This window comes from Miscanthus floridulus, chromosome 10 (genome assembly GCF_019320115.1).
Source record: "Miscanthus floridulus cultivar M001 chromosome 10, ASM1932011v1, whole genome shotgun sequence".
NCBI lineage: Eukaryota > Viridiplantae > Streptophyta > Magnoliopsida > Poales > Poaceae > Miscanthus > Miscanthus floridulus.
The window spans coordinates 2634811-2703706 of record NC_089589.1 but is presented as its reverse complement, the minus strand read 5'-3'; the positions used below and the strand labels follow the sequence as shown (position 1 = coordinate 2703706).

At 45.9% G+C, this 68896-nt stretch overlaps 8 protein-coding genes, 1 long non-coding RNA gene and 2 pseudogenes across 10 annotated transcripts; 8 read left to right on the top strand and 3 right to left on the bottom strand.

The window, feature by feature from the left end:
• Positions 1-23198: 23198 nt before the first annotated feature.
• LOC136486086 (putative F-box protein At5g55150) lies at positions 23199-25800 on the top strand. The gene is made up of 3 exons (XM_066482860.1): positions 23199-23526; positions 23646-24799; positions 25291-25800. The coding sequence occupies exons 2-3, from the start codon at positions 23647-23649 to the stop codon at positions 25368-25370; spliced, it is 1233 nt and encodes a 410-aa protein (XP_066338957.1). The 5' UTR covers positions 23199-23526; position 23646; the 3' UTR covers positions 25371-25800.
• A 1999-nt stretch (positions 25801-27799) lies between these two features.
• LOC136485643 (putative F-box protein At2g33200) lies at positions 27800-30827 on the top strand (annotated as a pseudogene).
• Positions 30828-31286: 459 nt separating this feature from the next.
• LOC136487792 (uncharacterized) lies at positions 31287-34532 on the top strand. Its single transcript, XM_066484903.1, has 3 exons — positions 31287-31348; positions 32331-33502; positions 34162-34532. Exons 2-3 carry the CDS (start codon positions 32332-32334, stop codon positions 34218-34220), a joined length of 1230 nt encoding a protein of 409 aa, XP_066341000.1. The 5' UTR covers positions 31287-31348; position 32331; the 3' UTR covers positions 34221-34532.
• Positions 34533-35468: 936 nt separating this feature from the next.
• Positions 35469-38094, top strand: LOC136487496 (uncharacterized). Its single transcript, XM_066484618.1, has 3 exons — positions 35469-35582; positions 35943-37102; positions 37732-38094. The coding sequence occupies exons 2-3, from the start codon at positions 35944-35946 to the stop codon at positions 37773-37775; spliced, it is 1203 nt and encodes a 400-aa protein (XP_066340715.1). The 5' UTR covers positions 35469-35582; position 35943; the 3' UTR covers positions 37776-38094.
• Positions 38095-43436: 5342 nt separating this feature from the next.
• Positions 43437-44878, top strand: LOC136486083 (pathogenesis-related genes transcriptional activator PTI6-like). Its single transcript, XM_066482857.1, has one exon. It carries the CDS (start codon positions 43504-43506, stop codon positions 44257-44259), a length of 756 nt encoding a protein of 251 aa, XP_066338954.1. The 5' UTR covers positions 43437-43503; the 3' UTR covers positions 44260-44878.
• Positions 44879-45524: 646 nt separating this feature from the next.
• LOC136487495 (cysteine desulfurase 1, chloroplastic-like) lies at positions 45525-49954 on the bottom strand. Its single transcript, XM_066484617.1, has 10 exons — positions 49670-49954; positions 49139-49272; positions 48600-48759; positions 48049-48235; positions 47638-47783; positions 47470-47542; positions 47272-47335; positions 46716-46815; positions 46476-46634; positions 45525-45803 (listed from the first exon to the last, which is right to left on the bottom strand). The coding sequence occupies exons 1-10, from the start codon at positions 49862-49864 to the stop codon at positions 45633-45635; spliced, it is 1389 nt and encodes a 462-aa protein (XP_066340714.1). The 5' UTR covers positions 49865-49954; the 3' UTR covers positions 45525-45632.
• LOC136486084 (mannan endo-1,4-beta-mannosidase 8-like) lies at positions 49918-53067 on the top strand (annotated as a pseudogene).
• Positions 53068-53232: 165 nt separating this feature from the next.
• Positions 53233-55740, bottom strand: LOC136487493 (methylesterase 17-like). The gene is made up of 4 exons (XM_066484615.1): positions 55369-55740; positions 54836-54976; positions 54260-54388; positions 53233-53946 (listed from the first exon to the last, which is right to left on the bottom strand). The coding sequence occupies exons 1-4, from the start codon at positions 55594-55596 to the stop codon at positions 53683-53685; spliced, it is 762 nt and encodes a 253-aa protein (XP_066340712.1). The 5' UTR covers positions 55597-55740; the 3' UTR covers positions 53233-53682.
• Positions 55741-56495: 755 nt separating this feature from the next.
• Positions 56496-58155, bottom strand: LOC136487492 (methylesterase 17-like). Its single transcript, XM_066484614.1, has 4 exons — positions 57910-58155; positions 57108-57248; positions 56857-56991; positions 56496-56769 (listed from the first exon to the last, which is right to left on the bottom strand). The coding sequence occupies exons 1-4, from the start codon at positions 58153-58155 to the stop codon at positions 56497-56499; spliced, it is 795 nt and encodes a 264-aa protein (XP_066340711.1). The 3' UTR covers position 56496.
• On the top strand, positions 56682-57679 carry LOC136487494 (uncharacterized). The gene is made up of 3 exons (XR_010767276.1): positions 56682-56793; positions 56881-56984; positions 57342-57679. It is a non-coding gene; the product is annotated as an uncharacterized lncRNA (long non-coding RNA).
• Positions 58156-62589: 4434 nt separating the features above from the next.
• Positions 62590-66983, top strand: LOC136486082 (uncharacterized). Of its 2 annotated transcripts, none has more exons than XM_066482856.1 (3): positions 62590-62980; positions 63264-63451; positions 63539-66983. In XM_066482856.1, the coding sequence occupies exons 2-3, from the start codon at positions 63334-63336 to the stop codon at positions 66607-66609; spliced, it is 3189 nt and encodes a 1062-aa protein (XP_066338953.1). In that variant the 5' UTR covers positions 62590-62980; positions 63264-63333; the 3' UTR covers positions 66610-66983. The 2 variants fall into 2 exon arrangements, with proteins under 2 accessions (XP_066338953.1, XP_066338952.1); XM_066482855.1 differs by having other exon boundaries at positions 63261-63451.
• Positions 66984-68896: the final 1913 nt, after the last annotated feature.

Below are 68896 nucleotides of genomic sequence, written 5' to 3'. Positions count from 1 at the left end.
CACATCGCACAACCGGACGCTGAGGTCTAGAGTCCGGTCAATCTGACTGGAGCGTCCGGTCAGCCCATGTTCAGTGCAGTGAGGAGCCCAACGGCTCTATTTTGTGGGGGCTTCTATTTAAGCCCTATGGCCGGCTCAAGCTCACTCTCTTGGCCATTTGTATTTACATAGCAACCTTGTGAGCTTAGCCAAAGCCCTCCCACTCATCTCCATCATTGATTCATCATCTTTGTGAGATTGGGAGAGAATCCAAGTGCATTGCGTGAGTGATTGCATCTAGAGGCACTTGGTACTCGTGTTTTGTTGCGGATTTCGCTTGTTGCTCTTGGTGGTTGCCACCACCTAGATGGCTTGGTGCAGCGGTGGAGGATTGGCACGAGTTGGTGATTGTTCGTGGCCATCTTCGGTGATTGTGAGGGGATTTGTACCTTCCCCGACGGAGCGCCGAAAGGTAACTTTAGTGGATTGCTCGTGTCATTGAGTTACCTCACTTATGGGTAGGTTCTTGCGGTGTCCAATCATGTGGACGAGGTTTGTGCAACACCTCTTAGCCGTCGAACCACCAAGTGTTGGTCAACACAACAGGGACGTAGCGTGTTGGCAAGCACGTGAACCTCGGGAGAAAATCGGTTGTCTCTTGCCATTTGGCATTCTCTTGGTGATTGATCTCATCTTCATCTTGTGATTGGTTCATCCCTCTACACGGCGGTATAATCACCCTTCTCACTCATTTATATTCTTGCAAACTAGTTGTAGCAAGCTCTTTAGTGTAATTAGAATTGAGAGCTTACTTTGTTATTTTAGTGAGTAGTAACTTTACAAGTTGTGTGCCTAGGAATCATTGCAACTAGAATTGTTTGATAGGTGGCTTGCAACCCTTGTAGAGCTAGAGCAAGTTTGTATTTCGCTATTTGTCATACTAATCAAATTGCTCTAGTTGATTTGTAGATTTTTAAATAGGCTATTCACCCCCCTCTAGCCATATTAGGACCTTTCAAGTGGTATCAGAGCCGTGGTTACCGTTTGATTGAAGGCTTAACAACCTCGGTGTCAAATTATGGCTCAAGTTGTGTTCAACCATGTGGGGGGCAAACCACCGTTCTTTGATGGCACGCGCTATGATTATTGGAAGAGAAAGATGATGATGTATCTTGGTTCAATCAATGATCAAGTATGGGAAGTGACCGAGAATGACTATGCTATCATCGATCCCGATGATCCCACCAACCAAGATAAGATCAACAAGCAATGCAATACAATGGCTCTCAATACCATATACAATGCCATTGATTCCAAGGTGTTTGAGCAAATCAAGGATTGTGAAAGAGCAAATGAGGTGTGGAAAAGGTTGGAAGAAACATATGAGGGCACACCGGCGGTGAAGAGTGCCAAGTTGTATATCCTCAAGGATAAATTGACAAGCTTTAAGATAAAGGAAGATGAGAGCATTCCGGAGATGTTCCATCGATTGCAAGTGATTGTCAATGATTTGAAGGCATTGGGAGAGAAGATCAAGGATGATGATGTCTCTCATCGGTTCTTGATGTGCCTACCTCTAAGATTTGAGATGTTGAGATTGCTCATCATAAGAGGAGGATTGAAGGAGATTACCCCCAACCAAGTACTAGGTGATGTCATGACCCAAGAGACATATCGTGTGGAAAGGGAGGGGGATGACAAGGATGACAAGAAGGAAGAAGAAGACAAGAAGAAGAAGAGTATAGCATTTAAGGCTAGCTCATCATCATTCAAGAACAAGGGCAAGTCCAAGAAAGAATCAAGTGATGATGATGATCTTAGTGATATTGATGATGAAGCTATGGCCCTCTTTGTCCGCAAGATGGGAAAATTCATGAAGAAGAAGGGCTATGGTGCAAGAAAGAGAAGAGATCACACCAAAAGCAAAGAATATGTGAGAAGATGCTACAATTGCAAGAGCCCTGATCATATTGTAGCAAATTGTCCCTGCAATAGTGATAATGATGAAGATGAGAAAAAGAAGCTCAAGAATGATAAGAAAGAAAAGAAGGAAAAGAAGGAGAAGAGGATGACATTTCAAAAGAAGAAGAAAGGTGGAGGCTATGTAGTCACATGGGATAGTGATGGCTCTTCGGATAGTGATAGCTCTAGTAATGATGACAAGAAATCTATCAAGAGAGCACTAGCAAGCATCGCTATCAACAACAAGCCCTCCATCTTCGACACTCCATCGACATGCCTCATGGCAAAGCCTACCAAGGTAAAATATGATGAGAGTGATGATGATGAATGTGAAAGTGATGCTTGTAGGAATGATGATAATGATGACAATGATGATGAGGAGTAAACCAAGGAGGAACTCTTGGATATGTGTGAGCAAGTGCACGCTTGCAATGAGATGAAGAGAAAGGAGTGCAAAGAATTACACAAGAAAGTAAGATTTCTTGAGCAATCCTTTGATGAGCTTAATGCTACTCATGAGAGGCTAATGGAAGCCCATGAGAAGCTTGGCAAAGCTCACTCTAAGCTTGAAAAGGCTCACTCCTCTCTCATTGAGCAAGTCAAAGTGGAGGTAGTCAAGAAGGAGCAAGTGATCGTATCATGTGATGTGGGACTAACTTGTGATCTTATTGATGAGTCTTTTTATAAGCCCATTGTAGTTGCTCCCACTAACTCTTCTTATAGCACTACCACTTCTACTTCACCTTTGAGTGATGGTCTCTCTTGTGATGCCTCACTAATGGTGGAAAATGAGACCCTCAAGAAGGAGGTGAATGAGCTCAACTAACTCGTGCCTTAGGCAATGCCTATGGTGGAGATGCCTGCTTGCTAAAGTGCTTGGGTAGCCAAAGATTTTCTCTCAATAAAGAGAGATTAGGCTATACCCCCAAGAAAGGCAAGGCGGCCTTTGTCACTCCCAAAGTTAGCTTTGTGAAGGGCAATGGTCGGTTTTATAATAGATGCAAGCAAGTTGGGCATATAGAGTAATATTACAAGATTAACAAGAACAAGCTACCTAATGTATCCTCAATTAAATTTGATTCTTGTTACATGCTTTTTAAGGGTGCCAATGGTGTGAAGGCTAAGTTCATTGGTACACCAATTGTGGTCCCAAAGAAGAAGGCCATTTGGGTACCAAAGACCTTGGTAACTAACCTTCAAGGACCCAAGCAAGTTTGGGTACCTAAAAAGAATTGATCCTCTTTTGTAGGTCAATTATAAAGCCGGAGGAAGGCATTGGGTGCTTGATAGTGGGTGCACACAACACATGACCGGTGATCCAAGAATGTTCAATTCAATCAATGAAAACAAGAGCAATGGGATTGATAGTATCACATTTGGTGACAATGGCAAAGGCAAGGTCAAAGGGCTTGGTAAGATTGCAATATCCAATGACTTGAGTATTTCCAATGTGCTACTAGTAGAGAGCTTGAACTTCAACCTATTGTCGGTAGCTCAATTGTGTGATCTTGGTTTCAAGTGCATATTTGGTGTGGATGATGTAGAGACCATAAGTGTAGATGGCTCTAACTTGATATTCAAAGGATTTAGATATGAGAATCTATACTTGGTTGATTTCAATGCTAGAGAAGCTCAATTGTCAACATGTTTGATCACTAAGTCTAGCATGGGTTGGTTATGGCATAGAAGGCTTGGTCATGTTGGAATAAAACAATTGAACAAGTTGATTAAGCATGACTTAGTTAGAGGCTTGAAAGATGTCACATTTGAGAAGTATAAGCTATGTAGTGCATGTCAAGCCGGAAAGCAAGTTGGTAACACACATCCTAAGAAGAGCATGATGAGCACATCTAAGGCATTTGAGTTAATACACATGGACTTGTTTGGACCAACCACATACACTAGCATTGGAGGAAATAAATATGGATTTGTGATTGTGGATGATTTCACTAGATACACATGGGTATTCTTTCTTGTTGACAAGAGTGATGTGTTTGCAATCTTCAAATCATTTGTTAAGGCCATTCACAATGAGTTTGAAACAACCATTAAGAAAGTTAGAAGTGATAATGATAGTGAATTCAAGAACACTAGAATTAATGAGTTGTGTGATGAATTTGGAATTAGACATCAATTCTCGGCCAAGTACACTCCTCAATCAAATGGCTTAGTTGAAAGGAAGAATAGAACTTTAATTGACATGGCAAGATCAATGTTGAGTGAGTATAATGTGAGTCATTCATTTTGGGCCGAAGCAATCAACATGACTTGCTATTATAACAACCGACTCTATTGTCACCCCATGATGGAGAAAACACCTTATGAGCTATTGAATGGGAGAAAGCCCAACATAGCATACTTTCGGGTTTTTGGTTGTAAATGCTACATATTGAAGAAAGGCACTAGATTGAGCAAATTTGAAAAGAAATGTGATGAAGGTTTCTTGCTTGGTTACTCCACTACTAGCAAGGCTTATAGAGTTTGGAATTTGGCTAGTGGTACTCTTGAGGTGGTTCATGATGTGGAATTTGATGAAACAAATGGTTCCCAAGAGAAAGATAAGAATCTAGATGATGTAAGAGGCACTCAATTAGTCAATGCAATGAAGAACATGGACATTGGTGATATAAGACCTAGAGAGGTGATTGATGTTGAAGATGACAAGAACCAAGTGCTCTCTAACTCAAATGTGCAAGCTAGTGGTTCTCATGATCAAGTTCAAACAAGAACTAGTGATGGCAAAGTGCAAGATCAACAACAAGTGGCTAGTTCATCATCTCAACCAAGTGATCCATCAAATGCAAGCAATCAAGTGTAAGTGCTCCAACCAACCAATGTTGCAAGAGATCATTCATTGGACACTATCATTGGTGATATTTCAAGAGGTGTGCAAACTAGATCAAGATTGGCCTCATTTTGTGAGCATTTCTCTTTTGTGTCATCCATTGAATCTAAGAAGATAGATGAAGCTTTGAGGGATGTTGATTGGGTAAATGCTATGCATGAAGAGCTAAACAACTTCACAAGAAACCAAGTATGGAAGTTAGTTGAGAGGCTTAAGGATCATAATGTGATTGGAACCAAGTGGGTCTTTTGGAACAAGCAAGATCATGATGGGATAGTAATAAGGAACAAAGCAAGATTAGTGGCTCAAGGTTACACTCAAGTTGAAGGTCTTGACTTTGGAGAAACATATACCCCGGTTGCAAGATTAGAAGCAATTAGGATCTTGTTAGCCTATGCTTGTGCCCACAACATCAAGTTGTACCAAATGGATATGAAGAGTGCATTTCTCAATGGGTACATCAATGAGCTTGTGTATGTTGAGCAACCTCCCAGTTTTGAAGATGGAAAGAAACACAACCATGTTTACAAGTTGAGAAAGGCTTTGTATAGATTGAAACAAGCACCAAGAGCATGGTATGAGAGATTGAGGGATTTCCTACTCTCTAAGGGATTCAAGATGGGAAAGGTTGACACCACTCTCTTCACCAAGAAGCTTGGAAATGACTTGTTTTTAATACAAATCTATGTTGATGATATCATATTTGGGTCAACAAATCAAGATTTTTGTGAGGAGTTTGGCAAGATGATGGCAAGTGAGTTTGAAATGTCCATGATTGGAGAGCTTAGCTACTTCCTTGGTCTTCAAATCAAGCAAATGAAGAATGGCACATTTGTGAGTCAAGGCAAGTATATCAAGGATATGCTCAAGAAGTTTGGAATGGATGATAGTAAAGCTATTAGTACACCAATGGGGACAAATGGAAGCTTAGATAGTGATACTAGTGGCAACATGGTGGATCAAAAGATGTATCGATCTATGATTGGAAGCCTACTCTATGTGACCGCATCAAGGCCGGATGTGATGTTTAGTGTATGCATGTGTGCTAGATTTCAAGCCTCACCAAAAGAAAGTCATTTGAAGGCAACAAAGAGAATATTGAGGTACTTGAAGCATACATAAAATGTTGGATTGTGGTATCCCAAAGGAGCAAGATTTGAGTTGATTGGATATTCGGACTCCGATTATGCGGGATGCAAAGTTGAGAGAAAGAACACATCGGGCACATGTCAACTATTGGGAAGATCACTTGTATCTTGGTCATCAAAGAAGCAAAATAGTGTAGCACTTTCAACCGCCGAAGCGGAGTATATTTCGGCCGATAGTTGTTGTGCTCAATTACTTTGGATGAAGGCTACTTTGAGTGATTTTGGAATCAAATTCAAGCAAGTGCCATTGCTATGTGACAATGAGAATGCCGTAAAGCTCACCAACAACCCGGTTCAACATTCAAGAACAAAGCATATTGATGTCCGCCATCATTTCATAAGAGATCACCAACAAAAAGGGGACATTTGCATTAAGAGTGTGGACACCGAAGATCAACTTGCCGATATCTTCACCAAGCCACTTGATGAAAAGAGGTTTTGCAAGCTAAGGAATGAATTGAACATACTTGACTTCTCCAATATGTGTTGATGCACCCCCCCAATTTATATGACATGCCTCTCCTTCGAGCAATCCAAGGTAAAAGTTGATTGGCATGGCATACATCCTTGCTAAGGACATGATTAGTGCATCTAGACATAATTCACATTTGAATAGGCTCATTCATGAAAATCAAATGAATTTGATGCTTGTATGGTACCACTATTGCTTGTATGTTTGAAATGATCTAGTGGTGGCATATGACATGTTTGTGGGCTTATAAACCTAGTGTTTGATCTATAAAATGAGCTATAAGTGTTTAACTCAACATGGTACAAGATAACCCTTATTTGGAGGAGTGAAGAAGCTTGTCCTTGGATCAAACTGAGTTAAATAACTTTTGCAAGTAATCTAGATTGAACCAATTTGGGAAAATGATCCCCACTTCACATGGTTTCACCCCAACCTATCTAAAATTTGAGCCCTCTTTTTGTGCTAATTGTTGACAAAGGGGGAGAGAAATGCACAAAGATAGTAAGATAGATAGGGGGAGCAAACAAATGAAATGACATTGTAAGGGGATCAATCAAAATTGCACACAAGTAGGGGGAGCAAGCTTATAAACTTGTATGATGCATTTGAATGTGCATTTCATATATTTGCTTGCATGGTACAAGTTCTTAATTTCAATATCCATGCTTGTGTGGTGTATGCTAGTTGTAGGTTTGAATGTTGAAATGAAAAACTAGCATGCATAGGCTAAAGTAACTAGACCTATGTTCATTCTATGGAAACTAGACCCTTATTTGTAATATTGATCTCATGGGGTATTCTAGTTTTTGTGTATGTCTAGTTACTAATGGTGCTAAGGATGGTATATTGGTGCACTCTGATTGGTATCACGCTTCAAAGGTCCATCTCTTATACCCAAGCATCATTTGGTAGAAATTGACTCCTATATTTCCTATCTAAGCATATGTGCAAGCTACAATCCAAACTCTTAGCACATATGTAGGGGGAGCAATTGCTACCATTTGGAGTTCATGAAACTTGTCCATACTCTTTTACACATGGTAAATATGCTTGGGCAAGCAACGTGGATTCAATTAAATCTCAATTCATATCTTTGTGTAAGGGTTGTCATCAATTACCAAAAAGAGGGAGATTGAAAGCTCTAGTTTGGTTTTGGTTAATTGATGAAACCCTAAGTGCTAACCTAGTTTATTAAAGTGATTATGAGATAGGTAGCACTACTCCAAGTGATGAAGCAAATGGCGAAGATCATGACAATGGTGATGGCATGGTGATGATTAAATGCTTAAACTTGGAAAAGAAGAAAGAGAAAAACAAAAGGCTCAAGGCAAAGGTATAAATAGTAGGAGCCATTTTGTTTAGGTGATCAAGACACTTAGCGAGTGTGATCATATTTAGGTTAGATAGCCATACTATTAAGAGGGGTGAAACTCATATTGAAATACGGTTATCAAAGTGCCACTAGATGCTCTAACTCATTGCATATGCATTTAGGATCGAGTGGAGTGCTAACACCCTTGAAAATGTTTGTGAAAATAAGCTAACACATGTGCACAAGGTGATACACTTGGTGGTTAGCATATTTGAGCAAGGGTAGGAAACTTCACCAGCGGAGTGTCTGCCCGTAGAGTGCGGACAGTCCGACGGTGCCACCGGCACCCCAGACAGTAAAGATGGAGGTCACTGTAAGTGACCGAACACATGTCTCTATTGGACCAGCGCGTCCGGTCAGCAGCAGCAGTGAGCGCGTGTTTTGGTCTTCGACCGAACACTAGCGCTAACAGTGACCGGACGCTGGCAGGGTGCGTCCGGTCAGTGCTGACGTACGCTGACGTGGGGCACACAGAAGAGACATTGAGTGACCGGACGCTGGGTGAGTCCGGTCGGGCATGACCGGACTCATCCGGTCTGAAATGTCGCGTTTGGAACCTTACTAGAAACGACCGGACGCTGAGGTCCAGCGTCCGGTCACTTTCTAACTGATGCGTCCGGTCATCACTTGACCGTTGAAATCGGGCAATCGGTGTTTGAAGACGATGACACGTGGCGCACATCGCACGACCGGACGCTGAGGTCTAGCGTTCAGTCAATCTGACCGGAGCGTCCGATCAGCTCGTGTTTAGTGCAGTGAGGAGCCCACGGCTCTATTTCGTGGGGGCTTCTATTTAAGCCCCATGGCCGGCTCAAGCTCACTCTCTTGGCCATTTGCATTGACATAGCAACCTTGTGAGCTTAGCCAAAGCCCTCCCACTCATCTCCATCATTGATTCATCATCTTTGTGAGATTGGGAGAAAATCCAAGTGCATTGCGTGAGTGATTGCATCTAGAGGCACTTGGTATTCGTGTTTTGTTGCGGATTTCACTTGTTGCTCTTGGTGGTTGCCACCACCTAGACGGCTTGGTGCAGCGATGGAGGATTGGCACGAGTTGGTGATTGTTCGTGGCCATCTCTGGTGATTGTGAGGGGATTTGTACCTTCCCCGGTGAAGCGCCGAAAGGTAACTCTAGTGGATTGCTCGTGTTATTGAGTTACCTCACTTGTGGGTAGGTTCTTGCGGTGTCCAATCATGTGGACGAGGTTTGTGCAACATCTCTTAGCCGCCGAACCACCAAGTGTTGGTCGACACAACGGGGACGTAGCGTGTTGGCAAGCACGTGAACCTCGGGAGAAAATCGGTTGTCTCTTGCCATTTGGCATTCTCTCGGTGATTGATCTCATCTTCATCTTGTGATTGATTTATCCCTCTACACGGCGGTATAATCACCCTACTCACTCATTTATATTCTTGCAAACTAGTTGTGGCAAGCTCTTTAGTGTAATTAGAATTGAGAGCTTGTTTTGTTATTTTAAGTTCATCTAGTGGAGCTCTTTAGAGTAGCAAGATTGAGAGCTCTTAGTGAGTAGTAACTTTGCAAGTTGTGTGCCTAAGAATCATTGCAACTAGAATTGTTGGATAGGTGGCTTGCAACCCTTGTAGAGCTAGAGCAAGTTTGCATTTTACTATTTGTCATACTAATCAAATTGCTCTAGTTGATTTGTAGATTTTTAAATAGGCTATTCACCCACCCTCTAGCCATATTAGAACCTTTCAAGCGTCTGCGCACCCGCTATGTGACAACGTGGCTAGACCACGTGTGCGCGCGCGGAGGCAAGTGGGGCGCGGCATGCGCGGCCGCAGCGCCATTAAGGCGAGGCGATGGCGGTAGGCAGCCGCGACAGCCCACGTGCGCGCGAGGACAAGACGAGCGGCAGCGCAGCACAACATCGTAGTGGCATTGGTAGCGGCAATGCGAGGTAGGACAGCAGTGCGGACGCGACGACGAGGTGATGGCGCCGGCAGTGGCTCCGTCGTGGCGCGGGGCGGGGTAGGCGACAGCAGCAGTGGCTCCGCGCGGCGAGGCCAGTGGCGGTCGGGCCATAGCCAGGCCAGAGGCAGGCACGACCGGCCACACATGGCAGCGCGTGCATGGGCGACCAGCGCGGTGACGCCGAGCGCCCGATCTTGGTGACCGCGTCCACCCGACAAGCCAGCCCGAGAATGTGCCGTGCACGAATTTTAAAGCGTCGATAGCAACTAAACGGTTGAGGTTGACACTAAACCGCCTTCATATGTTAAAGAGGGTCTATTAGGCTACCAATCCAAGCTAAAACATGACACCACCTCTTAACTCAATTTCACAAAATAAATCCACAAACCTAACATTGTCTAGCTGTCAATAAACTAAAAGAATCTTCTAAGTCTTGGCTGAATTCAATTTCAAGTTTCATTTCTAAGCTACTAAAATTACTAGCTAGCAATGTTATTTCTCTACAGCAAAAGTTACATTGTTATCTATAAAGTTTGTACTTGAAACTTTATTTAAGTATCACACATATGTTCTATAGTATTTTTGCTTAATAAAAATTGGTTTTCAACCCTACTTGATATACATGATCTATTGAATCAACTTTCATTTAAACATTCTAAGTTACAAAAAATTTATCTACACATTCTATCACATGCATTATCATATAAACATGATGCTCATGACATGTTTTAGTAGTTAGTTTAAGGCGTAACACCGAGGGTGTTACAACCAACCCCCACCCCTCCTCCGGAGGCTCTCGCTTTCCCCACCCCCATCCTGGCGCCGGTGGACTGCTCGGTGGCTCCCATTGCTTTGGCCATCCGCCACCCTGTCGGTGAGCCGGTGGATGAGTACGTTGCCTTCGTCTCCCACTCGTCGGACCACTCTGACGGCGAGCCGGAGCCGGAGGACAAATATGCCACCTTCGCCGAGCTGTCGTCGGACACTGCCCCCGCTGGTGACGGTGGCGACTTGGGGGTGGACGTCGACTCCGACTGTTCCCTATTTGGGGTGGACTCGGACATCCACGAGGACGGCGTGGCTGCCGGCATCCTATGGATGCCTCCCGGTGACATGGCGCGTGCAGAGCGGGTGGCGTATGCCTTCATCAATGAGGATGGTATGATCTTCAACCCGGGCCCCTACATCCACGATGCCATCTTCTCCGTCGCCCCCATGATCAACTTCCACATGCTGCCATCTTCCAGGGGCCACATGCTGCTCCGCTTCGACAACAAGGGCGACCGTGATGCCATCACGAGCCTTAGCCCCATCATCTATGATGGCGCCCGCGTCTCCCTTGAGCCCTCGGAGGAAACCTCGAACCGGTTCGAGACTTCGAGGTGAACCAGTCTTGGCTGGTGGCGCTGTCGACGGTGGGCTTCCCCGAAGAGCATTGGAATGAGGAGGGGATCAAGGCGGGGTTCCGGAAGATCGGCACGGTGGTGGAGATCGACCCTTCCTGCCTCAACGTCAACAGCAGGCTCTTCCCCGTTGATCTCTCCTCCGTCTGGGTGGTGGTGGCCAGATCACATCCGACGGGCGTGCCAGAGGACCTCATCGTCGGCAACCCTGGGGTGGGTGCGCGCGGGCCTGCGCTGTGCTCCGCCTTCACGGTCACGGTCCTGCGTGCCTGGCTGAGGGTGACGCAGCTCGACGCCCTCGGCAACCTTAGGCCGTTCTTCCCTTGCTCGCCGGGCCCTGGGAACGGCAACGGCGGCTTCCCGGTCCCACCTGCTCCACGTGGCCCTTCCCCCGCCTTTGGTCCGATGCTGCCTGGCGTGCCAGTGGGCCCTGGCCCATGGGCCAACGGAGGGCCCGGCTTCTTCGTACCGGGCTTCGACACCTACTTCTTCGGGCTTGGCCTCCCGCTCCGCCGCGTGGTGCTTGGTGAACCGGCACCCCCTGCACCCGTGCTTGCCCTGCCCTGGTATGATGATGACCTGGCTCCTCCTACCCCACCTCCTTCCTTGGTTGTTTCTCCTCCCCACAGCAAGCGTGGCCACCCCCCGCGGTCACCGCCCGGCTCCGTCGGCGCCCAAGCACTCCAGTGCGCGCTTGGCGGAGAAGGAACAAGCGGCCTTCGTCCCCATGGCGTCGAAGGCCATCCAACGCAAGGCTCTGAGGGAGAGCCTTGCCTCCTGCTTGGCGGCTCTCAAGAAACAGGTGGCCGGGCGCAACCTGCTGCGGAGGAAGAACCCCCTTGGCGCCCTAGACCTGAGTCGCCTCACCCGTGCTGCGGGGCTCTCCTGCAAGGACCGCAAGGCGCTCGCGCTCGCGGTGGCAACGCCGATCTCCTCTCCATGAAGACCGGGCGCGGCGTTCGCTGGGCGCCCCGCCGGCGTCCCCAATCTCCTCGCTCCCCCCTCGACCATGCAAGCAATGTAGTGACGTACCCCATCCTCTCCGGCTGCGCCCGTGACGATGGCTACGTCTGTATCCCCCTTCGCTTAGTTTGTTTCGTTGCAAGTCATTTAGGCCATGAACTCAGGCTGTTCAAGCTTGTAGGCAGTGCGGGTCTACGCCTGTCAGCGTGCAGGACTTTTTCCACCATCCGCTCCGGCGACCTCCGTGAAGATGGCCGCTACTGTAACTGCTTGTCTCCCCCCATCCTTTCATTATGAATTCAAATCGGTTTGCTTACACTGTGGTGTCCTAAAACGTTCGTGGCCTAGGTCACCATGAGAAGTGCGACGCCGTCTGCGACACCATCTCCGTTTCTCACCCCCACATCGTCTGTGTCCAAGAGTCGAAGCTAGACAACTTCGACAACCTCAAGTGCAAATCTGTCTTCTCCCCTACCTTTCCTGCTTCGCCTTCACTGCCTGGAACCCGGCCACGGTCGCGGCCGGCGACCCAACTCAGAGCGAGTACACGCTCTCCATCCCCTTCACCTCCACCACCTCTGACTACTCCTTCTACCTCACTAATGTGTACGCCCCTTCTGATCATAAGGACACCGACTCCTTCCTCTTTGATCTGCTCGCCATTGCTCTGCCCCCTTCGGTTAACTGGGTGACCGTAGGCGATTTCAACCTCATTAGGTCGTCATCTGATAAGAACACAGACGGTTTCAACAGGGGTTTCGCTATCAAATTCAATGCCACTATCGACGACCTCGCTTGGATTGAGCTCCCTTTGCTCGATCGGCTTTACACCTGGTCCAACAAAAGGCTCACCCCCACCCTTTGCCGTGATTGTGTCTTTGTCAACAATGCTTTCAGCACGGTCTTTCCCAATGCCACCCTTTCCTCCCGCCTTGGCTCCACCTCGGACCATGTCCCTCTCATCCTCAACATCCCCACAGCCGTCCCCAAATCGATTCGCTTCTGCTTTGAGAACAGCTGGATTAAAAATCCTACCTTCCTCCCGGCCATTGCTGACGCCTGATTTCACGCTTGGGTTCCCCCGGATGTTGCTGGAGACCTCGCCGCCAGGATCAAAGCGCTCAGGGGGGCAGCTAAAATTTGGTCTCGCAATAATACTAGGCCTTCGTATGTTTACTCTAACGCATCCTTTATAGTTCTGCTGTTGGATCTCTTTGAGGAGCACAGGAACTTGACGGCGGGGGAGCACCGGCTGCGCGAGCTATGCAGGGAGCAAATCTCCCTGGTCATAGCGCAGCGCGCCGCGTACTGGAAGCAGCGCGGGAAATTCAGGGCCTTGCAGGAAGGGGACGCGAACACTCGCTTCTTTCATGCGAGGGCCTCGGCCAGGCTGCGCTACAACGGCATCCGCGCCCTTGAGGTCGACGGGATCCCGGTCGTCGCCCACGACGCCAAGGTCGCCGCGCTCACCGCCTACTACTCCGACATCTTGGGCGGGGGGCCGGCGGCCACCTGGAACTTCGATCTGCACCAGCTCTACTTCGGGCATGAACGCGCATCCGCGGCCCCCCTGGTCGCCCCGCTCTCGGCCACGGAGGCCTTCCAGGCTGTCTGCGACATGGACAGGAACAGTGCGCCAGGGCCGGACGGGGTTGGCCCGGGGTTCTACGTGGCCGCGTGGACACTTGTCCTCGACGCGATCATGTCCTTCCTCGAGGCTTTCCAGGATGGGCATGTGGACCTGCAGCGCATCAACCGTGCGCTGATCGTCCTCATACCCAAGATGCCGGCGGCCGCCACCCCATCGGCGTTCAGGCCCGTGTCGCTACAGAATTGTCCAGTCAAAATCCTCAACAAGCTGCTCACCACCCGCCTCTAGCTACAGATTGCCAGGCTAATTGACGTCGACCAAACCGGCTTCATCAAGGGCAGGTCTATCTCAGAGAATTTTGTCTACGCAGCTGAGCTGGTCCAGTGCTGCCATAAGCGCCGAGCCCCCACCCTTGTCGTCAAGCTTGACTTTGCCAAGGCGTTCGACTCCGTCAATTGGGAGAGCTTGCTGCAAATCCTATGTGCCCGAGGGTTCCCAGACAAATGGATTCGGTGGATGAAGGCCCTGCTTGAAACATCAAAATCTACGGTTTTGGTCAATGGGGTGCCAGGACCATGGATCACCTGTGGACAAGGGCTGCGGCAGGGTGATGCCCTCTCGCCGTACCTGTTCCTCCTTGTCGCCGACGCCCTTCAGATGCTGATCAAGAACAACAGGGCCATCCGGCATCCCCTCTCCGACGACGGGCCATGTGCTGTGCTCCAATACGCCTATGACACCATTGTCGTTGTCCTAGCAGACTCTGGTTCTGCTCAACAACTGAAGAAAGAGTTAGACAGCTTCGCCGCGGCCACGGGCCTCGCCATCAACTTCACCAAAAGCACCGTCACTCCCATGAATGTGGATGAGGGCCGTGTGAATGACCTGGTGAACATCCTACACTGCCGGCGAGGGAGCTTTCCACAGACATACCTGGGGCTGCCTCTGTACAATACCAAGCTGCAACTGTCCGCCTTCGCGCCCCTGATCGCCAAAGTGGACAGGTACCTTGCCGGTTGGAAAGCTTCTCTGCTCAGCTCTGCCGAGCGCGTGGTCCTCGTCAATGCCGTGCTCAGCAGCCTGCCAACGTATGCCATGGGTGCCATGCTCCTGCCGCCGGGGGTCTGTGCAGCAATTGACGCCAAGCGCAGAGCTTTCCTGTGGTCGGGCACTGGCCGAACGTCGGGACCCCAATGCCTCATCGCGTGGGAACAAGTCTGCGAGCTGAAGGAGGATGGTGGCCTGGGCGTCTGCCCTGCTACTCAAGCTAATTCATCGCCTACACCATCCAGGCTGCTCGGCCTGGGCGCGCTGGGTGGCCACCCAAGCAACGCTCCATGACCTGGGGGGCAACCTCGCCGGAGCTCATTGGACGGCTCTACGGCAACTGCTCCCAGCGTACCAAAAAATGACGACAGTCGCTGTGGGCGATGGGCGCACGGTGCAACGCCGCCTCTCCACCCAAGCTACTGAGGAGATGGAGCACCTAAGTCTGCTCCTGATCGACGTCCAGCTTTCGGAGAGGCCGGACGAGCGCCGGTGCTGCTTTGAAACTCCGGACCACCGGCTCTGGTCTGGGCTCATCTACAAGGCGTCAATGCGTGGTGACCAAACCTGCCCCTCCTTCGACTTCGTCTGGCGGAGCTTCGCCCCCCCTCGCGTCAAGTTTTTCGGCTGGGTCCTGACCAAGGATCGCATCCAGTGCAAGACAGCCCTCCGTCGCAAGAACATCTTACAGGAGACAACCTGCGACATCTGTGGTGGCGCCGATCACATCATCTCTGGGTGCCCGTTTGCTGAAGCCTTCTGGAGACGCATTGGATGGCAACCAAGCCTGATCGCCCCGGTCACTGAGCTCTGGAAGACGTCCCCGCCACCACACGTTCCACCCTCTGCGGTGAGCCCCCTGGTACTACTCTACTGCTGGGAGCTCTGGAAGCATCGACACGACGTCGTGTTCCGCAGCCTCCCCCTGACCTGAACAGGCTCATCGCGGACTGCAGAGAGGCAATCAGGTCCTGGAGCTGCCGCTCTGAGAGCGTTTTGGAGCTCGATCATGAATATGTAATCTCCCATCTCACCCCCTTCTTCCAAACTCATTGTAATCGGATTGGCACCAATGCCCTTCCACCCCCGGCTATGCCGGCATCTGTGGAATGAAAATTCAGGTGGGGAGGCCTTTCTCCCCAGTGCCGGCCCTTGAAGGGTGCACCGGGTGCGACGGCCTAGGGCCCACGGAAGGGGGGCCCGCCTAGGACCCACGTATACACTATACATGCGGACAGAGTCACTGCAGGCCGCCAGCGCCAGGCCCTTTAGCGGTCAGCCCAAGAGGCCAGGACGGCAGGAGCCCCCACGTATTGACGTATACAGCCTGACAGGACACGCACTCATTACTACAGGCCAAGCCGCCAGGCCCTTTAGGCTTTAGCGGTTGCCTTTAGCGTGTACGCGTCGTGAACGCTCGCCCTGTCGCCCAGGACCTGTGCCGTCGTCTGTGATCCGTCTCGCCGAGTCGCCGATTACCGTGCCGCGAGTCGGCGAGTGCGAGGCTGCGACCTGCTCCTGCGAGGCTGTGACCAGTACTGCCTGCGACGCCGACACGTCGACCAGTGCGACGATCTAGGTATTTTTTTCAACTGTTTTTTAATCTAAATTAATTACTTCGGACTTCTATTACTCGGTACTCATATAGTTGTGTTTTTCTTCTAATTTAGGTGTTAGAAACTTAAAATGTTACCTAAGAAACATTTGTCGGGATCTCAGAAAAGAAAACAAAAAAGAGTAGAAGATCAATTTATTGAATCTCAAAAAGGTGTTATACATAAGTTTTTTTCAGCTTCAAGCAGTGTTGTGCCTGATGATAATCCTGTAGATGCACTTGATATTGAAGAACAAGGGCAGCAATAGCAACAAGTTAATAATAATTTAAGTGAACAAGTTGATGACATTGATGATGCTACAGAAAATAAAAATTTACGGCCTTCCTCTCAACCTGAAAATTCAATTGATGGTGTGCAAGAAGATGCTATTCATGATGTCTTTGATCCTAGAACTTGGAAAAAATCTTGATAATAAGGGTAGAGATATATTGATTAAAAAGGGGTCGGTGAGAGAATTGAATCTTGAGTTCCTTACAGATGCTCTTAATAGACATTTTTCATATGCTTACTACTCCAGAAAGTTAAGCAATGGTGAGGTGGTTGATAGAAAATGGTTGGTTTACTCGGGACAAAGTTTTTTTATTTTTGCTACAAATTATTCAAATCAAGTTAGAGCAAAAGTTTGCTAGCACATGATGGATTGAGGGATTGAAACATCTTAGTCTTAGACTCAAGCAACATGAGAATAGTGTTGAGCATATAACAAATATGAATACTTGGAATGAACTTAGGCTAAGGTTGAGCAAAAATAAAACAATGGATGATGATTTGCAACGAGAAATTGCAAAGGAGAGAGCGTTAGAAACAAGTTTTAGTAAGAATTGTTTCTGCTGTCAAGTTTCTTGCTAAGCATAATTTGGCTTTTCGAGGGAAAAATGAGAAATTATATCAAGATAGCAATGGTAACTTTCTGGGCACAGTTGAAATGATGGGTGAATTTGATCCTGTGATGCAAGACCATATTAGGCGGATTCAAAATAGTGAGATTCATCATCATTATCTTGGGCATAAAATTCAGAATGAGATGATTTCTCTTCTTGCAGATTGTGTGAAACAAACTATACTAAAGATCATCAAAGATGCCAAGTATTTTTCTGTGATTTTAGATTGTACTCTAGATGTGAGCCATGAAGAACAAATTACTCTAATTATTCGGTGTGTCAATATGTCGAGGAATATTCTAAGGGTAGAGGAGTTCTTCCTAGAGTTCTTGAAGGTAGATGACACATCAGGATTGGGTCTTTTTAATGAATTAAAGAATGTATTGGTCTCTCTTGATTTGAATTTTGATGATGCGAGAGGACAATGCTATGATAATGGTTCAAATATGAAGGGTCCTCACCAAGGTGTTTAGAAGTGCTTGCTTGAAATTAATCGAAGAGCACTATACATACCGTGTGCATGTCATAGTCTGAATCTTACTCTTTGTGATATGAAAAAATCTTGCAGGTAAACTATTATTTCTATTATACATTGTTTTCATATAATATGGCATGATTTAGGAAAAGTTTTAAACTTACTATTTGTTAAATCTTGCAGTCAAGCTATTTCTTTTTTTGGTCTCATCCAACGTATATACACATTGTTTGCAAAATCTACCAAAAGGTGGAAGATTTTGGTGGACAATGTCCTAGGATTGACAGTTAAGTCAGGGTCTAATACACGCCGGGAAAGCCGGATAAAAAGTGTTCAAGCTATCAGATTTCAAACTTCTCAAATAAGATCAGCTTTAATAGCGCTAGAGAAGGCTTCAACTAATGACCCAATGGCAGTTAGTGAATGTCAATCTTTGGTGAGTGCACCGGAGAATTTTGAATTTTTAGTTGGTTTGGTTATTTGGCACGATATTTTATTCTCTATAAATAAGGTGAGCAAGAAGTTGCAATCTAAAATTGTGAGTATAGATGATACTCTCAAACATATTGAAGGTGTCATATAATATTTTAAGAAGTATAGAGATGAAGGTTTCACTTCTAGTATGGATACAGCAAAAAACATTGCATCTGAAATGGATATAGAGCCAAAATTTCGTACAAAACGTCAAGGAAAGAGAAAGAAACATTTTGATGAACAAGATGATCAAGATGAGGAAATACAACGGTCTGCTGTGGACTCATTTAGAGTAGAGTACTTCAATGTTATGATTGATGCTGCAATTGCTTCATTGACTAGTAGATTTGAGCAGATGAAAAAATTTGATAATGTTTTTGGGTTCTTGTTCAACTCAAAAAATTTGAAATCTTTGGATGAAGCTGATCTTTGGCTGCACTGCAACAATTTTGTGAAAACATTTTCTCAGGATAACTCATCCGATGTTAAGATCAATGATTTTTTTTCAGAATTAAAGGTGCTACAAGTGACTTTGCAAGATTCTTTAATGTCAGCGCTTGAGATTCTAGAGTTTGTTATAGCTGCAGATTGCTATCCAGCGAGACTTTTCACCTGCCGGATGGCGTTCGCTATCACAACTCTTGTGGCAAGTGGCTTCTCTTGTCGCAGGATGACTGCAGCTGCTTCCTGATGAACCCCTTCACCAAGGCCACCATGCTACTTCCTAAACTGTGTTCTTACACCACCTACTCTGACCCGGACACTATCCGTGACCCTAACTTTGAGAGGATGTGGACTAACCTCAAGGACATATCTGATATATCTGTTTTGAGTCTAGTGGTGTGCTCGAAACGCCTCATTGCTGTGACAGTTAGTACTAAGGGCATTGGTGGACGTATAGGTACACTAGCATTGTGCCGACCAGGAGATGCTGCATGGTCCGTGGGAACAAACGAACTCTGTCGGTGTCTCTCAGACATAGTCTTCTTCAGGGGGAAGCTCTATGCTATTGGCTTCAACAATGGGCCGCATGATCTTCGTGCCATTGAAATTGTGGAAGAGAATGGCAACGATGAGCCGAGGGTGTCTCGAATTGAGCGCATATTCATTGGAGGCCCCAGCCCCCACATAGAGCGGGAGCTCTCTGCACTGGGTACGCCCCCCATAGCATCCGGATGTTCCTACCTTGTTGAATCGTGTGGCAGACTGCTAATGATCCGCAGGAAAGTCTACTGCAGACAAGAGACACGGGGACGAAATAGTTTCATTCTTGTGGCGGGCAGCAGCAAGTTTGAAGTTTTTGAGGCAGACTTTGGGCGTATGTTGTGGACCGAGCTGAGGAGTTTGGGAGATGACCAAGCATTTTTCGTGGGGCGAGGATGCTCGAGAGCTTCTTGTGTGTCTCCATATGATCTATCATGCGATTCTATTTTCTTTGTGGATGATTACACTAGCCCGGTTTGGAAGAAAACAACTATATCTTGCGGTGTGTATGACATGAAAGACGGGAAGGTCTATTCGACCTTGCCTATGGTATCATGGATGAGTGTAGACATCCCAGCAACCTGGCTTTTCTGTGAAGGTATTGAGTTCATGTTTTTTTTCTTGCACTAAAATAGTCTGCTATAGACGAAACAGGCCTAACGTTTCCTTATTTTGGGGGGGGTCATCAAACACAGGAACTGCACACAAATACATGAAAGCAAAACATTTGTGAAACATCACATCCTTTTGCTCTTTTCTTTTATTTTATTTTTTACTTCGGCAGGGTGCAGGTATTCATTAAGTAGGGCTTCTAGTTTGAGTGTTGTATTATGTGTATAACCTTGTGAAATGGAAGTAGTTTTATCAAGATGGATGTGTTCTTGTGATTTCATATACAAAGCCAAGTGCATGCGTGTTCTTATTTTTCCTAGAGACACGTTTCACACCTTGGAGGAGAGGATGAATCTTAGATTCAATTTGGTAAAACATTTGTAAACAATGAAAATAGGAGACAACATGGGACAGAAGGAACTGTGATTTTTATTTTATTTTTAAATGAAATTAAAATGGAGCTCTCATTGATTCAACAACTCATAATCCTTTTGGTGATTTTATAATGCAGAGAGCACGACAAATAGGTCTGGAGAGCACCTGCAGGAGCCTGTGGAGACTGACAAAGAGGATTCTGGGACGTTTCTTCCTGGCGGGGCAGCTAGTTTATCTGCTGCTTTACAACTACGTGCTGAGCATAGAAGAACTAATAAATAGGGTTAAGAAGATTCTTCATGGGCTGATGTGTTCTTCCTACGTGAAAAGGCCTATCGTGAGTTCATCACATTCACATCGCTTAGATGCGCTTGGATACACTATCACTACTTGGACATGTTGCTTGTTTTGCTAGTCTGTATTGCCCAACTGTTCAGTTGTGCTGGCTGCACAGAATAGATGCTGTAATGGTGCTCGTGCCATTGGGTGTTTCTTCCTGAAGTCGATGAGGATTGACCTCTGATAACGATTACCCAAGTGATTTGTTAGGCAATGCCTATGCCCACTGCCGTCCGTCTGTTTCTGCATCCTGATGTATATGTGCGGTGTGTTTTGAACTCTATGAGAGCTTGCTTCATCCTTCTCTGTATATAAGGATCATCTTGTTTTAAAGTATTTTCTAAGTTTCAGCAGTACTAGAGGAATAATTCGATTTCAGGCTATCTGACCAATTTCCCTTAACTATCACGGTCGCCTGATTTTCCTCTTTGATCTACAAAACTAGTTTATTAACCCCCCTCAAGTTTTAAAAAGACACTTTTGCACCCTCAGCAGTTTTGAGGGTGGTTTTGATGATGTGTACGTGGCCAGGGGACTGGATGTGGCACCACGTCAAATCGGATTAAGTTGAAATCATACTAAGTTGGAAGTTTAAGGAGGTCGAATTAAAATATTTTTAAAATATATGATCGTGCATTTTTAGTAAACGGTGTGTGTGCTTGTAGTTTCACTATTACGTTTGTTTTTTCATTTATTATTACTGGTGTGTGCTATATAATGATGGTATTTGTATATGATGTGTGCTTGCATGCTTAAGAAAAAGGAATTTGCAATTTATGTGTCAAACAAATTATATTAGGCTTCTTTAGAACAAAGAAAACATGTGTGGTGTGTTTGGGTCCCTTTATTTTGGAGGAATTAGAATCTATTTTATAGATTAGTCTATTTGGCTTGGATTTTGGCATTCTAGAACTTTTAAAAGTTTAGAGATAAGCGGCGCTGCTAGCGCCCGAACGTCCGGACGAACGCCCGCGGCTGCATTCCATTTTCGCGCGTCCATGCCATACGCGTCCACGCGTGGGCCAGCGTTGTTTGGATGTCACTCACCCACATTTGCATCTCGCGCACCCACCGGAGGCCGCGCCGCCGGAACGTCACCTGCGCCGCGCATCGGCGGGGACCGCTTGTGCCCCTCCCGCTTCATCTCATATGAAACACCCGATCTACTATTGAAATATCCATATGCAACACTTTATTGAAATATCCATATGCAACACTTGCAACATATAAAAAAAGACAGATAAAACATTTGAAATGTGCGTTTGAAACACTTGCAAAAACACTTACGCAACATCCAGATAAAACACTTACAACACATATGTGAAACATATGCAACATCCAAATAAACACACTTGCAACATACGTCTAAAAAACAGATGAAACATTGAGGACAAACGCTTGCAACATATGCAACATCCCGATCTAGTTTTGCAATGTCCATATGAAACAATTGCAACATACCTCTAAAACATTTGAAATGTGCGCTTGCAACATGCATTGTATCATGGTGCGGCATCCTCCGCCGTCTGCATCGGGGCACCGCAACCGTAGCAGGAAGCGAGGCTGGAGGGCTTCTGCGCCAGGGCCCGGTGCTTCTCCTTGAGCTGGCAGAGTGGGACGGGCGGCGGAGCAGCGGCAGGAGCAACGCGGAGTAGGTGCAGGAGCAGCAACGGCGAAGCAGAAGCAAGACCAAGCGGGGCGAGCGGTAGGAGCAACGAAAGGGACGTGGGGCACGGAGCAGGCGGGCTGGGTCCGGGTGCGACGCCGCCACGCTGGAGAAGGCTACGGCGAGCGGACCCCGCAATGGAGGCTCCCGCGGTAGTTGCAGGCGTGCGGCACGATGGAGGAGCTCGCGGTGGTCGCATGCGTGCGACGGTGGGGGAAGGATCGCATGCATGCGACTATGGGGATAGAAAATGTCGCTAGCCTTTTTTTTTTTTTTGAGAAACCATGCTAAAGGTGGAGCAGAGCAGGCCTATTGGGCCTGATCACTACACAGGCCTATTGGAGCGAGCAGGCGTTCGACGCATATCGAGCCAGAGATAGAAATAGATTCCATCCATCCGCATTCTATATTTCAGCTATGCACACTCACGTACAGCAAAAAATTAGCATATAAGTACGTTCCACGTGCAACCATGTTAAGTTAATTGACCTGTGCCTATATTGTGATTCTTGGAATGGATTTCAGTTCCAAGTATCCAATCGAGGGCTGCAGGAATTTTGGAGGATTGTGATCCTATATATATGAAAAAAATCATATGTCTCTTTGGGACAAAGGATTAAATAAACCCTTTACACAAAAAAAGATTAAATAAACCCTAGAAATTCCTTTGGATACCATGTCACGAATTTCAGTCCAAAGCTACGGGGAGCTTGGACCTACCGTAGAGCTGCTCTATGGTGGAGCAGCCGCTCTGGAGCTAGTTTTTATAGCTGAAGCTCTGCTAAACCGGCCCTTAATTGATGTATGTCTAAATTATGATTAATGGAATGGATTTCAATTCAAAGATTCAAACGGAGCCCAAGGATTTTGGAAGATTTTGATCCTATAGAAAAATTTTCTATATGTCTTTTTGAGACAAAGGATTAATAAACACTAGAAATTTCTTTGAATTACTATGGGAAACCAACATATAAACGGGAAACCAACATAAATACCCTGTCAAAAATTTAGCCCAAAACTACGTTATCGTACTGCTTTCGCTGCGGAACCGACCCGACGTCTCAACAAGGCCCAGCGGCACGGTGGCTCACGTTTTCTCCCTGCAGAGCAGGCACGACGGGCGCACGGCGCACATCGGCGCGTTCCTTCTGTATCCCGTTCTCACCAAACCCTAGCGCCTTGCGGCCGGGCGGCGGACTCCGGCGAGGCCGCGTCGGTGCGAGCTGCGACGCGCGGCGGGCAGCGGGCCGGCGTGCGCTGTCCGCCTGGTCTCCTGTGCTTAGGGCCGCGGGGTCGCGGGCACGGCCGCATCACACCGCAGCAACGTTTCCTGATTGGTGTCGTCGTCTCACGGACATCCACTCCGCGAAGATAAACCGGAAAGGTTCGATATTTTCTCTGTTGTGGGTTAGACACTGGTGCGCTTCTATCCATGCCCACCATGTGTTTGTTTATATGCGGGCACACCTTTTTACGCGCATTTCGATCCTCTTATTCGCGCAGGATGTCGAAGAAGAAGCAAAGATCGCCGCCATGGTCCGACCTCACTCCAGAACTCCTCGCCCTGGTGTTCCTCTGCCTCCCTAGACGTTCAGATCGTGTCTTATTTACTGCTGTCTGCCGTGCATGGCGCTCTGCGGTTCAGCAGTGCTGCCTGCTGCCGTCGCCAGTGCCGTGGCTCGTACGTCCTGATGGCAGCGCCACCCGCTTCCCCTGCGGCAGCGAGACCATCCACCTGCCGGATGGCGTTCGCTATCACAACTCTTGTGGCGAGTGGCTTCTCTTGTCGCGCGATGACCGCGGTTGCTTCCTGATGAACCCCTTCACCAAGGCAACCATGCTACTTCCTAAACTGTTTACTTACACCACCTACCCTGACCCTTCGGAAACCATCCACAGGCTCTCTGGGTTGCTTTGCATTAACCGCAATTACATATCTGTTTTGAGTCTAGTGGTGTGCTCGAAACGCCTCATTGCTGTGATAGTTACTAAGGTCCTTGGTGGACGTACAGGTACACTAGCACTATGCCGACCAGGGGATCGTGCATGGTCCATGGGAACAAACGAACTCTCGGGGCGGCTCTCGGACATAGTTTTCTTCAGGGGGAAGCTCTATGCTATTGACGTCAACAATGGGCGGCAAGATCTTCTTGCCATTGAAATTGTGGATGAGAATGGCAAAGATGATCCGAGGGTGTCTCGAATTGAGCGCATATTCATTGGAGTCCCCATAACATCCCAATGTTCCTACCTTGTTGAATCACGTGGCAGACTGCTGATGGTCCGCAGGAAAATCAACTGCAGACATGAGAGAGTGTACTGCTGGGGAGGGAATAGTTTCATTCTTGTGGCAGGCAGCAGCAAGTTTGAAGTGTTTGAGGCAGACTTTGGGCGTATGTTGTGGACCAAACTGAGGAGTTTGGGAGATGACCAAGCATTGTTTGTGGGGCGAGGATGCTCGAGAGCTGTCTGTGTGTCTCCGTATGATCTGTCACGCGATTCCATTTTCTTTGTTGATGATTACATTAGCTCGGTTTGGAAGAAAACAACTACATCTTGCGGTGTGTATGACATGAAAGACAAGAAGGTATATTCAACCTTGCCTATGGTATCATGGATGAGTGGAGACATCCCAGCAACCTGGCTTTTTTGTGAAGGTATTGATTTCATGCTTTTTTTCTCTTGCACTAAAGTAGTCTTCTGTAGAGGAAACAGACCTAAAATTTCCTTGTTTTGGGGGTGCCATCGAACACATGAACCATACACAAATACATGAAAGCAAAACGTTGGTGAAACATCACCACCTTTTGCTCTTCCCTTTAAAAAAATCAGCAGGGAGTTGGTGTTCATTAAGTGGGGCTTCTGGTTTGAGGGTTGTATTATGTGCACAACCTTGTGAAATGGAAGTAGTTTTATCAAGATGGATGTGTTCTTGTGATTTCATATACGAAGCCAAGTGTATGTTCTTATTTCCTAGTGACATGTGTTCACACCTTGGAGGAGAGGATGGATCTTAGATTCAATCTGGAAATCCAGGAGACAGCATGGGACAGAAGGAGCTGTGATTTTTATTTTAAAAAAATGAAATGAAAACGAAAATCTCACTGGATCCACAACTCATAATCATTTTGTTGTTTTTATAACGCAGAGAGCACGACAAATGGGTTGCAGATAACTGGGAAGCACCTGCAGGAGCCTGTGGAGACTGACAAAGAGTGTGGAGACTGACAAAGAGGATCGTCGGATGCTTCTTCCTGGCGGAGCAGCTGGTTCATCTGCTGCTTCCACAACTACGTGCTGAGCACAGAAGAACTAATAAATAGGGTTAAGAAGATTCTTCATTGACTGATGTGTTCTTCCTAGGCAAAAAGGTCTATCGTCAGTTCATCACATTCACCTCGCTCAGATGTGCTTGGATACAATTGGCCCTGTTCGCTTCGCTGAAAAGCCAGGCTGAAAAGTACTGTTCGCTGATTTATTGTGAGAGAAAAATACTGGACCTGTTGCTTGTTTTGCTAGTCTGTATTGCCCAACTGTTCAATCCAACTTAAAAAAAATGTTCAATTGTGCTGGCTGCACAAAACAGATGCTGTAATGTTGCTCTTCACACTGGGTGTTTTTTCTTAAGTTGATGAGGACCGAGCTCTGATAATGATTGGCCTAAGTGATTTGTTAGGCAATGCTTATGCCCACTCCCGTCCCTCTGTTTGTGCATCCAGATGGCTTCTGATTCCTGATGTGTGTGCGCGCGCTGTGTGTTTTAAGCTCTGGGAGAGCTTGCTTTCATCCTTCTCTATAAACTATAATATACTCCTGTATAGGATCATCTTGTTTAAAGTATTGCCTAAGATTCAGAAGTACTAGCACTAGAGGAAGAAGCCAAATTCAGTCCATCTGACCATCTCTCGGCAATCCATGCAACCGTGTCTTGGACCATGCACAATTTCTGAAGCGGAAATGCTCTTATACAGGCGTTCGGCCTGTTTCTTTCGTGTCGGACGCTGTTTTAACTGGACTACAATCTATATAGCCTGCCAACGGCCTAATGGTCTTCACCTTTCTCTCCCACGCCGCTGCTCGTCTCCCTCATGCGGTTTCTCGTCTCCCTGACGATGACACGGCTGCTCGTCGCCCAGATGTGCTGCTCATCTGCTCGACGCCGCTGACCGCCTTACTCCCTCACTGCCCCCCGCGCTCGTCCTTGTTCTTCCCTCGCCGCTGCACCCGCTCGCCTTCCTACCTTGTCTCCATGGCGGCAAAGTGGATCTAAGTGGGGCACCTCTATTGTGAGGTGTTTCTCGGCTATCAAATCCTCCATGGTCGGGTGTCTCTCGACAACGAACTACACGCTGGAGGTGTGGCCTCGCTGGCGACAAGCTCCTCCATGGTGTCCGGGCTCCTTCAAAAGCAAGCGCAACCGGATCTGCACTGTACGGTGGGTTATGTTGTAGTATTTAATATGTTGCAACAGTCAGTCTTAGATGTTACATGTTTTATGGCACTCAGCATAAAATTGGATTTTGCGATGTTGCAACAGTCAATTTGAGATGTTGCAACAGTAGATTTGAGATGTTGCAACATGTTTTTTTATGTTGCAATAGTCGATTTAAGATGTTGCGACATTTCTTTTGGATGTTGCAAGTGCCGATTTAAGATGTTGCAACACATTTTTTTTTGGATATTGCAACCGTCGATTTGAGATGTTACATCATGTTTTTTTTAAGTTGCAACAGTCGATTTAAGATGTTGCAACATATTTTTTATGTTATATGAGGTTTCAGTAAATTGCAAACCTTTTGTGTCTTGAATGTTACAAGCAATGATTAACATCTGATCCATTCTTTCCATCTCTCTCCCTCACGTACGACAAGGTGCAGTGTTCGCAAGTGCAACCACCGTTACCGTGTTTTATTATTGCATCACAGGAGAAAGGAGGCAGGCAAGCAGCCCGAAGGGGCTGAGTGCTAGGGTGGGATGGGTAGAGCGAAAGTCTCTGGATCCGAAAGGGAAGAAGCGCCGGAGTGGGACGGGTAGAGCGGAAGTATCCGGATCAATTGTTTATATCTGGATGTCCGGAGGCTAGTACAGTAGTATTTCGCTTTCTGGAGAGGAGAGTTGCCACCTGAGGTACTCCTACTTAGGGATGAAAACTGATCGGATACGAACGGATATCACTGATATTACATTTGTTTTCATATTTCTTTTCGGATTTGGATACAGATAGTGGCAACCATGTCGGATAGGATATGATTGGATATCGACATCATAAATATGCGATTTGAGTATTCGGATACGAATACAGTATCGGATGTTGAATATCCGAACTCGGATATGAACATATCTAAACCCCTCTAAACAAATTCGGTCTTGACAACTGTCGGAAAATATCCGTACCGTTTTGACCCTGTTCCTGCTAGCCGGAACCGGAAGCAGAAGCGAAAGCAATTTCTACATTGCGTTTACACGGCACGGGCTGGGAAAAGGCCGAGCTGAATGGTAATTTATTGGGCCTGCAGCCCGTTTATTACCATTGGGCTCCATCTGGGCTTCTGCATTACAGCCCAACATGTCTGTTTCGGTACCCAAACATATTTTTCTGCTTAAAAAAAAACTAGCCCAAACATAAGAACTGGAGTCCCCCGCAGTCTTCACACATCCGCAGCAGGGCAGCACCGGCGGGCGGCGGCCGACGAGTCACGACTCACGAGTCCAAGGTATTTGCCTCGTATCCTCCATCTCCATGCCTTCACCTCCTAGGTCGGCGCCGTAGCAATGCTCTGCTGCTTCAGATGATGTTGCGTCGGGTTGTGTCCCTTCCGCACGCGCTATCACGCACACGGCACACGCCTTCACCTGTCTTTGATTCATTTGCGGATCATGTCCGTGATTGTGCGCTCCCTATTTGTGAACAAGATGCACCCATGACACGCTTCCATTCGGTGCCCACCGGGTGTTCGTTTCTATGCCGACGCACCTCTCTCCTTGTTTCATTTTTTTTTCTTAGAATTCCAGGAAGTCCGCTGTCCAATAGATTACATTACGGCCAGGACCAGATGGACATATATCATGTTCGCTGATCGTAAACGATCGTAAATTTTCAGTCAGAACGGTATTTTTCTCTCACACCAAACCAGTCAGCAGTAATAATCTACGATCGTATACGATCGTTTCAGCCCCAGCCGAACAGACCGATAGCTTTTACAGTTCCCAAATTTCTTTGCCAACAGGTTGGCTTCAACCTATAAGGAGCAACACTGCTCAGAAGAAGTAAATCTATTATTACTATGCCAGATACATATCGATAGGTTTTGTGCATGTCCACCAGCCATAGACTGCAGTTGCAGGTCATAGGTTGATTTGAATCTCCTCCTCCAGATCCTGTTTGCCTTCAGCTAGGTATCACTCATCCGTACCCTCTCCAGCCGTGCCGCCGGAGACTCCGCAGCACAGAGCAAACTGCAAATGGTGAGTAGGGCGTAGCAGTGAAGTCATAGTTCATCAGCAGTACCACTCATCTCGTGAACATCCACTCCGCGAAGATAAATCGGAAAGGTTTGATATTTTCTTTGTTGGGTTAGACACTGGTGCGCTTCCATCCATGCCCACCATGTGTTTGTTTATATGCGGGCACACCATTTTACCTGTTCTGATCGGCACCTGATCGTGCATTTCGATCCTCTTATTTGCGCAGGATGTCGAAGAAGAAGCAAAGATCACCACCATGGTCTGACCTCACTCCAGAGCTCCTCGCCCTGGTGTTCCTCCGCCTCCCTAGGCGTGCAGACCACGCCTTCTTTACTGCTGTCTGCCGCGCATGGTGCACCGCGGTGCAGCAGTGCCGCTGTCGCCAGTGCCGTGGCTCGTACGTCCTGATGGCAGCGCCACCTGCTTCCCGAGCGGCGGCGGGACCTTCCCCCTGCCGGATGGCGTTCGCTACCACAACTCTTGTGGCGAGTGGCTTCTCTTGTCACGGCATGATGGCAACTGCTTCCTGATGAACCCCTTCACCAAGGCCACCATGCTACTTCCTGATCTGTGTTCTTACACCACCTACTCTGACCCTTCGGAAACCATCCATGACCATAGGAACTTTGAGAGGATGTGGATTAACCTCAAGGACATATCTGAGATATCTGTTTTGAGTCTAGTGGTGTGCTCGAAACGCCTCATTGCTGCGATAGTTACTAAGGTCCTTGATGGACGACGTACAAGTACACTAGCACTGTGCCGACCGGGAGATGTTGCATGGTCTGTGGGAACAAACGAAGTCTGCCAGTGGCTCTCAGACATAGTCTTCTTCAGGGGGAAGCTCTACGCTATTTGCGTCTACAACGGGCAGCAGGATCTTCATGCCATTGAAATTGTGGATGAGAATGGTGATAATGAGCCGAGGGTGTCTCGAATTGAGTGCATATTCGTAGGAGTCCCCCTAACATCCCATTGTTCCTACCTTGTTGAATTGGATGGCAGATTGCTGATGATCGGCAAGCAAATCATCAACTGCAGAGAAGAGTACTGTTGGGCAGGAAATAGAATCATTCTTGTGGCAGGCAGCAGCAAGTTTGAAGTGCTTGAGGCAGACTTTGGGTGTATGTTGTGGACTATGGTGAGGAGTTTGGGAGATGACCTAGCATTGTTCGTGGGGCAAGGGTGCTCAAGTGCTGTCCGTGTGTCTCCATATGATCTATCACGTGATTCCATTTTCTTTGTGGATGATTACCCTTGCCCTAGCCCATATTGGAAAAAAACAACTACATCTTGCGGTGTGTATGACATGAAAGACGGGAAGGTGTATTCAACCCTGCCTGTGATATCATGGATGAGTGGAGACGTCCCAGCAACTTGGCTTTTTTGTCAAGGTATTGAGTTCATGTTTTTTTTGTTCTTGCACTAAAAAAGTCTGTTGTACATGAAACAGGCCTAAAATTTCATTTTTTTTTGGGGGGGGAGGGGGGTGCCATCAAACAGAGGAATCGCACACAAATACTGAAATACATTAAAACATTGGTGAAACATCACCTAATTTTGCCCTTTTTTATTTTTAAACTTCATTAGGGACTTCAGGGTGCAGGTATTCATTAAGTAGGGCCTCTGGTTTGAGGGTTGTATTATGTGTAATGGAAGTAGTTTTAAACAAGGAAATTAGGAGACAGCATGGAACAGAAGGAACTGTGATTTTTATTTTATTTTTTTAAAATGAAACTCTCATTGGATCCACAACTCATAATCATTTTTGGTGTTTTTATAATGCAGAGAGCACGACAAATAGGTTGCAATTAAAGGGGGAGCAGCTGCAGGAGCCTGTGGAGAATGACAAAGATGATCCTGGGACGCTTCTTCCTGGAGGGGCATCTGGTTCATCTGCTGCTTCCACAACTTCGTGCTGAGCATAGAAGAAATAATAAATAGAGTTAAGAAGATCATTCATTGACTGATGTGTTCTTCCTAGGCAAAAAGGTCTATCGTCAGTTCATCACATTCACCTCACTCAGATGTGCTTGGATACAATACCACTATTAGGACCTGTTGCTTGTTTTGCTAGTCTGTATTGCCCAACTGCCCATTTGTGCTGGCTGTGTAAAGCAGATGCTGTAATGGTGCTCTTCCCACTGGGTGTTTCTTTGTGAAGTTGATGAGGACCGACCTCTGTTAGTGATTACCCAAGTGATTTGTTATTAGACAATGTTTGTGCCCACTGCTGCCCCTGTGTTTCTGCATCCTTATGGCTTCTGATTCCTGGTGTGTATGTGCGGTGTGTTTTAAACTCTGGGAGAGCTTTGCTTCACCCTTCTCTGAAATGTATATAGGATCATCATGTTTTAAGTATTGCCTAAGTTTCAGAAATACTAGAGGAAGAAGCCAAATTCAGTCTATGTGACCATCTCTCGGCAATACATGCAATCGTGTCTCAACAACTAGACTAGAAGCAAAAGCAATTTAGCAATTTTTGCATTGCGTTTGCACGGCACGGTATGGGACAGGCCGAGCTGAATGGTAATTTATTGGGCCTGCAGCCCATTTATTCTAATTGGGCTCCGTCTGGATAAAAATGCCTGGGCTTCTGCAGCTCGTTTATTTACAGCCCAAATATAAGAACGGGTTCCCCGCAGCCCGCAATGTTCAGTCTTCACACATCGTCCTGGACGCTCTCTTTCGCAGCAGGGCAGCACCGGCGGGCGGCCGCAGCCGACGCCGACGAGTCCAAGGTATTCGCCTTGTATCCTCAATCTCCCTGCCTTTACCTCCTAGGTTGTCGCCGTAGCAATGCCTCTGTTGTTCAGTGGTCGGGTCGTGTCCCTTCCGGGTTCTGCACACGCTATCACGCACCACGGCTTCACCTGTCTGTCTTGATCGTTTGCCGATCATGTCGCGATTGTGCGCTGGCCATCTGTGAAGAAGATGCATCCATGAGACCGATAAGCACCGAAGGTGATCCATCTGTTATAGGGTTCAGAATTCAGATGCGAAACAAATCACACGCTTCCATTCCGTGCCCTCCGGGTGTTTGTTTCTATGCCGACGCGCCTCTCTCTTTGTTTCAGTTTTTCTTACAGAATTCCAGGAAGTCCCCTGTCCAGTAGATTACCGTCAGGACCAAATGGACATAGCTTTTACAGATCCAAAATCTCTTTGCCAACAGGTTCGCTTCAACCTTGAAGGAGCAACACTGATAAGAAGTAACTGAATCTATTACTGCTATGCCAGATAGATACCGATAGGCTTTGTTCATGTCCACCAGCCATAGATTGCAGGCCACTGGTTGATCTGCATCTCCTCCTCCAGATCCTGTTTGCCTTCAGCTAGGTATCACTCACCTGTACCGTCTCTAGTTGTGCCGCCAGCTACTTCGCACCACACAGCATACTGCAGATGGTGAGTAGGGCATAGCAGTCATAGTTCAAGACTCATGAGCGAGTAGTACCACCATGGATCGCCACACTTGCCGCATACTGGGTTTCTGCGTTTCCATAGACCTAAATGTATTCAAGACTATTTTTCTTTTCGCAAAGCTGGAACCCAGCCACTGATACGAACCCATTCACAGTACCAGACTGAAGGATTTCAGACAAGGATAGCCATATATATTTGTTTATTCACGACACATTAAAATTAAAGAAAAGGTAGTGTATCGTCTCTCTATGGTTTTCTACTCCGTCTGATCATGCCTTTCTACCGTTTGCATTGCAGGATGGCGCAAGCCATAGGCTCACCGTCGTGGTCGGACCTCCCGCCGGAGCTCCTTGGCCTGGTGTTCCTCCTCCTCCCCACGCGTGCCGACCGAGCCTTCTTTCCTGCCGTTTGCCGCGCGTGGTGCTCCACGGTGCGCCAGTGCCGCCTGCCTCCACCGTCTCCAGTACCGTGGCTTATGCTTCCTGACGGCAGTGCCACCAGCTTCCCTCACCGTGAGACCTTCCAGCTGCCGGATGGCATGCGCTACCACAACTCCTGTGGAGAGTGGCTTCTCTTGTCGCGCAATGATGGCAGCTGCTTGCTGATGAACCACCTCACCAAGGCCACCATGCCCCTTCCTAGCCTGTCTTCGTACAGCTACTACCAAGAACCTGTGGAAGCCCCCGAAGATTATATCCCACGCTATTATCGGATACGGGGCAACAGTTGGTTGGACAACAAGGACATCAGTAACATATCTGTACGCTCCCTAGTTGTGTGCTCCACGCGCCTCGTTGCTGCCATAGTAGCGGTTGGGCCCCTCGGTACAATTGCATTGTGCCGACCAGGTGCTACTGCATGGTCAGTGAGCGCTCAAGATGAGTGTTGGTGGCTCTCACGCATGGTCTTCTTCCAAGGAAAGCTCTATGCTCTTAACCGCGTGGCTGGCCATAATGACGATCTTATTGCCGTTGACATTGTGGATGAGCATGACAGCGATGAGCCAAGGGTGTCTCGGATTGAATGCGTCATTGAGGGAGCCTCCTTGCCATCATGTCTTGAACTTTCCACCATCCGCACCCACTACCTCATTGAATCCAATGGCACACTGTTAATGATCCGCAGAAGATTTTCCCACAAAAGCCAAGATTGGTCTGATGTGGTTTGTTGCAGCAAGTTCGAAGTGTTCGAGGCCGACATTGAGGAGCACTTGTGGGCTGAGGTGAGGACTTTGGGGACTAACCAAGCGTTGTTCCTTGGGCAAGGGAGCTCCAGTGCTGTCCACGTGTCTCCCTATGATCTTTCACGGAACTGTATCTTCTTCCTGGATGATTGTACCAACTTGCTTATAGAGAAAACTACTAAATATTGTCGAGTATATGACATGAAAGATGAGAAGATCTATTCACCCTTGCCTATGGTATCATGGAAGAGTGAAAGAGTCCCCGCAACATGGATATTCTCACAGGGTAAGTTTGCTTGCACTGGGCTTTAGAAATAGATAAAAAAAATGCTTCAATGTTCTCCAAGCAAAATCAAATTATTTCTCCTCTACTGTCAATAGCTGTACTTTTTTTGGAAAAAATAATAGCTGTACTTTCTTACCCACAAGTTTCAATGTTCACTAGATAACTTGAGTTATAAATCATGTAGAGTGCACCAAAACTATGCTATCATACAGTTTTGAACAGGGTAAAACATATTCTTATATTGGATCCAATGAGCTGACATAGATGTGCAATAAAACATAGGCACTATACTCATATACGAAGCTTTTGTTACATGGAAGCTAAAAAAGGTGCAACTACTTACCTCTCGAGGGATTCTTATGAGACTTGTATTCTGTGGTTTCGCTAATCGTGTGAAAAACGAAGTACTCTTTTGTTATCTAGATAAATGTGACAGGATATGCTAGTGAAAATGGTTTTCTTCTTCGAGACATCTCTTTTACGTTGCAGGAGGATGGATCACAGATGCAATCCTAACAAATTGTGACCCTGAAAATAATGTTAAACGACTTTGTTAGAGGTGGCTTAGATCATATTGATTCACATAGGTTTCATTCATGAATAGTTACTTGGTCGTTTGAGCCACACCTTGTGCTTCTGTGATGGTTTTTCCAATGCAGGTGAGACATGTGAAGCTGCAAACAGCACGGGAGGATTCACAGGAAATTGTGGAACCTGAGGAAGTGGAACCTCAATCTCTGATGCTTGTACGTTGAGGGACTTGTTCTACCGATGCCTCTACCACTCTACACTGAGACTGATCAGAGCTACTGAAAAAGAGTGATAGAAATCTTCACGTGGCCACACATGCACAAATGGATCCGATGTTCCTACACAATGATTTGGATGTCACTAGCTATTACCTGCATTAAAATAATGACTGACCTGTTGCCTGATACGGTGCTTGTTTTTATGTGCATGGTGTTGCTTCAAACACCCGTACAGTGCTAATTAGAAATGTCGTCTACGTTGGGTATGAGTGACTGCTTGAACCGTGGTATCTAATATAATGCTTTTGGTTCTGTGTTTGTCTCAGTTTCTGGGAGGTTGCAGCATGATCTTTGAAGGATGAATGGATGATGATTTATTTACAGCTATAGTTTCTCGAAAATTTTAGGCCATTTGCATGTAACGATGGGGCTTGCCATATCGCTTTTTAATCCAGATATTTTCATCTTAATTTTCTGAGAGCGGTATATTTTTGCTAAATTTTGATGCGGATAATTGATTTTTTAAAAAGGTGAAATGCAAAAAATCCACAAAAACAAAGGCACGTATGGGCCCACCAGTTCTGTAGGCTCCGTCGCTCAATTATGGCCCAGCCCAGCCCAACAGGTCCATTTCATCCGTTCTGAACGCACGGTAGACTCCGTCACTCCGAGGCAAGAGCAACTCAACAGCTCGCTATTCTCATTTTTGGAGGCTATTTTAGAATTTGTATAGTAAAAGATAGGCTCCAATAAATGTGTTATCTGGTTTTGTAAAATAGAAAGCTGGCTATCCCATAATTTTAGGTGGCTATATAAAGCCAATCATAGGCGCTTGATATCTGAAGATGAGAAATAGCAAGGCTATTGCAGACCTCTTCTTTTTTAAGGAGTTTTCTATTTTACAAAATGGCTAAACTATGAAATTTGGCTAGTAATTTTAGCCAATCAGTTGGAGTTGCTCTAAGGATGAAAACGGTACGGATATTTTCCGACCGTATTCGAAATCGAATCGGTTTAGAGGGGTTGAGATCTGTCTATATCCGAGTCCGGATATACAATATCCGATACCGTATCTGAATATTTAAATCACATATTTATAATGTCGATATCAATCATATCATATTTGACGTTGACACTATCCGTATTCGAATCTAAATCTAAATATAAATATAAAAACAAATATAATATGGGTGATATCCGTGCATGTCCGATCCGTTTTCATCCCTACTCCGAGAGTGCAAATCCCCATCGTCTTCGTCGATTCCTTCCCACCCATAGTCCACAGCGGCGGCGGGCGGCGGGAGGCGAGCGGTGGCGACGACGCGTCCAAGGTATTCGCCTTGTATCTTCTCTCCCTCACTTCCTCTCTTCTCCTTCATCTCTCTGCCTTCGCTTCCGCGCCTGTCGACGTGCGAGGCCGCAACGGATCTGATGTTCCCGTACCTTTGTCCCTTCCGCATGTTCTTGATTCCTTTGTCGATTATTTCGTGCTTGCGGGCTTGAGATTTGTGAAGAAGAAGCATCCAGTGTGCTTGATAAGAATCAAATGTGATGGATCATTATTATTATAAGAGTTTTCCATAAATATTGACACACTGCCATTCCATGTCCACCAGGTGTTTGTTTCTATGCCGACGGGCCTCTGTCCTTGTTTTATGCTCCGTCTGATCTTGCCTTTCTCCTATTTGCAGGATGGGGGAAGTGCGAGGCTCACCGGCACCGCCATGGTCGGACCTCCCACCGGAGCTCCTCGGCCTTGTGTTCCTCCGCCTCCCCACGCGTGCTGACCGGGCCTTCTTCCCTGCCGTTTGCCGCATGTGGTGCTCCGCGGTGCGTCAGTGCCGCCTGCCCCCACCGTCGCCAGTGCCATGGCTTCTGCGTCCTGACGGCAGCGCCACCAGCTTCCCTCACGGCGAGACCTTCCGGCTGCCGGACGGCATGCGCTACCACAACTCTTGTGGCGAGTGGCTTCTCCTGTCGCGCAATGACGGCAGCTGCTTGCTGATGAACCACTTCACCAAGGCCACCATGCCCCTTCCTAGCCTGTCTTCGCCCAGCTACTACCAAGAGCCTGCGGAAGGCACCGAAGATTATATGGCCCCTGAGGTGCGAGGCACCTGGTTGGACAAGAAAGACAAAGATGAGATATTAGTAACCTCCCTGGTTGTGTGCTCCAAGCGCCTCATCGCTGCCATAGTTGCTATTAGGTCTTTCAGTACAATTGCTCTGTGCCGACCAGGGGCTGCTGCATGGTCAGTGAGAGTACATGAGGTGTGCAGGTTGTTCTCAGATATGGTCATCTTGCAAGGGAAGATCTACGCTCTTGACCGCACCGCCATGCCTGGGTATCTTGTTGCTATAGACATTGTGGATGAGTATGACAGTGAGCCAAGGGTGTCTCGGATTGAGTGCCTCATCAAGGGAATCTCATTTCCACGCCAAGAAGAGTTCTTCTGGGTGCCTTATCTCCTTGAATTCCATGGCACACTGCTAATGGTCTGCAAAAAACTTTCCTATAAAATAGAGCAGGAATCTGGAAATTTCTCTATCATTTTTAGTGGGTTTGTAGTGTTCGAAGCTAATCTTAAGCGGCACTTGTGGGCTGAGATGAAGACTTTGGGGAATGACCAAGCATTGTTCCTTGGGCGAGGGTGCTCCAGAGCTGTCCATGTGTCCCCCTACGATCTTTCACGGGACTGTATCTTCTTCCTGGATGATTTCACTGGGTATTGGAAGAAAACAACTACAGCTTGTGAACTGTATGACATGAAAGATGAGAAGATCTATTCACCCTTGCCTATGGTATCACGGAAGAGTGGAAATGTTCCTGCAATCTGGATATTCTCACAGGGTAAGTGTGATTGCACTTCTTTTTCTGTGGGTTTTAAAAAGAGGTAAAAAACTACTTCGATGTTCTCCTAGCAAAATCAAATTATTTCTCCTCAACTGTCAATAGCTGTATACTTTGTTACCCACATGTTTCAATGTTCACTAGATAACCTGAGTTGTAGAGTGCCAAAATGATGCCATCATACAGTTACGAACATGGTAATAAAATATCCTTACATTGGGAATCCAATGAGCTGGCATAGATGTGCAATTAAACACAAGCACAATACTCATGTCCGAAGTTTTTTTTTACATGGAAGCTAAAAAAAGGTGGAACCTACCTCTCAGGGATTCTTATATGAGACTTATATTCTGAGGTTGCGACAATCATGTGAAAAACGAAGTGCTCTTTTGTTTTCTAGATGAATGTGACAGGATATGCTAGTGAAATGTGTTTCTTCTTCGAGACATCTCTCTCACATTGCAGGATGATAGATCACAGATGCAATCCTAACAAATTATGACTTGGAAAATAACGTTAAACAACTATGTTAGAGGTGGCTTAGATCATATTGTTTCACATAGGTTTCATTCATGAAAAGCTACCTGGTCATTTGAACGCATCTGTGATGGTTTTTTTTCCAAATGCAGGTGAGATAGATAAAGCTGCAAACAGCAGGAGAGGTGGAATGTGAGGAGGCGGAAACTTCGATGCTTATATGTGGAGGGACTTGTTCTGCTGACTCACTGAGCAGGACTACTAGAAAAGGGTTACAGAAATCTTCATGTAGCCATGTGTTCCTAAACATGCACAAATTGCTTCGATGTCATTCACATGTGTTTGAATTGGATGTTACTAGCTGTTACCTGCATTAAAAAAATGACCAGCCTGGTGCATGATACTGTTATTGTTTTTATTTTTATGTGCATGGTATTGCTTCAAACACCCGTTCTAATTAGAAATGTTGTCTACTTTGGCCTTTGGTTAGTGACTGCTTGAACCGTGGTTTCTAATATAGTGCTTTTGGTTCTGAGCTTATCTCAATTTCTGAATCCTGATTTGATTTGTTTGCTTCGGACTTGCTGCATGATCTTTTGTAGGATGATCATGTACGAAGTTGGCATTGACATTGGCTCGCTGTTTTCCTTTTGGGTTTGTCTCTGTGGAACTGCTGGAAGGAATTCAGTCGAGTCACACGCACCTATCTGGTGATCTGTAGGTTAAAATCACAACTGTTTATGTATCATATATATGTGATGTGTATTTGACCATTACAATCGAAGGTGCGCAATAATTTTTGCATCAGAGTTTGTCAAATGTTGCCAAAACTGCTGATTCAAGTGAGAAGTGACACAGCTAGCAACCCTTAGCCAGTGGCACTTGAAGCAAGTTCTTTTATTCAGGCTGAAGAAGCGATGTATCTAGACTGCTGGGTTGCTGCTTCTTTGCTAGTGCCAAATGCAGTAGCACGCATGGCAAATTGGCAATGCACGACGTTAGTATTAGGAGGTGATCTTCTGCTACTGAAGTGAGATTTTGATGCAGGTAATGCTGTTTGTTCAGAAATATACTATATATAATCCAGCGTCCTACCGGTAGTACAGCTGCTGCTTTCTTTTTATTTCAGGGTTTGTGTATGCATGCCCCGTATGGATGGAGTCCATAAAAATTCATACACAACCTTTTAAAAAAAAAATCTGCCCTAGTTTAGTGCTTCTTACGAGTTGGAACCATTCAGAGTAGACAGAAAATTCTGACTAATTTGAATTTCGAAAAAGATCTCTAGAAACCACTAAGAAAAAGAAATATTCTTAAATCTGAGGTTTGTAGCGCTTGCCCTGTCCTTGCCTTATTATAGAGTTATTATAGAGTTATAAAACCACCTTTGAAACCACTAAAGGGCTCTTGTTCGATTTCTATTGTTTGCTAGTAAAAAGTATCTGATTTTTTAGTTTAATGACTAAAATCAGATTCGCACGATAGGTCAATGGTCATAACTAGACTTCATACTTTACAAAACCAATAACATTTTCATATGATCTATACAACTATATATGATAATTGTACCTATTGATGGGCAATATCTTTTTTTGTTCCTAATTTTCGATTCGGTTAATTATTTTGGAAAAAAAATATCGGTAACGCTCTCCTCAAGGCAGCATCTGTCCGCCCGGACGCTCATGTTCATGGGCCGCGATGCAAGCCCAAACGATCCCCTTATATCCGCTCGTCCAACTCTCGAGACACCGCAGTTCTCAAAGAAAAAAATACCACCGCAGCGGAGCTCGCCCAACGCATAGCTCGCCGTGCTCCACCCACGTAGCTCGCGGCGACTGCCCAGGGTAGAGGCCGCCCGCGCACTTCTCGTGCTCCGGCACCCAACTCACCGTGGCTGGAGGTGGAGCTCGCCCGCGTGCAGCTCACGGTAGCCCGAGCGGAGCCTACCCACGCACATCTCACGCTCTGCTTGCCCAGTTTGCCGTGGCCAGGGTGGATCTCGCCCGTGCGCAACTCACGACGGTCGGGATCAAACTCGCCCATGCATAGCTCGCAGCAGAGCTTACCCCGCGCATAGCTCACGCTCCACCCGCACAGTGTGGAGACCCGCCGCGACCTTCCCCACCGGAGCAACGATCTCCGAACTCCACATGCTGACGAGCCTCCATTCTTCCAAGCAGTATGGAGATGTTTGCGCTGAAACGGTATGTTGCAAGGCGTCTGTTTTAAGTGTTTCAAATGTTTCATAGGTATGTTGCATGTGTTTTATATCGATGTTGTAAAAGTATATCGGGGTGTTGCACATGTTACAATGGTGTTTCAAGTGTATGTTCCAAATGTTTCATTTGTTTTTCAAATGGATGTTGCAAGTGTCTTTATCTGGATGTTGTATACACATGCATGTTGCAATCATATGCTTCAAGTGTTTCACACGTATGTTGCAAGTATTTTATCTGAATGTTGCATATGTTTTGCAATGGCTACACACATGTTTTTCCGGTGTTTCAGACGTATATTCCAAGTGTTTCAACTGTTTTCGAACGAATGTTGCAAGTGTCTTTATCTGGATGTTGTACATACATGCATGTTGCAATCATATGCTTCAAGTGTTTCACACGTATGTTGCAAGTGTTTTATCTGAATGTTGCATATGTTTTGCAATGGCTACACACATGTTTTCTCGGTGTTTCAGACGTATATTCCAAGTGTTTCAACTGTTTTCGAACAAATGCTTCAAGAAATTCATCTAGATATTGCAAAAATAGATATGGTGTTGCATATATTGTAGTGAGACCCACCGCCACAACTGCCTGCTACAGATGTTGGGCCCGCGTGCATGTGCGTGGGAGTGGAGGGGGCACGAGCGACATGCGCGGAAAACGGAGTTGGGCGCAGATCGAGACGTGGACCCTGCGTGGGCGTGGGAAACGAGCGGTGCAGGCCCCATAGCGTCTTGGAACGGACGTCCGCACGCAAGTCTGGAAAAATATACAACAACAACAAAGCCTTTAAGTCAAAACAAGTTGGGGTAGGCTCTGAAAAAATATAGAAAGTGAAAAATAAATAAAAAAACACAGGCAATTGTGGGCTTGATTTATGGCCCACCCACCCAGCCCTATAGGTGGCCATTTCATCAGGTCTGAAGACTCTCTGAACGCACGTAGGCTCCTCCGCTCCGAATCGCCATCGTCACAGTCCACGCTCCACAGCACAGGCCACGGCGGCGCCCGGCCGACGACGCGTCCAAGGTATCTTCCCTGTGCCCTGTCTGCCCTCTTCTTTCCTCTCTTCCCCTTGAAGTCTTGAACTCTGTCCGTGCCTTCGCTTACTCATGCGTCGCCGCGCGAGGTCGCAATGGCTCTGATGTTTTCCGTAACCGTCCCCTTCCGCATGTTCTTGATTCCCTTATCGATTCTGTCATGCTCGTGGGTTTAAGATTTGTGAAGAAGAAGCATCAAGTGCCCTTGATAGCAATCAGTCAAAGGTGATGAAATATTATTATAGTATTCTTAGATAAACATTGGCCTGCTCAGTGCTCTCATTCCATGTCCACCAGGTGTTTGTTTCTATGCTGATGCGCCTGTCTCCTTGTTTTCTTCTCCTTCTGATCATGCCTTTTCTCCTATCTGCAGGATGGCAAGAGTCCAAGGCTCAGCACCGTTGTCGTGCCTTCCGCCAGAGCTCCTCGGCCTGGTGTTCCTCCGCCTCCGGACGCGTGCTGACCGAGCCTTCTTCCCTGCCGTCTGCCGCGCATGGTTTTGATTACCCAGTAGGACTACAAAATTATTTTTTTGACCTCCCTCAACTTTTAAAGCATTTTCTTTGGCATCTTGGATGGTTTTGATGGTGTTTCTTATGTCACGCCACATCAGAGCGATAAATTGGACTAAGCTAAAAATTCAGCGAAAACCATTTGTTTGTGTATCTTGGATGGTTTTGATGGTGATTCTTATGTCACGCCACATCGGAGAGATAAATTGGACTAAGTTAAAAGTTCAGAAAGTTAATCGGACTAGAAATATATTTTAAAATATATCTAAAAATTCATAAAAATAAATTTTAAAAATTTATCTAAATAAATTTTTAAACGAAAATAATATAATTAAAAATTCAAAAATCTAGTTTAGTCTTACAACATTCATAGAAATTCTGTTTTATCTCAGAATATTATGAAACTAGTTTAGTTTTTTTTTTTCTAAAATCATGCTCATCTTATTGTGCGTAACTTGAAATTGGTTGAATCTTTATGAATTCATTTTACGCTTATTTGCTAATAGAAGCTCAATTTATGTGTTATAATTAGTCGATGTGTTATTTTGTCAACCCGAGCGGACATGCACGACCAATTGGTCGGATCTGGATTTCTTTTGGAGTACATTATTTTAAAACATTGATTTAAAATCTCCTCCGCATCCCTTTGCGTGCCCCTGGACGGTTGGACAGCAAGGCTGAATAGTCTGAATAAAGAAGGCAAGCATTTGAACTTTAAGAAAAAGTTGCAAAAAGATTATCGGCTGGAAAGCGGGCATCCATCCGGACGCTTTGTTGGTGAGCCGCGACGCCAGCCCAACTATCCCTCTCCCTGCTCTTCCATTTCTAAAAAAAAATGCCCATCCACTCATTCCTATCCACTCGTTCATATTGCTCCTACCTCGCTCATTCCTATCGCTCATATCCGCTTGCCTAACGCCTCTAAGGCGCAACACTCTGCCGCTGCCCCTGCTAGGCGTGGCGCACAGTCGCCTCCAAGGCGTAGCACTCGGCCGCTGACCTTGCTAGGCGTGGCGCACAGTAGCACTCCGAGTCGCGGCGCTCGGTTGCCGGCCCGGCCAGGCGTGTCACACAGCTACTCTCTCCTAGTCGTGCGGCCGTTGCCTCCCCGCCATGCCACACGGCCGATGCCTCCCTTCCGCCTCGTGCAGCCGCTGTCGGGCCACTGCCTCCAGTGAATTCCACACGTCGACGAGCCTTCATTCTCCCGAGTAGCAAAGAGATGTTGCGCGGAAAGCGCATGTTGCAAGCATATAGTTCAATTGTTTCAAATGTTTTAAAGGTATGTTGTGAGTGTTTCATATGAATATTGCAAAAGTAGATCGGGATGTTGCATATGTTGCAATGGTTGTACACGTATGTTGCAAGCGTCCGTTTCAAATGTTTCATCTGTTTTTTCAGACGTATGTTGCAAGTGTGTTTATTTGGATGTTGCATATGTTTCACACATATGTTACAAAGTGTTTTATCTGGATATTTCATATGTTTTGCAATGACTTTTTTCAAGTATTTTCATGTGTTTCTTGCAAGTATTTGAGACGCATGTTTCAAGTGTTTTATTTGGTTTTAGAAGTATGTTGCAAATGTTTCATTCAGATGTTTCAAAAGTAGATCATGTGTTACTGCTAGGAACCCGCCTGCTGTAGCTGCTGGGGCGCTACCGAGCAGGCGCTGACGTCTGGGTGAGGGAAGCGGGGGGCGCGCGAGCTAGGGATCGAGCGGTGCGGGCGACGTTCGTGTGGCGCAGGGCCTGCATGGACACGTGAAATGGAGTGCAGACCCGAACGTCCGGACACATGTGTCTGTGCGGACGTCCGGACGCTACCAGTACCGAAAGATTATTGGCTCAAGTGGCGCAAGCCTACTCCAGCTCACCTGGAGGCTCCAGGTTTGCTCCCCTCCTGTTCGTGACAAAGGGTGGCTGAGTTCCGATGGGACCCACATGTCAGTGGAAGGTCTTGTTTCGTGGATCATCAGGGGATGGACGGACTACCAGAAATGCCCCTGCCAAACGGACTCTCTCCCCTTCTTCCTCTCTACTGTACTGTACTGTGCGAATTCAGTTCACACAGCGTCTTTCCTCTCCTCCCCTTTCCCCGTCTCCTCCCTAAAACCCTCCCAAAACCACGCGCTCCTCCGATCCACACCGACCCATGGATCGCCCCCGCCGGTCCGCCCCGCTACCCACCACTCCCCTCCAACCGCGCTATCTCGCCATGGACGACGCGCGCCAGCACCACCTCCGCCCGCGCCACGCCGCGGGGGGCCGCGTGGTCCGCCTCCGCTTCGCCGATTCCGACGCCACCGATTCCGAGTCCTCCGACGAATGCCACCGCCAGCGCCACCGCCTCCTCCACGAGATCGGCCAGCCGATCCCCTCGTCCCCCGCCCCCGCCCCCCAAAGGAACCGCCTTTCCCGAACCGCCGACCGGCCGTTCCGCGGCGTGCGGCAGCGGCCTTGGGGCAAGTACGCGGCGGAGATCCGCGACCCGGGGCTCGCCGGGAAGCGCCGCTGGCTCGGCACCTTCGACACCGCCGAGGAGGCCGCCGCCGTCTACGACGCCGCCGCGCTCCGCATCCGCGGCCGCCGCGCCGTCACCAACTTCCCCTCCTCCCCCGCCGCCGTCTCTCCGGCGCCTTCCCTCGCCCTTACCGCGCTTCCTCCCGCTCCGTCCCCGGCCCCTGAGGCGGAGACCTCCTCGGCGTCCACGGTGGTCGACGCCGGGGGTGGCGGCGGCGACGACGAGGTCACCGGGGTGCCTCCGCCGCCGCCGTGGTTCGGGGAGGGTGGCGGCCCGCTGGAGCTCTTGGACTTCGGCCTGCCCCCCGCGGCGGCGAAGCGGGGCCAGTGGGAGGAGGAGTTCGGCGATCTGGGTGACCTCGACGACCTCTTCGACCTGCCTCTCTGACACACCAATTTTGCCCTATGGAAATGGACGCCGGTGAGAATTTTCTGTTTATATAGTCGGAATCGAAATGATCCAGAGATAAAAAAAAATCTTGTTTTGTTTGCGCGGGGGTGAGCCGGTGAGTGAGTGAGCAATTCAGTTTTGATCATCTGACGAGTTGTTGTTGAGCGCATTGTTTCTTGCTGTGAGAAATCATGCAGAAATGCAGTTGTTATGTATCTCCAATGCAGAAATGACGAGTTGTTTTGACCATCTGATCATTTGCCTTTGCAAAAAGATGGGTGTAAATAAATTCAGCAAATGCGTTTGATCCCTCGTCAGTGTCGAACAACACTGATCAGTTCTTTCATCTTCATTGATCAGTTTAAACTGGAGGCTGGATCTCACAACAGAGTACAGAGATCGCGACTACAAGCGTGTCAATTTGAAGATGACAGCTTGGTCTCGTATAATTAGCTATGTTCACCGAGGTAGCAATAACCTCAAACTAGTTGTACACATCACCCCTGACAGAGTCAGATTAGTAGTAGTACAAATCATTGAGCCCACTGCCCACAGTTCACTGTCGCCTCATCTTCCTGTATGCTGTTTGTTTTCGACACGCTGGACCCAATCCTGTTGCCTCCCCAGAACCCTGCTACAATTGTGCACCATCTGTTTGCATTAGTTTAGAGTTGGCGATGAATTCATAATACGCTCAAACCCAGCCCAAGTCATGTGAAAAGCGACACCTAATGGTTCAGTGCAAGCATGGAACCCAGGCAAAAGGAAGATGCAGCACTAGAGCACTATGGTCTGTCTGTTGTCTAAACAGACAGTGGGCTCAGCGTTGCCTGTATCGACTCCGTGTTGCAACACCAACAAGCTAATCGAACAAAAACTTGCATCTACTAGTATACTACTAATGCATAATAAGGCAACAGCAAACGGCTGTCAACCAACCTATCTGCTCTGCACCGTACCCTCAAGTTCAGCAACTCCGCACTGTGTGTAAGTTATACTCCAGTTATCACGCATTTCATGTGCATCACTAGTAATCACGCATTTCATCACCATGACATAAAGACTGCTCACTAGCTGCATATAGTTTACGGCAAGTTGTCGACTCAAGTGCTGGACACAAATATAACACAGCATTTTACTGCATAACAGTGACCTAGGACTTCTCATGCGGATGCGGTATGCGGGTTAAATTAAAATGGTCGTTTGTACTCTCTGCATCCTGAACTTCGTTTAACAAGAACCGCCAAATAAGGAAGTACAACTTCAGAAGATGTACACTTTGGATGCTTTATTTGTACCAAATGTATGTATTGTATACTTTTTTTGTACAGCAGCTCAAATGAGAGAGTGATGAAACTGGCAAAACCACACTAGTATCGAGTCGTGAGGAAATCAATAGTGGCTTTAAGCGCATCGATGAAGGTATCCACCTCATCTTTTGTATTGTAGAAGTGAAGACTTGCACGAGCACTTGCAGTGATACCAAGGGTCCTATGCAAAATCTGTGCACAGTGATGCCCTGACCGAATTGCTACGGCGTGCTGAAACAAAAGGGTCAATAAAATCAATACTGAATTACCAGTGCTGACGAAAAAGTTGTTTAATGGAAAAGTAAGCAGAAGCATCATACTAATAAATCATTTACTTGAACCAATTAGTTTTGGTAACAGTTATTTCAGGGCAAGTCAACTAGACAACACGAAATCAGAGACAAACAACATGCTATGACAGGTGATTGCTCGTTCGTTGCAACAGATTTCAAATAAAAAAGTATTTAAAATTTTAAGCTCTAATAGTTGAATTACATATAGAATTAAGCCACAACAAAACTACATAGGTGGTGGAAGGCTATAAATTTATCATCTGATACACAGATCATTTCATAGAAGATGCTAATGTAGAACCAACTACCATCAGCATCAACTGTGTCAGTAAAGAAAATAAATTATAAGTACATATAAAAGCCACTGCTGGATGCTGAAAGTTGCAATTTCTCCTTGTGATCGATTTAGAATGTTAAAATTTGATCTACTCTCGAATTGCATTTAAAAGCTAGGCAATGCTGAAGAGCAAGAGCAGACCATAGAAAGATAGTAATATGCAACAGGAACAGAGTGGAGTTATAAAGTTATCTGAAAGTCCTGTACTCCTATTATGCAATCTGATAATGAAGCTCAGAGCAAGAATGAGAAAAGTACACAACTAGAGCGTACCTGCAGATCAAGAATTTCAGCAATATCCGTCGGATGGACATTCTCCACATTGAAAGAACACAACGGAGCACGGTGAACAGTTTCGGAAGGTGCTGGACCATATATCTGGACATTTGGAACAGAAAGAAGGCTTTCGTAGAGATATGTCCCCAACTCTTTCTGGAAAGCAAAAGCTAACAGAAGTGAGAATGTTATCACAGGAATTGCTCTTTCTAGGACCAAGATAGATCTTATATTGACCTCATATTCATGGATCTGCTCCATGCCAATGCATGATAAATAATCAATGGCTGCTCCCAATCCTATAGCTTCTCCAATTGCAGGAGTTCCAGCCTCAAATCTTTCCAAACCAATCAAGAGCATTATAAGAAAACAAGGGGAGACATAAATGAAGAACATTATAATAGGGAATTTGTCTATACATTTCTGTGATTTTGTCTGTAGCACACTCTTTTGTCTGGGACAGGGTCATACAGAAAATAAAATTTAACAGTGTCCTACTGACAGATCCAATTCTATAAGAGTGATGTGTGGACTGTTAATAATTCTGGTACAGGTTAACATGGGTATTCAAGGTATGCCATATCAAGATGGAAATAGTCAAATTCCACATCAGAAAATTAGCTGCAGACAAAAGCAGAATCAATGTTTGATTATTAACTTCTAAAAGGTGTGCCCTGTTGTCTAGTAACTTTTCTATCACTTAAGATACTCCATACACTGTAACGACTTTCTACAAAACATATGATAGCACCCAATGACAGGTCTTGAAAGATCAAAGCATGGAGTTCCTCACCTAGAGGGAGGCTCAGCGTATGTGGATCTGTCTTGGAATACATCTGCAATCATTTCACCACCACCTGCAGCAAAATCAGTACAAGCCTAAGTAAAATGCAAACAGGAAACTGAGGCTTACTCAATGCTGTAGATTTAGCTACTGATTTTATCCTCTGGCAGAGAGTGAACAAGTTCATTTCACCTTGCAGTATCTTACCTAAGAAAGGCTCCATAGATGACAAAATCTCAAATTTACCATGCAAAATTCCGACGCCTGTAGGGCCACACATCTGAGAAGTTTAGCCCATAAATTTGTGAAGGTCAATTGTTGTGTATTCCAACATGACTAGAAATTAATTTATAACAGAGAGTTGATGATAAAAACCTTATGAGAGGATGCGACAAGAAAGTCTGCGCCAAGTTTCTGAACATCAACTGGCATATGGGGAACACTTTGGCAAGCATCTACAAGGACTTTAGCTCCAACTCTGTTTGACCATGTTACAATCTCCTCGATAGGAAGCATGGAACCTGGAAACCATGAAGGAATGTAGTTGAATGCGGCTCAGAAATTGTAGTTTTAAGATAATTGATTGGAATAACATCAGTTGCATATTTACTTTCAGCCTCATTGCGTATGAAAGAAAGTACAAATTATCATATAAAGTTCCAACACAGCTATTTGATTAAAAATTATGTCATTAATACCAATATAATAATAGCTTTTCACAAAGACATAAGTTACAGTATAATTATCATGATCTTTAAGAGCCTTTCAAATAAGGCATTAGCTTACCTAGAACATTTGCGACATGATGAACAACAACTATCTTTGTCTTGTTCGACAGAAGCCCTTTTAACTGCTCAATGTCTGGGACATTTTCTTTAGTCAATCCAACATACTTTAAGGTGGCACCAGTCTTCTGGGAAACAAATTGCCATGGAACAATAGCACTATGATGCTCCGCAACTGTAAGGACAATCTGGCCAAGAAAATAGTGGAAAAAAGGTTCTTATGAAGAATATGCAAAATATTGCATGTTTTCAAAGAACACGTACTAGATCATGCTACTTGGTAAAATTTGTGATCGGCAAACCAGCATTGTTCTCTAGCAGTCATTAGATGGGCACTTTACTAACAAACATACTACAAAGGAATGAGTGGGACTTTTAAATTTTATTTATTTATTATTATTATTGTTGTTGTTGTTGTTGTTGTTACAATTATGTTTTTTGCACAACTTTTACAGCTGCATGAATCAATACATGAAGTTAGGATCATAAACAGCAGGTACAGTAAACTAGATAAACCATAATGTAACAGCAGGAACGAGATAGAAGCCTCACTTCATCTCCTTCTTTCACGTTAGATAGTCCCCATGAATAGGCTACCAGATTGATAGCTTCTGTAGCATTTCGAGTGAAAACAATCTCTCTGCTATCAGCTGCATTGACAAAATTTGCAACTTTTCTTCTTGCATCCTCATATGCATGAGTAGCCTTCGCGCTGGTGCCACAGGAACCGGCATGTCAGTTAACTTACAACATGTACTGTGTACACATATATTGGTAGCAGTGTAAACACCCAAAACTCAAACAAATGAAGGAACTCATGCACATTGGCCAAAGAAAACCATGAACCGACTGATCTATCTTTTTGTGTATAGTGCGTCAGTTGATCATTAAATACTATAGAATCAACATTTAGAAATGCACATAGAAGAGCTTACCAAAATCAACAACAACAACAAAGCCTTAATAGAATGAAATGAAAAAAAAAACAGAGCAAGTCCTGCTCAGTAAATGTGCATTCCAAGTTGGCAATAACATGGATTTATAGTTTAGACACACTTCATGGAGAAATAACAAACAATTGTATATGCTACCTGAGTGCATGAATACCACGATGAACATTCGAATTGTACGATCGGTAGTACTCATCTAATGTTCTCATCACACTATAAGGTTTCTGTGATGTTGCACCGTTGTCGAAGTAAACTAATTTGGCACCATCGAATTCCTGCAAGTTCCAACAGTACAAATGGAATCAGAGTCTCCTAACTAAAATGTTACTAGAAGCTACTAGTATCCAGCAGACAGTAAGACTACTTTGCGCATCGTGTCTCGGGATATGGCACAGATTCTCGAATGAAAAGGAAAAGAAAAAAAATCTTATGATGATAGTAGTAGCAATTCACAGGCTACTAAATGCAACTGCTGGGGTTGCTCTAAGAATGTAAACATGGGTGTATTTTCACCTCGAAAGTTACTAACTTCTGAAGTTCAGAACCGATGTGCCCCTGCTGCACGCAGAGTTTGAGTAGCCAGGAACTCAAATGAGCTCAAGGCCTTACGATTGACTGAACTGTAACCCGAGCAAAGCAGCAGATAAAACGGGCGTAGGCAGCACGATAGACCTGGTGAAGGATGGGGAAGTCGACGCGGGTGCGGTGCCCCAGCGACGAAACCGGCTCCGCCTCCCGCGACGGCGCCGCCACGGCCGCTGCGCTCCAGCCCCGCCTGGAGGAGGTGGGCTTGACGAAGCCACTGCCGACACCGGAGGAGCAGGGGAAGCAGCACCGGAGCGCCGCCGCCGTCGCCGTCGCCGCCATGCGCGCCGTCGCGGCTCCTGACGAGAACGATAGCGTTTATGTTCGGTTGGGGGCTTGGGGCTTCTTTCTGCCGCTGTGCTGTAGGCCCCACGTGTCAGCCTCCAAACAAGAGCAAGCGGCAAGCCTCGAGATGCCGCCGTTGGGGCGGGCGTTGACCTGCCTGACCGGACCCACCCGTCAGTCACCCCATGGAATCGGCGTGGGAGTGGAACAGCCCGACGTGTCCTCGCGTGGCGGCGCCGCCGCTCCGAGCGACGCCGCGCGTGTCGCTCCTCCGCTGCGTCCTCCTCGCGGCCTCCTGCTTCATCCCACCCGCCATGCCGCCGGGCGCCGACGAGAGCGAGTGGGCGGCGATGGAGCGCCGGGGCCCGCACCTGTGGGCGTCGGGGCGGCCCTTCGTCGTCCACGGCTTCAACACCTACGGGCTCATGTGAGAAAATTGAATATTTGACATCTAATAGGGACGCCTGTGAACATTTCACATTTAATTCGCGCGTCGTTGAAAATTTAACACTCTGGCTGCGAATTCGTTGAAAATATAGGTTTTCTCCTCCTTTTCTCCATTTAACATTTTTTTTTCTTTTGCTTTCCAAGGCAACGATGAATGACCAAAGTACCTTGGCATGGTGTTGCTCGACCATTGCGGCGCCTCTGGCCTACGCCGACGGCCTCCATCAGCGGCGGAGCCGAAGACGGCGGGCTTTGGTTAGCGCCGGCGCCCAGCACCGGCGACCGTCCGCGCGCACGCATGGCCGGCTCGTCCAGCACCGGCGACCGGCCCCGCGCCCGCCCAGCCAGCGGCAGTGCCTCTTCCGGCACCCAGCGGCGGCGCGTGAAGAACAAAGAAGAGCGGCGGCGGCGTGACGAACAGAGCCGAAGAAAAATAAGTACGGGAGAGAGAGATGCATTCGTTTCTTAGAAGAAATGGATGGATAAGGAGATCAGCGTTGCCCTAGAAAGCAAAAGAAAAAAATGTTAAATGGAGAAAAGGAGGAGAAAACCCATATTTTCAACGAATTCGCAGCCAGAGTGTTAAATTTTCAACGACGCGAGAATTGAATGTCAAATGTTCACAGGCGCGCAGATTGGGTGCCAAATATTCAATTTTCTCGGCTCATGTACTTCGCGGCCGACCCCGCCACGCGCCCCGCGGTCACCGCCGCCCTCGCGGACGCCGCCGACGCGGGGCTCAACGTGTGCCGCACCTGGGCCTTCAACGACGGCGGGTACCGCGCCCTGCAGCTCAAGCCCTTCTCCTACGACGAGGAGGTCTTTCAGGTGCGCGACCCGTCGCTATTCTTGTTGTAGTATGCGCGGCGCTTGTTTGATGAAATGCTTGGTGCATGGGCCTCTCGTCTTCTCATCATTTATTATTGTCAGTCGTCCAGCGTTTGTACTACGTTCCCTGTATCTCTCAAACAGAGACTCATATCTGTGCAGTAGTACTAGTTACTAATTAATCAAGTGACAACTAAGCTTAGAATTCCATTTTTTTTTTGTTACAGGCATTAGATTTCGTGATCAGCGAGGCAAGAAACCATAAGATGAGGCTGATACTGTCACTGTGTAATAACTGGGAAGATTATGGAGGTAAGGCACAGTATGTAAGGTGGGGAAAGGATGCTGGACTGGATCTTACTTCCGATGACACCTTCTTCTCTGATGCCACGATCAAGAGCTACTACAAAGCTTTTGTTAAGGTAAACATTCCGCTTGCATGGCTCAAAATGGAGAAGCGAGTCTCAATATATTCATAGCTTCGTGATCTTAATTCTTATCAACATCTGTTTTTAGGGCACTTTTTTTTGTTTGATCACCGTTCTGGCATGCCTTACCATCACAATTACATACATTGTTCTTTCATATCTTAGGCTGTTTTGTCAAGAAAAAATACAATCACAAATGTCGCCTACATGGATGACCCTACAATTCTTGCCTGGTAGCTGATTAATGAGCCACACTGCCATTCAGATCCATCAGGTGACACATTGCAGGTCCTTACTTTGCTTTCTCTTTGTTACAGTTCTGTTTCCTTTTATTTTTTCTATACTACACGTGTTTTAACACTTGGAGTTTCTTGTAGGCATGGATAGAAGAGATGGCGTCTTATGTGAAGTATATAGACCCTGTGCACCTTTTAGAGATCGGCGTTGAAGGGTTTTATGGTCCGTCGACTCCAGAACTTCTGCACGTGAACCCAGATGCTTATTCTGGAACTATTGGGACGGATTTTATCAGGAACCATCGTGCACTGGGAATTGATTTGGCTTCTGTTCATATTTATTCTGACAATTGGTAAGTCCTCATGTAGACATGTTCTTTCCACTGTGAGTTATGTAGCTGACCAGCTATAAATGCTTCATCTAGGCACTTCATGAGATTGAGTTGATTATCATGACTGAGTGAGATCCTTTTGCCAGGTTGCCTCACTCTGAAGAGGACAGTCACCTCCAGTTTGTGAAAACCTGGATGCAACAGCATATTGATGATGCAGCCAACTTGCTTGGGATGCCAATTCTGATCGGGGAGTTTGGGGTATCACTTAAGCGTGGAAAGTTTGGCCATAAGTTTCGTGAAGCTTTCATGGAGACAGTTTACAGCACTTTTTTGAGGTCTTGGAAGAGTGGAGTGATTGGAGGAGGCTGCCTTGTTTGGCAGCTTTTCCCTGAAAGCACTGAGCACATGGATGATGGTTATGCAGTCTTTTTTGCAAAATCACCATCCACATTAAAATTACTTACAGATCACTCGAGGAGTCTGGAATCTTGAAAATGTGTTGCCTCCCTACTTATAGGAGTATATGACACAGTCATAGTTCTTAAGGCATAAAGGCGAGGCATGACAATGTGCCACCGCCCAGACGCCTAGGCGCCCGCCTTAGACGCCTAGGCGCCCGCCTTAGACGCCTAGGCGAGCATTTTGCAAGGCGCTTGGGGGTCGCCTGGACGCCTAGGCGACGCCTAGGCGACGCCTTAAGAACTATGGACACAGTCCATGCTTTAAGTTTTGCAAGCCAAAAAACATGTCCCAGAAAGTTGAATTTTTATTGTCTAAATTGTTAGGCACGTGTGAGTATGACACAATAATATGTACTGGTCTCTGGATCTAAAAAATAATGTGTTTTCATGTAAATGAGAGGGTAGATAACTAGATATTGAACTTTGGAATGAAATTCCCTCTGTCATGCACTTACTGAATTGCATTCCAACAATATCCTTATACAAATGAAGTGATTTCTTTTTCACGTCCCGTATTGTAGTTTGAGCCTTTATGTGTCATGAGGTGATTATCTATTATGAAACTTATTGAAGTGAAAATCTATTGTTCAAATGTTTTCATCATCTGAGAACTTTTAGGGATGTCAGAAGTTTGCTTACTTTATACTTTATGAAAACAAGAACTCTTGAATTGCTCAAAAGAGAAAAATAATAACTCTTTAAAGGTCTCAGTTAGATTAACAAAGACTGGCCAAAACTGTATATTGTTATCAATCACTGGTGCAGTTAAAAGTGCTTCCAAAGTAGCATCTATATTTTACGTATTTTTCTGTATGACATGTAAGAATTTTTGGAATGGAAATTATAAAGGCTCTGACTTGAGTGAATTGTTCAAAAAAACTGAAGGTAAGTGTTTGCGCTGAGCGATGTTTTACTTGCAGCCTTGCAGCATTAAACCATTTTTTTGCAGATATGCCTCGAAGATTCACTGAGAAGCATGTTTGACAAATCTGAGGTCCTAAATCTTGTGGTGATTATTGTTTGTCGGTAGTGTTACAAGAATTCGGGCAACCCCAGTCTGTAGCTTTCTGCATTTGTGCATCATAGAGATTTGACTATTAAATTAAACAGCTGTTCTGGTGCAGAGAAGAAGGGACTGTGATCTGTATCTATGACCAAAACTTCACTGGGTGGCCACTTCTTGATCATGGAATCTTGCTGTTGAGGATCCAGCATGTGGTCACGCTCCGTCTTTATGAAAATTCGTTTGATTCGGTTCAATCTCTCATCATCTCCTTCGAAGCTTGCTGTACTGATAGCTGTTGCAGGCCACGGACGCATCAGCATTGAAGCAAGTACTGATTCCTATACCAGATAAAAATAAGGATGTAAGTAAACTCTGCATCATTATTCACTTTTCATTGGAGCAGATGTTTAGTTCAGGAAATGAATGCTCAAGAAATAGGAAAGGGAAATAATAAATAAATATCCTTTTACGATGAATTATGCTAATACAATGTTTAGATTTTTGTTACATAATCAGTAGTTTAGTAAAGAGCGTGGCTTTGGTGAGCACATCCCCACATATATATTTACAATGTGCGGTGAGATTATGTTTTCTATTCTTGCTTCAATGTTTCTCCCAAGGCACATTTCATACAATATAAATATATAATACCTCTTCAGGGCTTTGTTGTGATAGTCGATCACGCTGGAATTCTAGCCTCAAGGCAATGGTCGTTGGAGGATCATCTGCTCCTGCACCAAGTGTCAACTCAATCTCGTTCTCAGGCAAAGTTGGTAATCCCTATTACATGTTAATATGAAAACGATGTAATAATCATACACTGTATTATAACAGAAGATTAATCACAGTAAATTCATTACGAGCTAAGGTAAGTTCGTATAATTGTTTCAGAGTTCTTCTCAAATTTCCTGAACTTTCTATTTTGTGTCTCTATGCATATGACTATGCTGAGAATAAGTCAGTTTTTAAAGAACTCGGTGCCTGGTTGACATTTCCACCATATTACCCTACTTTTGATCAAATACAGTTTAGTAGCTACTGCAACTAGGTGGGTCTGTGCTCATATGAGTTATTACATTTCTCTTTTTATAATAAAAACCTAAACGTTTGCACTATATGTATATATTTGTTTGATGTGTAGTGTATGACTGTATGGCTTATATTTTTGTCATTTGCTAGGAGGTCTATGCTTTACAAAGAGAACAAATAGATTCTTAAAAACATTACATCTTTCTTATCTTCATCAGCTTGAAATCCAAATGGTAGCATTGTAGCTGCCACAAAAAATGATTGACTGATCCTGTCAACGAATTCATGCATTGCATGGATCACACTCAGCCCTCCAGCACCATGTCCGACTAGAATAACCTGGAATTGGACTGAAATGAGTTAGCATGGCACACCAATTTTCAACATTGTTCTTAAATAGCTCCTTAGCTGCCTTAAGTGTGTTTGCTGGAGTCGCATAATTTCTAAATTTTGTTTGTACAGCACTGCTATAAGGTATATCCTCAGGTGCATGTTATCCACTTATCCTAGATACAGTGTCAAGGATGATAACTTAAGCACAGCTTATGATTCAATTAAGTTAGGTTCCACTTACTTTTGTGCAATATGATACACCTTTTATTCAAAATAGCATAAAACATTTTGCCTATGGCCATTTACACTGCAATCCGTAATACTGATATTACAAATTGTGGCAACATATCATTACTTATATTCAATGTGTTGGAAAAAAGGAAGAACAATGCACGCACCTTCTCCCCCTCTGGCAAGGTTGAAATGAGGTCTATGAGCGGCTTGTCATACTGCTTGAACGACCGGATTGTGTTGGGATCAGTAGGATCGACGCCACCTCCGGCAAGGTCAACACATGTAACACGGTAGCCAGCGCCCTCAAGGAGCCAGCGGAGCTTGAACCAACACCAAGCTCCATGCCCTTCACCATGAACAAGCACAAAGTGCTCCTTTGCCGCCATTCCCATCAGCCTGTTCTCTGCCTACCAATCTAAGTTTAACTATTTGATGGACATGCAGCAGGGGAGCTGCATTTTCATGGCCAGTCCAAATTAAATGTCAAACCGACAAGGCGTCCAGTGATTTCCATTCTAAATAGAGAGTCTCATGACAGCAGGTGTCTACGTTTCTGGCATGCAGAGTTGCCTAATATGGTAGATGATCAGGATATAGCGTGTGGACCAGCTAGTTTTTCTCCTTTTTTTCCCCTTGTGTGTGACTGATAGGTATATATTTAGCCTTCTGACATCATGTTTTTTCCTCCTTGTGGTCTTATGGTGGTGGGCTGACAGCCATTTATCATCACTCGCTTTCACCATGGTACATGCATGTATTTATCAAATTTGCATTGCAGAATATATATGTCTTATGGTGGTGGGCTGACCAAGGTTTTTTTTATCGGCCGAAATTCACGGAAATTTCCGAAATTTCCTTTTTATCCACAGGGTCCGATAAAATTTGACATCGGCCAAAATTTTCCCTTCTATCCTGCTTCTACACAGACAACCCAAATTCAGCCGTGCGACAATCCCACACTATAATGTTTTATTCTTGTTTTTATCTGTGAACAAGCGACGTTTAATAGCTTAGGAATAGTTTCAAGTCAAATTCTACGGAATTTTTTCAAAACAATTTGAATTTTTTTTGAATTTGGTCCGATATTTCCGATATATCTTGCTTATCCTCTTTATCCGTGACCTCCGATAAATTTTTATTTCCGATAATGAAAACCTTGGGGCTGACAGCCAGTTATCGATAAGTAAACAATAACTTGATTGGCATACTGCATACATATAGCACCACTGAAAGATCAGCACAGGTGGAGCCTCCGATGGGGACTATGAGTACGCTACACCAGCGTTTACATATCACAATGACCTGAGGATCAGCTCCAAGAGACGCTCCGGTGCAGAGAAGAAAGGGCTGTGGTCAGTGTCTATCGCCACCACCTTGCTCGGCGGCCACCGTCGGATCATCGCCTCCTGCTGCTCCGGCTTCACCATGTGGTCATTGGCTGTCTTTATGTACACCCGCGGCACTGCGTTCACTGCACTCTCGGTGCCATCATTGACATGGCCAAACCTGGCGGTGCTCAGAGCGGCTGGCCATGGGCGCAGCAGAATGGATGCAAGTGTGGAGTCCTGCAGAAATGTTTGTTCATGGTGGTGAGTTCGCTGAAACTTATCTTGCTTCTGCAAATGAATAAATAAATGGTTCGTTATATTAACCTCATGGGAGCATTGCTGATACAGGATTGCGCGCTGGTGCTCCTCTCTCAGCGCCACACTTGTTGGAGGGCGGTCGTCTCCCAGACTGAATTTCAGGTCGTACACGTCACCAAACTCGGATAAATCAGGTACCCCCTATTGGTTTCATTCAGTCCAAGTTTCAGAGAATACGCACAATGCGACTTTATGTAACCAAATATAAATAAGAGTTGAACAAAGCAATAAGCATAGGGGAAGTTTTGATGAATCACATCTTTTATATCTTGTTCCGTTTGGTACCCAAACGGGAGCATGGTTGCTGCTATGAAGATGGCTTGCTTGATCTTGTCTCTGAACAAATGCATCGCATGGGTGACGCTCAGGCCTCCAGCGCTATGCCCTACCAAAATTACCTGACAAGCAACAGTAACACTGCACTGGAGTCATCTATGCTATTATATATCAACCGGTAACAGAAATATTCACACAAGTTGCCTTTTTTTTAGGGAAACAGGAGGGGTGGAAACCCCTACTGAGATTTATTAACAAAAAGAACAAAAGTCAGCAAAAATTACACAGAGAAAGAGAAACAAGAGAGAACTCGGGGGACAGAGGAGGTGGTAAAAAAGATGAAGCTAATTACAAAAGGCCATTCTTCAATAGCAGGGAAGAATTTTTTCTTTGCGCGATGGATAACCAAGCCAAAGCCGCTCTTAAACAGAGCGTTGCAATTTTCTGTGGATGGAGCAACACCATTGAAGATTAGCTTATTCCTTACTGTCCAGATGCACCAGCTTAAGATGATTATGATACCCACAAGTTGATATTTCAAAGGTACATCAATTTAGTTTCTCAGAGTCTAAACTGAAGTTTTGTGTGTGGATGTTGTAATCGCACCAATTTGTTTTCTCTTAATTCTATCATACGCGGAGTTCTCTCCCTTTTTTCCTTTTTCTTTGTGGGAAGCAGTCAGTAGTATGAACTGAATTGTTGATGGCATGAACTTGATGCAATGAAGGGAACACACACCATACAGTACGTAATAACAATCTGCATATACACTTCGTCACTCACCTTGTGGCCGTCTGGCAAGGCCGCCACGAAATCGATAAGCGGCGCCTCGTACTCGTCGAACGACCGGACATTGTCCGGGTCGACGAGGCTGCCGGTGGCCCCGGCGAGGTCGATGCAGGAGACGCGGTGGCCGGCGCCCCGGAGCAGGCACGCCAGCTTGAACCAGCACCAGGCGCCGTGGCCGGCGCCGTGCACGAGGACGAAGTGCTCCTTGTTGGCCTTGTAAACCTCGCCGCTGGCCTCCATCTCACTTGCAGCTTTGTTTACAAAATTAGACTAAGATCGCGTACGCACTATCGTGTATATATGCATGCATATATACGGCCATATGTAATACTCCTATGTTGCTTACGTTTGAGACAGGCATTTGCAACCAAATGTGAGTTGAAATGGTCAATGGATCGATGAACAAATCAGGCCAAGCAGATGAGCGGACGGAATCGACAATTGGAACAATCGTACGTAACGTATGTAATCACATTGTGCGTACGTGTGCAGCTGCCCTAAAGTTTAGGGTATATATTACGGAAATGCTACGGTGAGGACGTCTGGACGCTCCTGTTCGTAGGCCGCAATACTAGCCCAACAGCCAAATAGTCGTAGCCCATCGTCCACTCACCCCTCCATTCTCCATAAAAAATCACCGCAACTCGAGCAGACGCGCTCCGCCGCACCGCCTCGCGTGTTCTCCATGGCGGTTCGGGGCCTAATGGCCAGCATCTCCACTGTGCCCGAGAGCGGTTGCCCGTCTTCCTCCCTCTCCATCATGCCTCCCAACCGCCCACCTTCCTCCCTCTCCACCGCGCCTCCGGCCCGCTGCGGCCTTCTCTAGCTCGTCGGCCGCCTTCTCCACCAGAGCAGTGACAGCTCGCGTCAGACCCGCCACGGCCTTCTCCACCGAAGTGCGACAGCTCGCGTTAGCACGAGATTGGGAGCACCACCATTCAGTGCCACGTTCCCATCCACCTCGCCCATCGCGGAAAGGGGAGGCAGGGGAGGCCTGCACCTACGCCTGGTGAGGCTTGCACTTGCACCTGCGCCTGCGCCCCCATCCACCTCACGCCGTCGGCAGGAAGGGGAGGCTTGCGCCACCGTAGTCCCCACAAGGTAGGCGTCGGCGACGCTGTGTTTCAAGTGTTTTAGGACGTTTTTAGATATGTTGCAAGCCTATGTTTCAAATGTTTCAGTTGTTTCAGACATATGTTTTAAGTGTTTCATACGGATGTTGCAAAAGTAGATCGGATGTTGCAATGGTTGTACATGTATGTAACAAGCGTCTGTTTCCAATGTTTCACCTATTTTTTCAGACGTATGTTGCAAGTGTGTTTATCCGGATGTTGCATATGTTTCACACATGTTCCAAGTATTTTAGCTGGATGTTGCGTAATGTTTGCAATGTTTTCAAGTGTTTTTCAGGTGGTTCATAGGCATGTTTCAAGTGTTTTATCTGTCTTTTTTTTATATGTTGGAAGTGTTTGCATCTAGATTGGGGTGTTGCACATGGGATGCGCATGGGAAGTGGGAAGGGGCGCGAGCGGCCCTCCGCGTGAGGTCTGGTGGCGCGAACGGCGTTTGGGGCAGCGCAGGGCCGCTGCTGGGGCGCTCGCTCGCAAGTCTGACGTTGCTAGAGGCGCTCGCTCGCTTGCTGCGCGGGCCCCGTCCGACGCTAGCGCCTCGGATCTAGTCCTTATATATTATTGTTCCTAGGGTCATAACACCAAATTAAACTGCAATTTAGGCATATCTATTTTTTTTAAAAAAAAGTACAATGCAAGAAACAACTACATTGATTCGTTTGCAAGTAGGGCTTAGTTTAAGGGGGTGTTTGGTTGAGCTTTTGGCTTTGGCTTTTGGCCCCAAAAGTCAAAAGCTCAACCAAAGGGGCTGCTTTTGGATGCTGCTTTTTCAGAAGCAGCTGCTTTTCCGTAGTTCATTTTTGAAAGCTGGTTTGACCCTGCTTTTGGCTTTTGGCTTTCTGCTTTTCGAAATTGGTGGAATAAAAAACTCTTCCATAGTTGTTTCAAGAGAGATAAAGATAGAAGATATATTTTATACTTGTTTAACCAAACAGCTTTCAGCTTTTCTACAGCTCACAGCCCACAGCAGCTTTCTCACAGCTCACAGCCCACAGCAGCTTTTTCCCACAGCCACAGCTCAACCAAACACCCCCTAAGCTTATGTCGTCAACCTGGGTAGCTTGTACGCCCTCCGTTCCATTGTTCTTGTCATTTTATTATAGAAAATGGACTATAACTTTTCTCTATTATTACAATTATATAAAAAATTCAATAACTATGTAAATTTCTAAAAGTGCTTTTAAGACTAATGTATACAAGCTATCTTATAATCTTCAAGCTAAATATTTAGAAGTTATTGATAGTCAAGCTTCAAACTAACGAAAGGGCAAAAAAAGAAACACATTTGGTTTTGGGACCAAATTGGGAAATTCAAAATAAAAAAGGTCAAGAAAGGAACACAACATTTTTTTACGGCTTAGGAACTAAATTTCTCATATATTTGTCGTCGACTTGTCGGCTGTCGCCGAGGTGCCAAAAAAAAAAATCAAAGACAAGCGAATGGTTGTGTGGGCCATTTGTGGTTTAAACGGGCCCGAACGTACGGAAGATCATATTTCTGTCATGGGCTAGGAGGCCCAACTAGGTGCCCTTTGAGGTTACCTAGTTGGGCCTCCTAGCCCATGACAGAAATATGGGCTATTGTTGGATTAACAGTGCCTAGCTGCTAGACACAGATTGGTCAGGCGTCACGCTCACGAAGAACAGAATTGGGGGTACGGTGACAAGCTGTGCCTGTGCTGTGCAACAAGCCCAAATTAAATGTGTCGTGTGTCGGCACAACAACCACTTCATGTGTGCTCACTCCTCAAGTCAGTTCTCTGTTCCATGTAGGTGCCTGTTTAGTTTTCAAAATTTTGTAAAATTTTTCAAGATTTTTTGTCACATCGAATCTTTAGACACATATACGAAGCATTAAATATAAATAAAAAATAAAACTAATTACACAGTTTAGACAAAATTCACGAGACGAATCTTTTAAATCTAATTAGATTATAATTGAACACTAATTGTCAAATAACAATAAAAGTATTATAGTACTATTTTTTTTAAAAATTCGTTAACTAAACAAGGCATAGGAGAAGGAGTCACAAGCTGTGTCTTTAGGTTGGTTGGTAGGCAGTCAAACACGTCGATCTGGACGGAATCTAATTTACATGTTTGGTTGCGTTTGGGTAATAATTGAAGGCATTAAATAATGAAGTACTATCATAGGACATTGATAGTACCTACGTTCTGGCCATTCCTGTTTTTTTATTCATTTACCAGTAGAGAATGTAGGCCATTATAAATCACGAAGAATTTGTTTTTTTTATGATTCAAATCACGTGGAATTTGTTGGAATGTAGGTTCAGATTGGTTCATTTCCAAAATTTGTCATGTCAGAGATTTGGCAAGCCATAATTTTGATTAATATTTGGTTTGCTACCGAAATTTACCAAACTCTCATATTTAGCTTGCCAAATCTATGACAATTTTTTTGTCCAACTTTTAGCATGACAAGTTTTGGAAGTCAACCAAGCTGGCCCGGAATTTATTTGATGGAATGATTTGACTGTGCTGTGTAAATCCCTAACTTAGAGCATCACTTCAATGGTTTTTCTGAACCCACTCTCAGTTCTACTCCCTCAATTCCAAATTATAAGTTGTTTTAACTTTTTTGATTCATCCATTTTGATATGTATCTAAACATATTATTATATACGTAGATGCATAGCAAAATAGATGCACCAAAGAGGTCATGTTATTAAAAATTATCGGAGAAAAACAGCGATCTTCTTTCTACCAAATTTAGATTTGATATGTGTTTTTTTAGAAAACAGCTAGAGTCCATTAACAGCAACAACACACGACTGTATTACCGAGTCGACCCTACAAGATGCCTTGCGAAAGAGGAGATTATCTTGTTTCCTTTTCTTAGTGCGTGTTTAGTTCGCGAATTTTGGGAATTTGGCTATGGTAGCATTTTTGTTTTTATTTGGCAATTAGTGTTCAATCATGGACTAATTAGGCTCAAAACGTTCGTCTCGCAATTTTCAACCAAACTGTGCAATTAGTTTTTTTTCGTCTATATTTAATGCTTCATGCACGTATCGCAAGATTTGATGTGATGGCTACTATAGCACTTTTTTAGAAACTTTTTGAGAATTAAACAAGCACTTATTTGATTTTGACTTGGACGTAAATTGACCGCAGCAGCAGAGGCACAACAGCCCCATCATGACAAGTCCGTGTCCGGGCGGCTCACACCACCCGTGCTGACACGCAACTTGCAAACGGCGAAGTGAAACCAAGGGCCAGTTTAGTTCCACTCATTTTGCAAAATTTTAAGATTCTCCATCACATCGAATCTTTAGACGCATGCATGAAGTATTAAATATAAATAAAAAATAAAACTAATTACACAGTTTAGACGAAATCTACGAGACGAATCTTTTAAGCCTAATTAGACTATGATTGGATACTATTTGCCAAATAACAACGAAAATGCTACCGTGTCCATTTTGCCAAAAATTTTGGAACTAAACTGGGCCCAAGCATTCAACCAGCCGGTCAGGGTCGTCAGAGACAGGGACACGGGGACGGGGGACGGGGGACGCCGCACAGCAAAGCTCCGACCTTGCGCCGCCACGTTTGTCTCATCCCTCCCACTCCTCTCCCTCTCCTCTCCGCGGCGCCCTGCACGCCGTCCCATTACTCTCTTCCCCCTCCGCTCCCCCTGCCTGTCAGTCTGTCTGTCTCGGAGAGGCGGCGGGGCTCGGGCTCTTCTTCCTCCCTTCCTCAATCCTCCCCTCCTCGTCCTCCTCCTCCCGAGTCAAACTCCAGCCAGCCAAACCAGCAGCCTCGACCTGGCCGCCGACAGGCCGAGCGATTGATCGGGGGATCGAGGGAAGGAGGGAACAGGCTACATGCCCAAGTCCAGCATCAGGGAGAGGGAGCAATCTTCAGGAACAGGATCATCATGCCTTCTTGCCCGCGGCGAAAAAGAGCTAAAGGTTCGTTTTTTTTTCCACCACAACTCTTTCCGCTCGCTCGCTGGGTTGCAGCACTACTACTATTTCTGGATGCTCCTCTCTCTCCATGCCAACCCTAGTCCCTAGATCTGCTACCGCTCCAAGCCATGGCCGCCTGCGTGCGAGCCTCGCTGTCCATTCTGATTGCCTCCCCGAGTACACAAGCGAGGGGATAGTAAACAGAGTCATGGCACTCTGACTCTCTGAGGTGGTGAATGGGTACAGAGTGGCACGCTGATGTAGCTTTGTTTCTCTGCACCAGCAGGGGATTGATGCCATTTGACTCCACCGCGCGCATCTAGCCTCCTCCGGAGCTGATAGACCGCGGGGAAGCCATGGCCATGGAACCTCACAGCCTGCGGTTCGTCAGGTGCCCCAAATGTCACCAGCTCCTCGTCGAGTACCCCTCCAATCCTGTCTACAAGTGCGGCGGCTGTGGCACGGTTCTCAGAGGTACGAATCGTTCCATCCGTCTTTCATTTCTATGTTTATGGAAACAAACAAACAATCTGATCGGTATATGGTGTGTCACCGATGCAGCGAAACATCGGGCTGCCCCTGCAGCACGAGCTGGTTCGGAATCTGGGGAGCGCAGCACCAGCTCTCCGTGTAGTCTGAAGGGATCCTCTATCCAGAGTAGCGGATCGATCTGCTCAGGCGAACAGAGAGCTGACCCCTCTGTTGATCGGCCTCATGGAAGTGTGTCCTCCACTGTCAACAATATCGACTCCTGTGACGGCGCAGTCGACGAAAGAACTATTTCTGAAGCAGATAGTGGTGTAACCCATGCCAAGCATCCAAAGGAGGACACATGCTCCTTAACTGATGATGGGAATATCCAAAACTCTGAGGTTATGGTCAAAGAGAAAGAGACACATAACGAAGATGCTGGTGCTGGTTCTACTTCAGATTTGACTGAAACAGTCGAGAATGTTGACATGGGTGAAAAGGCCAATGGAGGCAAAATCAGTGATATTGGTACTAGTGAATTGAGCACGACAGTGTATGATAAAAGTCAGGCTGCTCACAGGGAGGAGAGACCGCACATGTATGAAGGCGTGCATGTTGAGTCTCACAAAGCTCTGATCGAAGAGTTGGAGAGGTCTCTTTCATTTAGTAGTGATGATGAATACTTCTCGGACGAAGCAGAAAGCAGCGGGCTAAGTGATGCTCTGCGTAACCAAATGGGTAGCCGCAGGATCAGAGCGAATGATGCCCCCAGAAGCGATCCACATGGTCGATTGATTGAAGAACTAGAGATGTCTTTCAGCGATGCAGAAGAGCCATTGGAGCAGCATGGGATGGGTTTAGGTAGAGTTCATGGAAATGTGCTTGACAAGGATCCACAGGCCCTGGGTGCTAAAAGTGCACATCCATGTGAAGAAAGCCTCTCATCATTTGACAGTGGACATCTCAAATCTGAACAAACTTCTCACCAGGAAAGCAGGGCAATAGGCAATGGCAATCAAGGAAATGAGCGTATTGAAGATAACAACAATACTGCCAACTCTGTTCATGGGAGTGAGCATATTGTGATTGCCGACGATGAAATTGCAGAGAGATTCCATGAGAAAGAGCATGATAAGGATTTCCAGCCTGCAAACACAGAAAGTGCATATCCTTTTGAAGGAAGCACCTCTTCAGTTGATGATGGCAGTATCGAGGTTAAGCAAAGTTTTCAACTAAATGACCTGACAGCAGATGTCAATCGAGAAATGGAAGATGACAAGATAGCCAATGATAATCTTGTGCCTGCAGATTCCCTTGAGAAAGAGCATGGGAATGATAATCTTGTCCTTGTGCCTGCAGAAGAAGCAGAGACAGTTTGTGTAAATGAAGAGCTAACAGCAGATGGCACTCAGGAAATGGAAGATGGCTACATGGAAGATGACGAAACGACCAATTGTGTGCATCGCAATGATAATTCTATGCTTGCAGATGAAAACATTGCAGAGAGAGTTCACAGGAATGAAGATTTAACAACTGATGGCACTCAGGAAATGGAAGAGGGTTGTATGGAAGATGGCAACATGACCAATTGCATTCATGTCAGTGATAATCTTGTATTTGCAGATGAAGACACTGCAGAGAAAGTTCATGGAAATGAAGAGACAGCTGATGGCGCTGGAGAAAATGAAGAGAGCTGTATGGAAAATGAAAATGTGAATGTTGCTGTTGCAGATGAGGACATTGCAAAGAAGGTTCATGAGAATGAGCATGGTAAGGATCGACAGTCCCTGGAGGACGAAAGTGCACATCTGTATGAAGGAGTCATCACTTCATTTGCTGGATACGCCAAATCTGAACAAAGTTTTCAACAAGATGAACCTGATGCCACTGAAGAAAAGGAAGAGGATTTTATGGAAGATGGAAATACGGCCAGCTGCATTCAAGAAAACAGGGCAGCTGTTGCTAGGTTCTCAAGCTTGCCAAATAAGAGGAATCAGTCCAAGTTAGCTAGCTTTAATAAGAACAAAGAACAAATGACCTACAGATCTAGAGGTAGCCAGCTTCGTCAGGGACGGTCACTTGATTCTGAAGATTTCCACTCAATTCAAAACTTTATGGAGTCACAAATGGATGGTACCTCAAGTTCTCTCTCAAGTGGGTCTCCCAGTCGGGGTGATTTGGTGCACAGAACAGCCAACAAGTTCAATAATAACATTAGACATGTGCGCCTCAAAAAGATGGATGAACTAAGAGATCAGCTAAGTAGGCTTTCCAGCCAGAAGGGCTCGGAGACAAGTTACCAGAAGAGAGACCTAGAGTACCAGCAACAATCCAATAGCTATGATGTTGAGCACCATCTTCAAAGTGTTGACGGTGATTCCGCTCCAAGTTCCTGTGCTCTAGAATCCTATTATGGTCATGGAAGGCCGCCAAGGTACCCACCACCAAATCCTTTCTCTCCAACCTATACATACACCCATTGCCATTTTGGACATGCTCAAACACGCCTACCACACAATTATGACCCATGGGAGTTCAATTCATATTATCAGCCCTCGTACGCTGAAAGCACAATTCTGGACCATGAATCACTTAGGTCAAGTTACAAGGAGCAGAAACGAGTGGTGAGAAAGCATATTTTGCGGCCTCTGTCAGGTGCTTCCCCATTCACTATCTGCAATAGCTGTTTCAATTTGGTTCAAATGCCATCAGATATCTACATATCAAAAGCAAAGGTTGGCAAAATGCAATGCGGCAAGTGCTCCAAGGTTCTGGCATTATCATTTCCTGCAGTATGCAATGCAAATGCAAAGAGTAGTGTGGATGTGGCCCAAGAGTCATACAACCTGGATGATAGCGTAGTCGCTAAAAATGATGATATTGCTTCTTATTATGCTGAGTGCCTCACAGGGGGTCCTGTTAGTATCAGTGAAGATTATGGAGCATCATACACAAGAAGCTTGCCTACTCAAGCTGGATCTAGTAGCCTTGCTGCCACAAAAAGTGGCAAGAAGGTTTCTGACTCGGCACTCCATCGACTCATGGGGTATGATTCAGCTAGCCAGTTGTTACGTCACAGCAGGGTGTTTGAAGACGGATATGAGAGCTTCGAGTCAATGGTGCCAGTTTCCAGCAGAGTATCCAGAAGAAAGAACAAATAAGGTTTTACTCTGGAGTGTGAAACCTTTTGCTCCCTTTGCAAGTAACTTAGGAAGGAGAAACAATTTTGGAGTGTGGTCCAACGGTACCGCAGAAGCCCTTCCTATGATCTGAAGGCAAGTTGGCATCTTGCCATCAAATAGTTTCATTAGTTTCTCAGAGAAGTTAGAATATTTGAAGCAATTTAGTTGTCATATTCTTTAATATGGTGTATAGATATTGCTTATTCTTGTTGTAAATTTGTTCATATCTGGTATAATGACAATTATTAATACCACACTGTTGGTAATCTCATTGTCAAAATTGATCATATAGTTGGTATTCTGGTAAGTTCAGGTCTTTCACAACTCCTACATGTTGAATTAAGACACAGAAATGGGAGCTGTAGACATTGTATTGACACTAACATAGTCATTTTCATTTTAGCCTTTTTATTCTCTGTCACAAGAAAAATGTCCATGGCCGACAGTGGCATGCTAACAGATCAAAGGCAGGTTGCACATTATTTGTGCTGGCTCATGTGTGGAGGTGAGGTGGACTACCCAACCAACCACTAAATTTTGCAGGTGCATGTGGCTTGTCTGTAAAGACATGCACGATGTGTCTCATGATCGCAGTCGCAGCAGACAAGGCTGCTGCTGGATCTGATTGCAATGTCAAAGGCAGAGGCTGGCTGTGGACAGGCTAATGCAGCCATTCCTGATGTTGTGATACTACAACCCCACAATGCCATGAAAAAAGGTGGTGATGCAATGATGACATCCTTGTGATGAGCTTGTTCTGCAAGTGTTTTGTTGGATTCCATATACTGTTTTGCATGGGGGCGTGATAATGTGAGAGCATAACATTCATTTTTATATTCCTAGGATCTGGTTTGTTCATGTGCACCATGTGTAATCTTCTGAAAAGAAATGGGGGAAAATATGAGGTGGTTGCTTTCCAGTTTGTTGGCCCTTTAGCACTGGTTGGTGTTTAAATCATGGGGCTAAAGTTTAGAGGTATCACATCGGGACGTCATATGGGAGTGTTCGAATAGTAATAATAAAATAAATTAGAAGTCCTCAGTAATCCACGAGACGAATTTATTAAGTCTAATTAATCCATCATTAGCACATGTTTACTGTAGCACCACATTGTCAAATCATGGACTAGTTAGGTTTAAAAAATTCGTCTCGCAAATTAGTCGCAATCTATGCAATAGTTATTTTTTTAGTTTATATTTAATACTTCATGTATGTGTCCAAACCTCCGATGTAATAGGGACTAAATTTTAGGGTAAGGAACTAAACAAGGCCTTAATTTGTACACCTTTGTCCAGAGAGTCAGTCTTTTTAATGGGGCCTCCTGCAATGCAAATATACAATGCAAGCCTGGCAATGTAAAGGTGGTGTGGTGCCCTACTGAGAAATAGAATGATGAAGTATAACTATTAGCCTAATGATGAAGAAAACATGGGGCTGTTGTTCAAGGGTCTGTTCACTGTTGTGATGGTATTGTGTGTTTCTTGGAGTACCTGGATGCTGCACACTGTTAATTTCAGACTGTGATCACTGAAGCATTTTGTGTTTCAGAGGGATGATTCTTTTTCAACTGCTACTGTACACTAGAGTACAGTAGCTGATTGATTTCTTTGCCCTAAAAGTCAGCATATTGGTGCCAACCCTCTTATCCTACTCCACACACCATTGTGTGAGCACAGGTTGAGCCGCTATCTATCAATGATGCCATATCCCGTTGATCGTCTTCCCTCCATGCTCGCAACCCTCGCCCCAGTCGCAGCATCGTCGATAGTCCTCTCAATTCGGGAAAAAAATTCGGTGCATACTATCTACGTGTCTCCCTGCATACATGCCATAGATAGTTGCCATGTGTCCAGTTTGACCGATCCAACGGCATGCACCCGCTGCCTCTCATGTGCTCGGCTCCGGCCTCCAGGTTCTCGTCCATGGTTTGCGGGCTGCATGTGTCGGATGCTTGTTGGTGGACACGTGCCGCACATCAAAGTTGCGTATGCATGGACGTTGTGTGCATCCGGTATGCACTAAACGTTTTCCCCTCAATTCGCCATTTCCTCCATGAGTCCACGTGCATCTCCAACCCAAGCACCGCCCTCCATCACGAGCCACCTCTCTCTTGTAGCAGCCCAACGTCGCCAACTTTGTCGTGTGCTACCGCTAGCCATGGGTGAGTCAAGCACCGTTGCACATGGTAGGCATGGCTGCCAGTGTCAGGAGCTTGATGCGAAGGAGGCGGACCCTTTTCTTCAAAAAAAAGGAGGCGGACCCTCCT

Bases quoted from the DNA above. Each gene is read 5' to 3' on its own strand.
- LOC136486086 (XM_066482860.1), top strand. From the start codon at position 23,647: ATGTCGAAGAAGAAGCAAAGATCGCCGCCATGGTCCGACCTCACTCCA. The intron at 24,800-25,290 runs GTATTGATTTCA...TTTATAACGCAG, and splicing joins AACCTGGCTTTTTTGTGAAG to AGAGCACGACAAATGGGTTG.
- LOC136487792 (XM_066484903.1), top strand. From the start codon at position 32,332: ATGGCGCAAGCCATAGGCTCACCGTCGTGGTCGGACCTCCCGCCGGAG. The intron at 33,503-34,161 runs GTAAGTTTGCTT...TTTCCAATGCAG, and splicing joins AACATGGATATTCTCACAGG to GTGAGACATGTGAAGCTGCA.
- LOC136487496 (XM_066484618.1), top strand. From the start codon at position 35,944: ATGGGGGAAGTGCGAGGCTCACCGGCACCGCCATGGTCGGACCTCCCA. The intron at 37,103-37,731 runs GTAAGTGTGATT...TTCCAAATGCAG, and splicing joins AATCTGGATATTCTCACAGG to GTGAGATAGATAAAGCTGCA.
- LOC136486083 (XM_066482857.1), top strand. From the start codon at position 43,504: ATGGATCGCCCCCGCCGGTCCGCCCCGCTACCCACCACTCCCCTCCAA.
- LOC136487495 (XM_066484617.1), bottom strand. From the start codon at position 49,864: ATGGCGGCGACGGCGACGGCGGCGGCGCTCCGGTGCTGCTTCCCCTGC. The intron at 47,784-48,048 runs GTAAGCTAATGC...CATGGTTTCCAG, and splicing joins TCATGTCGCAAATGTTCTAG to GTTCCATGCTTCCTATCGAG. The intron at 47,336-47,469 runs GTAAGATACTGC...ATTTTGCTGCAG, and splicing joins ATCTATGGAGCCTTTCTTAG to GTGGTGGTGAAATGATTGCA.
- LOC136487493 (XM_066484615.1), bottom strand. From the start codon at position 55,596: ATGGGAATGGCGGCAAAGGAGCACTTTGTGCTTGTTCATGGTGAAGGG. The intron at 54,977-55,368 runs GTGCGTGCATTG...GTCCAATTCCAG, and splicing joins CCTTGCCAGAGGGGGAGAAG to GTTATTCTAGTCGGACATGG. The intron at 53,947-54,259 runs GTATTATATATT...TATCTGGTATAG, and splicing joins CACAACAAAGCCCTGAAGAG to GAATCAGTACTTGCTTCAAT.
- LOC136487492 (XM_066484614.1), bottom strand. From the start codon at position 58,155: ATGGAGGCCAGCGGCGAGGTTTACAAGGCCAACAAGGAGCACTTCGTC. The intron at 56,992-57,107 runs GTGATTCATCAA...TGAAACCAATAG, and splicing joins CGGAACAAGATATAAAAGAT to GGGGTACCTGATTTATCCGA. The intron at 56,770-56,856 runs GTTAATATAACG...ACATTTCTGCAG, and splicing joins ATCAGCAATGCTCCCATGAG to GACTCCACACTTGCATCCAT.
- LOC136486082 (XM_066482856.1), top strand. From the start codon at position 63,334: ATGGCCATGGAACCTCACAGCCTGCGGTTCGTCAGGTGCCCCAAATGT. The intron at 63,452-63,538 runs GTACGAATCGTT...TCACCGATGCAG, and splicing joins CTGTGGCACGGTTCTCAGAG to CGAAACATCGGGCTGCCCCT.